Raw genomic sequence first — 71786 nt, forward strand, 5'->3', positions numbered from 1 at the left:
CTTTCCAAAATCTAAGCCTTAAATTTGAGTGAATCCTTGAGCCACCAACATTGCCTTATTCCTTGTTACCATGCCATGCTCATCTTGCTTGTTGTGGAAGACCCACTTGGTTTCAATCACATTTTGCTTGGGCCTTTCCACCAAGGACCAAACTTCATTCCAAGTGAAGTTGTTCAACTCCTCTTGTATGGCTATCATCCAATCTGGATCATCGAGTGCCTCATCCACCCTATGAGGTTTCAAAGAAGAAACAAACAAGTAATGTTCACAAAAACTTGCTAAACGAGAACGTGTAGTTACCCCTCATCGAATGCTCCCCAATATGTTATCAATGGGATGATCCTGTTGAATGGATTGATGCACTCTAGGATGTGGCACTTGAGTTGATCCTTGGATGAGGCCATCATCGTCATCATCATGGTCATGATCGATTGGAGGATCACAACCATGAGCTTGTGGAGGGTTGACTTCACTTCTTTCTTCATTGTTGAGCTGAGGTTGAGCTTGCTCATTGTTGACACCATCTTCATGAGAATGACCTTGTGCTTCATTTGACCTCCCATCTTGATTATTTCTTATTGTGGAAGCTTCACCATGTTCATTGGATGAAACATCATGAATGGTTGGATCAAGATCAACATGCACAACATGGTCTCATCTTCGTGTTTGATGGGCTTTACTTCACCAATGGCAAGATTTTTTATTGCTTTGTGTGGAGTTTCTTCATTACCTACAATTTCAACATTGACTTGCTCCTTTTGAGAGCTATCGGTTTCATCAAAAGTCACGTCTATCGCGATTTCAATCAAACCGGTGGTTTTATTGAAAACATGATATTCATGTTCGTTAGTACCATAACCAAGCATGAAACCTTCATCAACCTTTTATGCAAATTTAGAGCTTTTGGATTTCTTGTTAAGTATGAAACACTTGGATCTAAAAACTCTAAAGTAGTGCACCTTAGGCTTCTTACCGGTTAGAAGTTTGTAGACGGTCTTTTCTCTTTTCTTGTGAAGATATAAGCGGTTGATGGTATGGCATGCCGTGTTGACCGCTTCCACCCAATAGTTAGTTGGAGTCTTGTACTCATCCAACATTACTCTTGTGGCTTCTATGAGCGTTCGGTTCTTCCTCTCCACAACACCATTTTGTTGTGGAGTGTATGGAACCAAAAACTCATGCTTGATTCCTTCTTCATCAAGAAACTCTTCAATGTTGGTGTTTTTGAACTCTGTCCCATTGTCACTTCTAACTCTCTTGATTTTGACATCAAACTCATTTTGGGCTCTTCTTGCAAACTTCTTGAAGATACCTTGGACTTCACTCTTTTCATGCAAAAAGAATACCCAAATGAAACGAGAATAATCATCAACAATTACGAAACCATATTTGTTACCACCAATGCTTATATAAGCGACGGGTCCAAATATGTCCATGTGAAGCAACTTAAAAGGCCTTTCAGTTGTCACAATATTCTTGATGAGATGTTTAGCTCTAACTTGTTTTCTCGCTTGGCATGCGCTACAAATCATATCTTTCTCAAAAGAAATATTTGTTAGTCCAAGGATATGTTCGCCTTTTTGAAGTTTGGCCAAGTTCCTCATCTCAACATGGGCAAGTCGGCGATGCCATAACCAACCCATGCTAGATTTTACCATTAAACAAGTCTTGGGATTTACTCTATTTGATATGAAATCAACTAGATAGAGTTTTCCTTTTAAATGACCCATAAATGCAATAGATGAATCCTCCCTTCTATAGACTTCCACACCCTTATCCATAAAGAGACAATTGTAACCTGTGGCAGAACCACCTAATCTAATGCCTCCCAGGAGTGCTCGTCTTCTATTAGACACTAAGCACTCAAGGGAGGGCACCAAATTACGTAGTTCCGTCGGGCACACCCCCAAGGGAGAACCCAAAAATCTACATTTTTCATCAGGATCACAAATAAGAGAATAAAGCTTACATCATTATTGTCATTTCTTACATCATTTTTAATACAACATCAGGGTATAATATTTATTATTATAAGAGCGGAATGTAATCATATTATCAGAGTTATGAATAATTTAATTTAACAGCAGAATATAATCATGTGATCAGAGTTATAGCGGAAATAAATATCTATTCCTGACATGATGAAGCATTGATATATAAACTATGACAACAGATTATAAAACTTTCATTTATAAAAACATTTAGTGAGAGTTATAAATAAAACTATGATCGCAGCATAAAGGAAATCCTCTCTGAGCCCACCAGGAGGAACCCACACACAAGAGTCAGCTCTAGCATCCACCCGTCACCTGCAACAAAGGGAAATAAAACCCTGAGTACTCAATTATACCCAGCAAGACTTACCCGATAGGAGGAAAGAAAAGACTCCAAGGATATGTAAGGCTATCTGGATTGTGGGTTTATTGCATCTGCAGGAAGCATTACTAAGCGTGCGTCCTTATATTCGATTTTTATTAGCAATCGCATTAGTTCATTAACTAACCATTCTAGTAGTCACAATCGATTTTTTTTAATTTTAACACTTTTTGAAAACTAATTTTAAATCTAACACTGTCTGTTTTTTTAAAACAAACACTTTTGGCCGCACCTATTGCCATGGCGCGGCCAAAAGCCTATGCCACGCCATGCATGGTGGCGCGGCAGGGGGCTAACATGGCGACGACCGGAAAGGCTGACCGTCGACGTGGCAGGGCCGGCCACGCCATCCATCTTGGCGCGGCAGTGCCGCACCACAGCGCATGGCGCAGCTGCACCTGGACCGTTTAATCGGAACTTTCCACGCCGATAGTGGGAGTTACTCTAGGTATTGCTTGACGTAAAACCAATAGTGGATTTGTTTCTATCTTTTGTTGAATCTTTTTCATGGCCGAATATTTTTTAAGGGAACTTATTTTTTGGCTTTTTGGCCCTATATTGTAGGATCGGCAGCGACGCGACCATGGACCCTGGTGTCGAGATACCCCGGGACTACCACTTCCCAAACTAGTTGCTACTTAATCTCGCCGGCAGTGCTACCGCGATGCATTGAAATGAATATGAAGCAAATAAATGAAGTCCGTGCGCAAGTTGACAAGCTGCCATATAACATTTTCATTGGTTTGACATAAGTTCGACATAACATAACCAACTAAGCCTGTAAGTTTCGGACGCCAATATTGATTTGACCTAACAAACTAAGACCCATGAGTGTAAGGATCCCTCGGATGCCTCTGTCTCTTTGGATTTGTTGGCAACACATTGGGAGTGTAGCCAATGTCGGTGTGGTCATGTCGCTGGTGCGTATGGCTTGTACCCTGCAAGTATATGATATGCACGATTACTTATAATTCTTTATGATCATTAGTTCATGGAGCCTACATATTTAAAGAAATTACCTTTGTTAGTACCTGTGAGGCTCCTTGGGTACCAAGCGGGGCACCACCTAGCTGAGACATGCCGATCTCCTCCTGCGGCTAATCGTCCCACTAGTCGTGCTGTCTGCAGAAGCCCGAGGGGTCGTCGTCATCGTCATTGTCATCCTCGTCGTCCTCGGTTGTAGGGTCCTTGCTAATGCTATGATGTGGTGGTGTACGCACCACGGAAGTGGCACCTGTCATCGGCTGAGAAGAGCCAGCTAATGTCCTCAAAGAGGCTAAAGACGTGCCACCCGACCACGCCGGTAGTGGTGGTTCCTCATAAGGAGTGTCCATGCAGCTCAGCTTCTGAGCTAGCTTCCTGCAGCTCTTCTTCACCTTCTGCATAAATAGGTGTTAAAGTTAGTGCATTTCCCAAACACATATACACTAAAGAAACATTTTCGGAATGGACAAGTTTATGTTTAACTCCACAAAAGCCTTGAGAATGCCTGGCCCCTTCCCTCTAGACTTGTGAAGCCAGAACGCTGCTTTGTTGGACATCCTCGACAATTGTGTCGCCTAGGTATAGAAATGTGGTTGGACAATTTTAGTATACATACTTAATATCAAATGGATAGCACATTATACCATTCAACGAACTTACCACGTATCTTTGAAGCAGGGCTCTCTGTAGCTACATATCCTCTCTAGTGGCAATGTCGTACACATCTTTGATCACATCTTCCTCCGAGTCCTCGTCAATCGCCTCCTCAGTGTATGGGGGCTTGATATGTGTCCTCATAGACCTATAAAGCTACCATAGGTACTCGTCGAAGGTGTGCTGGTCGTGTGGAGGACCCACATGGACCGGCTGCCATTCCCTGTTCTCCCACAAGTGGATGTGCGTGTTGTGTGTCATGCGCCAATCCTTGGTCTTGTACCTCTTCCTGTGGTCATACCTGCAACAAAACGATGTTAGTTATACCATGCACACCTCTGAATTGTAGCTTTGTTATTAATCGATAACGCACCCATGCAATCCTTGGTTGGTGGAGTAAAGCGGTGGTGGGCAGCCTGTCATTCTTTCAAACTGTCTGCAGACCCTAATGGGCAAGTGAATCTCGACCACGTGGAAGAAAATAAGAGGGACGTTGTAGCGATACTCATCTGACTCGTCCCTAGTGATAGGACTGAGATAGTACTGGAGCTCCAGAGCATCCCAAGGACACCAATGCACCTGAACATTTCATAATTGAGTTAGGTTGTGATATAGTGTACATCGAACAAGACACATATATGATAGTAAAGAGAGCGTAACCTGGTGCTGTGTCAGGACATTGAGACCATCCGTGTACTCCCTGTACTTGTGCCTCGCATTACCTCTAACTAACTCTGCTTCTGTCCAGATATACAGAGTTGTAGAGAGTGTATCCTGTTAGTTCTATTGCTGCATTGAACACGATAATGAATTAGCCATTAATAAACTCATCATATCTAACCATATCGAAGAATATAATGAACCAAAGTACTTACCGATAAACCAGTATTAAGGGGCCTCCCAATGGGCCATCATTCCCAACACCAAACTTGGAGTTGGTACGAGCAACCCCCAAGGTTCGCATACCCTAAGGTGTGATGGTAGGCAATGCATAGCTGTCGATACGTCCATGCTAGGACTGCGCTGCCCCAGCTATACACCGCTATGTTCTCCCATGGCTGGCGTAGTATGTCAAGAAAGATCTAGCTGATGGTGTTGCCTAAGGCGTCTGGGAAGAGGAAAGCACCAAGAAAGTGCCAGAGCCACACTTGAGTGAACCTATCGATCTGAGCCTCCTCAGCCTATGGGTCCAAGTAATCAAAGTGCTCTGTGATCTAGGACGATGAAACACCGGAACTTTTCTTGAAATTGACCAAAGAAAATGAGACTCGATGGCTATAGGAAAGAAATGCAAGTATTAAATAGGCTTGAATTTCTCACTTAGTTTTCTTGGAAGCCTCATCGTCCGATGGAAGAAAGCTAGTAAACTGAGCCACCAGCTCCCTCTAGTGATCATTGTCAACTATCCCTATCACTAGCAGTCCCCTCAACCGAAGGCCAAAAATAGCCTTCACGTCCTACATGATCAAGGTCATCTCGCCTCCACCTGTTATAAGAATAGAACAACCGTTAGTTGCCTCAAATTTATTACAAGAATGTTTATGTACAAATAAGGCACTCACACCTGTCTACAGCTACAGTAAGTAGTGCTGAGTCAAGGGGTGAAAGACCGTAGTTAACAACACGGACAAGCTCGAGGAAGCCAGTACGCCGTATGTACAGCGCGTAACGCTCGTCCCACTGGTGCGCCCTGGTGTTCGTGCGGGGCCTCAAAGAAGGCAAGGCCACCTCTACGTCGTTGTCACTCAAGATGTGTGCTCGGTGTTGGTCGTCGTACTCCACCTCAAGAATGGGGTACAACGGGCGCTGCGTGGGAGGGGCCATCATGTTACAAATTGATAAACAAAGGGTTAGAGTATTTAAATTAACAAAATTCAAATTAACATTATGTAGCATTGCAAAATTTGAACTACTTGTTATGCAATACGAACACAATATAAAAGCACATGTATATATTCAAAGTAACATTAATAGACATATTAAACAACTTCACTAGGAATATAAACATTTGATGAAACTTCATCAAGTCATCAAAATCGACGTATCACGCACTAGTAAACCTAAAAATCCTAACTACCCTAATTAAATAACTAACTATAAACTAAATAATAAATACCTAATCAATCCCTAAACCCAAAATCCTAACTATACTACAACACACAACCTCAAACCTAAAAACTACCTACCTAAATTACAAACAAATTCACTAACCTAACTATCCTAAATCACTAACTATCATAAATCAATAACAATCATAAAACCCTAACTATCCTAAATCACTAATTATCCTAAATCAATAATAATCAAAATAGCATGAAATCAAGAGGGAGGTACCTTGGTAGGAGCGGGCGGCCTTGATGCGCCGGCGTTCGTGGTGCGGCCGGCGCGGGCACTGCACGGTGGGAGTGGGCGGCTATGGCGTGTGCGGGCGCTGTGGCAGTGGGGCGCGTGCTGGCGCTACACGGCGACGGGCGGGCAGGCGAGCGCTGCGCGACGGGCGAGCGGGCGAGCGCTGCGCAACAGGCGGGCGGGTGGACTGGTGTGCGTGCGGGCAGGCGAGCTCGCTCATGATATTTATCTGGCCCTGCCACGCCATGCGCCATGGCGCGGCACTGCCATGCTAAGATGGGTGGTGTGGCAGGCCCTACCACGCCAACCGTTAGCCTTTCTAGTTGTCGTCACGTCAGCACCCTGCCGCGCCACCATGCATGGCACGGCATAGACTTTTGGCCATGTCATGGCAATAGGCATGGCCAAAAGTGTTAGGTTTAAAATAACAGACCGTGTTAGATTTAAAATTAGTTTTCAAAAAGTGTTAAAATTGAAAAAAATTCCACCTGCTCTACTTTCAAGCAAGAGTTGAGCAATCAGTTCCATTTCATCACCTTTCATCTTTCAGTTCTTACTACGGTGCTAGACCGTAGACAAGTCGTACCGGATTGCTCGGCGATTCGTGAATCAATGCCCCCAGCTGGGTACCTCGAAAATACATGCCCTACTTATACCCCAAGCACAAGCAAGACCAACCCACTACTCTCCTATCATGGGATCTAGGTCTCCATCCAACTGGGACTCCAAGCCCCCACCCCTGAGTCCCAGACTCAGTGTGGTGCAAGGACCTCCAATACCCAAAAACCACCCTGACAGTCGGTCCAGAAAGAGCCAGAACCCATGACAAGAGAGTAACAAGTCTTTTCTGCTCTCATACCCAAGTATGTGCTCGGGATAATAAATCTGTGACTTGCCCAGAGCCCAATGCAACGGCCGGTCCTTAACTGACACAGATAGGGAAAACAATGTAACCAAGTTATGCCCCGTGGCCGTAGAACACAACCTCTTACACCCACCAATACCCAAACCATATCCCTACTCGGTCACCATTTTCCTTTCCACCATTTTATATATTCCAAGTGATAATAATACCGAAATATATTTTCTATCTCTCGCGAGTGACAGGCAATCACTCGACTTCTACCGGAGTCTTATAGCAAAGCAATCTACATGATCATGTCATACTAGTAAGACTCATAGGATATATATATATATACATATATATACATATATGCAAGTGGGTTTCATTCAACTTCTTAAAACTTAATGCACAAATATAATTTAAAGTGCAAAAAATAGGGGTTATGCACCGGAGCTTGCCTGGGTAAAATATAACCAAAGTTAGCATTCCATCTTGATGACACAATCATCGAGACACCATCTTTTCTGATACTCTATATGACTCCGTGATCCATCGACGCCCCTATTATGATATGCAATGCGATGCAATGCAAAGACGTAATTAATCAACTACAACCGTGACTTGTAAAATATGATTTACGTCTCTCAAGTTAACGAGCTAGTTCTAACGACGACCATACTTAGGCTACATATCCATGTTGTCAGATAAGGCGTTATTTCTCAACAAATGTTTTAGTTATACAAACCCAAGTTGTTTCTTTATCCCATTCTATCGATTTAATCTTTATTCGAAATAGGACATCATTATCTATCTAGCAAACTAATTATTCTGGTGCTACAAAAATTACATTGAGCATCTAATAATATTAATAATTTACTGCAAAATTTTTAGAGTCAACACTATCATCATTTTACCACAAAAATTACTACAAGTTTACATTTTCATAATATTAAGCATTCTAAATCAATTAGAGCAACTCTAGAAACATCTTAAAACTAGGTGAACAAATTATACTAACGAATAGATCCTGATTTTAGGAACCTAAGAAAATTAGTTTCACAATTTTTGGATTCCTATACTATTTTATATGGATTTTACAAGTTAACTAGAAACCTATATTAGAAAAGCATTTAGAAAATGGAAAGACCAGCGATAACCCCCTATCAGCCCAATGGCTCGCTCGACCTGGTCCAGCGGCAAGGCAGCCCAGGCGGACGGACGGACGCGCGGCCTGCTGGCCAGGCGTGGCCCAGCGTTGTAGAAAAAGGGCGCGGTGACCCAGGCAAAGGCGGGGCGTGTGAAGCCACAGAGGAGGCCGGTGACCCATGCGGACGGCGAGCGCGGCCCAACAAGCCGGCCTAGGTGCGACGACAGCAGACCGACCCAGCACGGCTTGCCCAAACTGACCAGGCAAATATGCAAAAAGGACCCTGCATTTTCTCAAAACTAACCCGTAGTCCAGCATGTACTATTCGTATGAGTCACGTATTTTGCAATAAGAACAATGTATAAAATTTCTACTTCATTTCTTACCCTTCTCTCCTTCCTCAAAATAGAGCACGGCACAGAGGAGCATCGACCGGCGATCAATCCCGGCCGAGGAAGGCAGGGCGGCGGCGAAAAACCGCCGGTGAGGGGCACGGGGGCCTGCGTGACCACAGGCTGGACACGGCAAGACCCAAGCCGGCCCCCCGGTAGCCTACCCACGTGAGCCGTGGTGGAGGGCACTCTGGCCATGGCAGCACCGGTCAGACGGGCGGTGGCACGGCGCAACCAGACATGGGTGGCTGCACAACGGTGGTGCGTGTACGTGGGGAGGAGTGCGCAGGGGGGGTGATGGCTGCTGTGGGGCAATGCTCGGAAGAGGCAGCGGCATGGCTGCGCCTCACTGCACCAGAGGTGGCGCATAGCGGCCCGCCCCGCATGACACGGCATCAGCGAAGGAGGAGCAGGGAGGTGCAACACCGTGGAATAGCAGGCCTAGCGTGGGCCGAGGGGCTCGTGCATAGCGCTCCCACGCGAGGGTGACCAGCGACGGCGTCCATGGCGAGAAGGCGAGGCACGACTACGTGCGGTGGTGAAACCATACCAGCGTGGACGACGATGGGGACACGGATGGGGCAGCGCCATGGCTATGGTCCAGCACGGTCGTGGGGGGTCCATGCATGCTGATGCGAGGAGCCGGGCAATGGTACAGCAGGCACGATGGGAGGCGGCGTGGTGCTGCGGCCGTCACGGAGCTCGTCGCGTGGTGAGTACGAGCCTAGGGTGCACGGAGCAGGCCACGGCAAGCAGTAGCCGGAGAGGGAGAGCAGAGTGAGAGCAACAGCTTGATGTCCTCAAGAAGTAGAGCGTAGGTGGCAGCAACATGTGCGGCCATGGCTGGAAGGACGAGAGCGGGGCCGACGAGGACCGAGCAAGACATGGGCTACCAAGCACGACACACATAGGGGTAGTGCCAATGAGGACAGTGGCCTTGTGCTAGCATAGAAACACACTTGGCCAGGCGTAGGACAGCAGAGGCAGGCAAGACAAGCAATAGAGACAAGCAAGGCAGGCAACTGAGGTAAGACAAGAGGCATTGATGGTGCTGCAGGGTGAAGCGACGGAACTAGCAGTCGAATGGTGGCGCTTAGCAGGGATGGATGCAACTGAGGCTTGCCCATACTGTGATGGTGTGCTACCGACAGAGTGCTCCCGCTGAGCGCTGCTAGTTCTATGAGCTACTAATGATGCATCATATTTGCTCTATGCGCTGGTGGCTTCAGTAGCTCGGGTAGATGGAACAAACGGCCGAGAGCGAGCGAGATCGTTTGCTACAGTTACCATTTCATGGACAGAGCTCCAACGACATGTCCCCAACACATTCTATATTATTGTCGCTCTATAAAAATCACTTTTCAAATTGACTATTATTTATCGACACAAACTACGAACATGTTTTCCATTTTCGTTCCTTTTCAAACTAATTTCGAAACTAACAAACATCATAGCAATACTCGAAACAAACATACTAACATACTCATGACGTTCTTACCTTGCTGATGGCATAATTTTTCTACCCACATTATATATCATTTTAGCTCTCAAATATTCATTTTCCAAGCCGACTATATATATTTTCAAACACAGCTAAAGCACAAAAGTTTGCTACTCGATATTTTAAATGCAACAAAAATCATGCTCAGAATTTTACTTAAGTACTAGTCCATACATCATACTAACTCGTAGAAACAAAACATCTAGGAACTAATTAACCCGTTGCTCAATATAATTCACCAAAATGACACTTTTAAACATAAGTTAAATTTTAAAATCCGAGAAAATCATTTTGGTAATTCCTCTTAGGTCTAAATCTAGGTGCTAAGTGAGCTCGTAACACCAGAGGTGTTACATAACCCATCTCACAAAGTTGTGAGACGGACAATAAATTGTATCTCAATGAATTCATAAGTAAAATATTTGAAATGGAATTATCATTTGATATAGCAATTTTACCCAAACCGAGAACTTCTCCTTTTCTATTGTCACCAAACACAATATTCCCACTTTGATCATGACTTGGTTGGAATGATGTGAACATATCCTTCTCTCCGGTCATATGATTGGTGCATCTACTATCCAATACCCAACTTGTTCCACCGGAGGAATATTCCTACAAAGACAAATCAAGCTTTGGTTTTAGGTACCCAAAAGGATTTGGGTCCTAGGGGGTTAGTCACATAAAACTTGGGCACCCAAACACTCCTCATAATTTCCTTCCTCTTTTAGGTACCAACATACTTGACCACAGTCTTGCCATCCTTGCCCCAACAACACATATAGTTACTAGCATAGCACCGTGGAAGTGGTGCTTGTGGCTTGGGGGCCTCGAATTGCTTCGTCTTGATCACTTGTAGGTTGGATCTTGGGAATGTAGATCTTGTTGGCCTTGCATATAAGCTCATCAAGAGCAACGCCCTTGTTGAACTTCACACAAGGCACACCATTGATCATGTCCCTTCTATTGCCCTTTCCATCATACCTATTGTAGCCAATGCCTTCCTTGATTGATGGGTGCCTTGATGACTTGTATATAGTCTTGTTGGATTGCTCTTGACACTTGCACCCATTCTTCAAGATCATCTTCAACCTATGAATCTCCTTGTTTTTCTTCTCTAGCTCAACAATGTTAGCTGTATATGCATTCACATCAATTTTATAGCATCTTTTACAACCATCACTAGTGGAGACATTAGAGTCTTCGGTTGCCTTAAGAGAAGTTGAAGTGCTAGCCCAAAGAGTACTATAGTTTAGCTCAAGATTTTGGTATTTTTCTTCCAAGGTTGTAAGGCTTTCTTGAGCTATACTCTTCTCATTCTTGAGGCTAGCTACTTGATCATTAACTAATGAATGTTCCTTAGTCAATTTCCCAATTGAGTCATTGGCTAAAGACAATTCTACAGTTAACTTCTCAACCTTCATCTTTTCCTTGGTGATAGATTCTTCAAGTGCAAGGTTTCTCTCTCTCTCTCTCTTGAGTGATTATATCTCCTTGCATCTCTAAGCATCTATCCCTCTTCTCTAATTTCTTCATTAGCGTTTTTGTTTTAGTGAAGGCCTTTTTACCAAATTTCTTTATCATTGTTGCTTCAATTTGTTCTATGTTCTCATCACAACCATCATACTCATCACTAGAGGGATTGGGTGTAACATATACCTTCTCCCCTTCAGCCATGAGGCAAGTTAGAGTGTAGTAGTCATTGTCAATGAGGTTGGAGAAGAGCTTCGGTGGTGAAGATAGGTTGGGGAAGAGTTTTGGTGGTAAAGTTGAGTTGGGGAAGATCATGGTCGATGAAGAGTGGTGGATGGCGATGTTTGTGGCTCCCTTCTTCTTCTTCTCATCATCACTTGAGTCACTATCATTTGACTCCCACGCTTCCCCAAGATGAGCTTCACCTCTCGTCTTGCCTTTGTTCTTCTTGTCTTCATCCTTGTCGTGCTTGTGCTTCTTCTTCTCATTAGGACAATCGGCTATGAAGTGACCGGTTTGACCATATCCATAGCAAAACCTCTTTTTGTACCTTCTCTTTTCATCACCATAGGTCTTGTGGTTGCTCTTCTTCTTCATAAACTTTCTAAGATTTCTAATCACAAATGCAACCTCCACATTGGAATCTTCTTCTCCACTTGAGGAATCATCCTTCACTTTCTTCTCCTTCTCTTGACTTAAACCTTGACCTTCATGTTGTTGAGTTGCTTTAAGGGCTGCACTCTTGTTGCATCCCATTGCATTAGGATTTTGATTGTGAGCATTGATTGCATCTTCATCTAGACACTTATGATGCTTGAGTTTTGAAAGAACTTGGGGTGTCATCTCATCATAACCGGGCCTTTCCATGATCACGGATGCTATCATATTGTTCTTGGCTCTATAGCTTCTCAACATCTTTCTAACAACCTTGTTGTCATCCCATTCGGTGCTACCAAGAGCTCTTATGCGGTTGACCAATGCCATAAGCCTATCAAACATGGATTGTGTTGTTTCATTTTGCAAGAACACAAATCTTTCCAATTCACCATGAAGTAACTCAATATTACCTTTTCTCACACTCCTATCTCCTTCAAATGACACTTTCAAAGTTTCCCAAATTTGCTTTGCACTCTCCATTGCATTCACCTTTCTAAACTCATCCGAAGCTAGGCTTGACACAAGCAATGCTACGGCTTGTGCATTTTGATGGAGATTGTGCACTTCTTCCGGAGTTATCTCTCTATCTTCATCAATAGGAATCATCACACCAACATCCACAACTTCCCAAAGTCTTGCAGCAATGAGATGCATCTTCATCTTGTAAGACCAATGGGTGTATCTTGTTCCATCAAAGTGAGGTGGCTTGCCAATGTAGATGGAAGGAGTATGTAGAGGTGAACCTTTAATGAGTTGTCCATAGTAGAAGTTCATGTTTGAATATATTCCCTTTCCATGAGCATGCTCATCGGCTCCAATATCACTAGTGGCATCTTTGTTTGCTTTATTCTTGCCACTTGTTGTATCAAAGTTGCCACTTATTGCATCATCAACCTTCTTGCTCAATTCTTCTTTCAACTTGCTCATCTCATCTTGCATCTTCTTCATTTCATCTTGAAAGAACTTGACTTGAGCAGCCATCAACTCTTCTGCTATTTTCTTGGCCATCTCGACGGCATCAGCTTGCATCTTGTCAAATTCCATCATTGTTTCTTCTCACACGGTGAAGCTCTAAAAGAAGACCTTGCTCTGATACCAATTAAAAGGATCTAACAATGCCTAGAGAGGGGTGAATAGGCATATCTAAAAATAACTGTAAATGCTAAGTTCAAATTTGTCAGACAATGTCGGAAGTCCCGATAGTTTGGGTCAAAACTCCAGACGTCGTCAAAAGTTCTGGCACAAACGTCAGAAGTCCCGACGCTTATGTGAACTACAAAAGCAGTGCCAAATTTAACTTTGCGGATAAATAATCTCACAACCCCACTTCCTAGTGGTTTGGTGAAGATGTTGGGTCACTCCCTTGATGCCAAAATGCCTCCAAACCGTAGATCGAGTCTAAACCCTAAAATGAAGTTCGAGAGAGAGAGAGAGACACAAACAAATACAAGTAATCTTGAGCAAACACAACAACAAGCACACGGGACACATAGATTTATCCTAAGGTTCGGCAACCCTACAAAGGAGCTCCTACGTCCTCGTTGTTGAGGTGACCACAAAGGTCGGAGTCTCTTTCATCTCTTTTTCTCTCTCAAAGCAACCACAAAGGTCACTTGAGCTTTCCACTAAGAAATCAAGGGTAATATAAACTTCCCAAGGCTCTTTGTGGGGGGTACGACCCTGGATACCCATGGTAGACCACATGGGCTGCGCCCTAGGGGTGGCCCAGTCCACAAGATAAAGCCTTGCGGGGCAGACTCTGCTTGGCGCCTCCCGTAAGACATCGAGAAGATATCCTGAAGATACTATGAGATCTATTAGGATATGTATGATCCCATGATTCATATAATATGTTATTACTTTCTGGTTATCTCTTAGATCTAACTGACTTTTAACCCTGCCCCCTCGGACTATATAAGGTGAGCAGGGGCCCCCTCCAAACTCACGCAATATCATACGATAGTCAATACAAACCAACAGACCATAGGAGTAGGATATTACGTCATAGTGATGGCCTAAACATGTCTAACTTGTGTGTCTTTGTTGTCTTTTTGTTCTTGATTACACGCCTCTCTGCCGATCAATCTACCTTCGTGGGGTACCCCTCGGAGGATAGCCGACGATATTCTATCGACACTCTTCCACAAGATGGAAACTCTTAGGCAACGCCTAGCCGGCTAGGAGCAAAGCCCCAGGAGTAATAGACGCAAATCCAACTGGCTTGATGAAGAAATCAAGTGCTCAAGCTTTCCAAAGTGATTCTTTCACTTAATCCACTCTCCTTTCACTCAAAACCCTAGGGGCATTGTAGCACCTGGTTTTAAGAACAAAACTAGATACACATTATATGTGAGCCCAGAAAGTCAAATCTCACATATAGCTACAAATAAGGGTAATATCGAAGGACAATGCTTAATATATAACTTACTTAGTATAAAGGATATAACCTTAGACAACAGACAGCGGAAAGACAACTCTATTCTTCATGCAAAGACTCTATTTCCATAGGGACAATGACTGGTTGATCATAAGCCTAATTCCTCTAGACTCTAGCAATCTGGTACCCATCCAGGATTTTTATCCAAATAATTAAAAAATAAAGCAAGCGTAAGTACATGTCATACTAAAAAAATATAACATGGGGTTCATGAGGCTCAAAAGGCTAACACTAGTTTCACTATGATTAGCTTTTAATTGTCAGAATTTTAGCATAGGAGTAGCAACAAGTTTATCACAAGCCCATAAACACATGATCAAGTAAACATGAATAATGAATAGCATAAATAATTAACCATTAGTGAGCATCTTCATCGTCCATATCATTAGTGTTCATCATCTATTCCATAAGGGTTCCAAGGCCGCTCGTGACCATGAGCACGACTGATATACTAGTTTTACACTCTGCAGAGGTTGTACACTTTCACTATGAGTCGTGATTTACTCTTTCGTCTGAGGTGGCCAACCTCTTGACCCACTACCAAGTAAGGTCGGCAGGGTTCACTATAAAGCCTTTCAAAGGTTCGTCTAACAAGTTAGGGCCATTAGATTTACTCGTCAAATAGATATAAAGCCCCCCTTCCCGATGGCACAATGACATGCAGCCTATACTCAAGGGGACAAAGGCCGCGCTATACCCGATTCGTTAAGCCATTCTTATGCTAATAAAGGTAACCACTAACAAGCTAAAAAAAGTCCTCATATTGAGCTAAAGTCAGAATCATATAGCCCTCACAGTTGTACTATAAGTCCCGGATGATCACTTACACATAAGTCCTTAGGAAGAGGAATCTAGAGCACCATAAAACAACCCAATGCTCTAGCTCTCTTATTCCATGTTGCTAAAAAGCATCTTTTAATGTTTATTGCATATTACATTAGTCAAGTTACAAGATCATGGTTGTAGTTGAGCACTAGCAACATACTACCCAATGCAATAACCAAAGGTATCAAGGCACAAGGTACAAAGTACTAGGAAATCCTTAGTGGTAGTTAAGTTTGACACATGCAGTATGAATTAAATGATTAAAGATGTATAGGATAATAAGGAAGATCCCATGCTATACTTGCCTTAAATTTATATCCTTCTTCAAGTCCAAAACTTCAAAGATCTGCTTCTTGATTCACCACGTATAACTCACCGACTGGACAAGATCATAAAGCACAACACAAGCATCCATGCAATCATACATGAAGCAAATAATAGATCTAAATTAGAACAATACATCAAATATAAAATCAAGATGAAAAGTTTGTAAAGCGAATCTACATCTCGCTACGAACACACAGACGCGAAAAGCACGCTAATCGGAGCTACGGTGAAAAAGATACATCTACCGATAGATTTGCTTTATACGTGGAAAAGAAAACTATAGGTTTCATTTATTTTAACTATATAAATTCATATATATATAAGATATTTTATAAATAATATAAATTTAATTAAGTCAATTTTAGATTTGAATTATAAAACTAAAGTAAAACAAATCATATTTTATTTATAATGTCCAGTTGCATAATTATTAATCAAGATACGATTTAAACCATGAAATTTCAAAAATAGTAATATAGAAAACAATGTTACTAACACGTAGATCTCGTCGCTATGAATCTAACGCAACTTGAACAGGTCAAATCAGAGCTAAAACGTAGAAGATATGAATTAAACAAGGCTTTCTTTATTAAAATAATAGATTAAATCTAACCTTGAATTTTAAAAGTTGAAACATATCTACAGTAGTATGAACATGTAGATTATGAAATTATGAACCTAACGCAAGTTGAATGGATCAAAACGGAGTTAAAACAGAGATTTTATGGTTAAAACAAAATCAATGGCAAATATGTAAATAAGTGAAAACGTATTTTGGATCTAAACCGATGAAACTACGCTTTCCAAAGAAGAAAACGTACTCTAGAAAAAGTGCTATGGACTGCGGGTTCTATAATTGAAAAAGGGAGGGGTTCTTTTGAAAATTTGCCCGCCGAAGGGGTAAGTTCTAATCCTGGCCCTTGATCTAGATTTGAACGGCCAGGATTGAAACAGGAAGGGAAGGTGGCCGACGGCGAGTTGCATGGTGGCGGCGCCATGGCTAGGCAAAGAGAACTTGTCGGAGTTCTCAGTTTTCGATCTACGGTGCATGGTTTTTCGAACGGAGATGTCTAGGAGAGAGAGGAGAGGATGGGGAACTCACCGAAACTAAAACAACAAGCGAGGAAGCGACGAAGGCAGCGCGTCGCTCGGTGAGGCAGACGACAATGGCAGCGGCTAGGGCTAGGCAGCTGCGAGCTCGAGTAGGGACGAAAATCTTACTCCAAGGTGGAATAGGGAGGCGGCGTAGGCTCGGCCAGCTATTTATGAGGTTGGGTTAGCTTGGGCGGCACGACATGGCACGTAGAGGAGACGGACACGAACGACGTCGGAGATGGTGTCTGCGCCAGACACAATGCGAGGAAGAAGGAGACCCCAATAGGTGGGCCAGGGCGGTCAGTGACTTAGAGAGGGAGGGGAACATGCGGGCGCGGGGCAGACCTGGGCTAGCGCTGCTGCTGGACCGACGTAGGGAAGTAGAAGGCCACGCGAGAAATGGGCCGAAGGAGATGGGCCAACGCTGAAACTGGAACGGCCATCTTGCGGAGCTTCGGCCCGAGCGGGGAGGAAAGGAGGAAGGCCAAGCGGCCAGCTGGGCCAGCAGAGAAGCAAGGCCGATTGGGCCAAAAGAGAGGAAGAGTGAGGGAGGAAGACTTTGTCTTTTTATTTTTATTTGTAGAACTTTTTCCAAAGAAATTTTCAAAAGGATTTTGAATTTGAATCAAACCAAGCATCTCTAAAAACCCTAATGCAACAGCATAAATACACAAACATGTTGCTACCTTATGATAAATTTTAATTTAATGAAAATTATTATTTCCCTATGTTTTCATGAGCACAAAATTCAAAATTACCTCAATTTACATCTATTCCAAAAGGAGCAAATTTTAGGGTGTTATAGGAATCGAAGATTGGAGCAAAGGGGAGAAGAGAGGGGTGCCTTTGTTGCTTGGGAACTGTTAGGACGAAGGTTAGTGAGCAGTGAATCAGTGGGTAATGGTTAGAACTGAGGAGAGGGCTATTTATACTCATAGTAGAAATCTAACCATTCATATCTACGTGGAAAGTTCTGACGTAGATCCTAGGACTTTCGACCTTAATAGAAAACACTGTTCACGCAGGGTCAAAAGTCCGCATGAGCGAGTCAATGTCGGAACTCCCGACAAATGTTGGGACTTCTGACTGTCGGGACTCCCGACATACGTCGGGACTTCTGACGGGCATAGTTAGCCGACCAGCAAAACCCCAGGTGTCGGGACTACCGACTTGGGTTGGGACTTCCAACTGTTGGGAGTTTTGACTCACGTCAGGACTTCTGACGGCCACGGTCACCACGCAGGCTAAGTGACTGGACGTCAGGACTTCCGGCATGAGTCGTGACTTCTGACGGTCAGGAGTTCTTGCTTACATCGAGACTTCCAACGACCACGGTCACCGCGTAGGCTAAGTGACTAGACATCAGGACTTCTGGCATGAGTCATGACTTACGACACCAATAGTCACCGAAAAATATTCTACGTGCTCGTAGAGTGCTAGAGTGTCTCTCTTTTGATTTTATTTTTTATGCTTGAGCACTCTATCTTACTCAGACCAACTAAGTTTGCATCCCTCTTTATAGTGCGGCGGATCATAAACTCAAAAACAAAAATAAAACCCTTGAAGAGCGCTTTGAGTTCGTCCGCCTTTACAACTTCAAGAATTGAGGGATACCATTTTATCTTTATCAACTCTTTAAATCTTTCATGGGACTAATAGCTGCGACATATATAGGTCCTTGTGAGGGAGGAAGCCTCGGAGCCACCACCGACTGGCTCGACTGACACCGCGCCTGCCCAAGGCAAGCCCCGGTGCATAACCCTTATTTTTGATAATCACTATATATATAGGTGATGTGCATTTACGTTATAGGAATTTTATAAAAACCACATGTATAGATATATATGTCCTATAAGTCTTACTAGTGCAGGTTCGAGTAGCTGATATGCTTAGGTTTTCGGTAGCGTGAGTAACCTGCCGTTACTCACAATAGATGATTATTATAATTACTCTCATGATAAAAATGGTGAAAGGAAAAATGAAGATCGGGCAGGGATATGGTATATGTATTGGTGGGTGTAACAAGTTGTGTCCCACGACCACGGGGCTTAGCTTGGTTATGCTATTTTCCCTGTTCGTGTCGATTGAGGATCGCCCGTTGCTGTGGATGGTAGTCAGGTCATAGACTTATTATCTTGAGCATATACTTGCTTATGGGAGCGGGAAAGGCTCATTATGCTCTTGTCGTGGGTTCTGGCTCTTTTCTAGACCAACTGATTGGAGACGGGAAAATGTGGAGGTCTAAGCACCATATTGAGACCGGGTCTCAAGTGTGGGGGCTTGGAGTCTAAGTTTGGACGGGGACCTAGACCCCGTGACAGGAGTGGAATGGGTTGGTCTTGTTTGTGCCTGGTGTACAAATAGGGTGTGTATTTCGGGGTACCCAGCTAGGATACATTGGTTCGCGAATCACCGTTTCTATGAGACGGTACGACTTGCCTATGGTCTAGCACCGTAGTAAAAACTAGAATATAAAAAATGGTAAATTGATTCTGATTGCTCAACCCTTGCTTGAAAGTAGAACAGATATTTACCTAGAATGGTTAGCTAATGAAGTAATCATGACTGCTAATTAAACTTGATCTTAAGGACGTACTTCTAGTAATGCTTTTCGCAAATAAAAAGAAAACAGCAAACCCATATTGCCTATCATACACTTTGGAGTCGGGAAACTATTCCCACTAGTCGGGTAAGTCTTGCGAGTATATTGTGTACTCAGGGTTTATTTCACCCTGTTGCAGGTGTAGCTTGAGGAGTAGCTCTTGTGTGGAGGATTCTTCTGGTGGGCACAGACGGATCCTTGTATCGTTTCCGCTAGATGTTTATTTTCATTTCGTTGTTTAATTATCGCACTCTGAACCCTGGTGTTGTAATAAATAATTTTCAAGAACTGTTGTTGTATGAAATAGACTAAGTATTATAAGTTCATACTCATTATTGGATTCTGGATGTAAAACGTGGATTGCTTCGAGTTCACCCATGGGGTGTGCTCGACGAAATTGTCCGATGTAGCTAACTTTCGGGGTGCTTAGTGTCTAGTGAAATACGAGCGCATCCGAAAGTGTGTTATTTTGAGCGGTTCTGCCACAACGCCGCTAGGGTTTTCGCCCTCCCATTTATCCCCCTCCCCCCGTCTTCTCTGCCACTTCTCGCTCTCTCCCGCTCTTGCTTGGCCCGGTGTTGGCGGCGCGGTAGCAGACGCTCCTAGCCCTTGTGGAGGAGGTGGCGTTGGTGGTGTGGCGGGCACATCTCCGTCTCCGCTTCGCCGACCTCTTCGTCTCCTTCGTCGGGTGCTAGTGGTGGCCATTGTTCCGTGGGCCTCTTCTTCTTCCTCTGCTCTAGATTTGCTTCGTCTTCCCCCGGTCCGATGTGGTGGTGCTTGTTTGCCTCGACATTTCTGCCTCGTCTGCTCCTCCTGGTGTTCCTCTTCGCTCGTAGCAAGGTGATATCCCCTTTCGGTTCCTTATGTCCTTTTGGTAGTTGATGTTAGTTGGGGAAAACTAACACCTTGTCTAGGCAAACAAACAAGGAGCCAGCACCAGCCAATCCACACCGGTTCAAAGCAAACAAACAACCCCAGTTGCGTCGGCTAGGGCGGCCTGGTGCAGGCCAATGCCTAGCTCATTCGACCCAGCCACCCTAGCCCACGCAAACAAACATGGCCTTACGAGCTAGTTTCTATACGCTTCCTCATAAGAAACAACGTATCGACCATTGTGTGGAGCTCTGAATGGCAGTGTGGGCACTCAAGAGTCAAGAGCCGTGCCACTTCTCTCGCAGAGCCATTTTATGAGCTAGTGTTTGGTAATAGTCATAGAAGCTAAAAGTGAACCTTCTAAAAAATCTCTACCAAAAAGGGTATGATAATAAAGCTTGAAACGGGACCACGGGAGGGGGCAAATTGTCATTGTTACACGGTGTCGAAGAAGCAAACAAGCATTTATGTGAGTGTTGTCTAATTTACCCCCAAAGCAATAAATTCTGACTTAAATATTGTATTTTCCAAAAGAAAATCACGGTTCACAAAAGTTTTACTCTTGCTAATGTCAAATATAAGTTCATTATTAGGACGTTGGCTGACCTTATGTATATTGCATTCTGTTTAACGAATGAAAATTTATTATTCTAAATAGAAAGAATTGCATGTATGGAAATATTTTTCAAATATATCAAGTGACATCAACCTTTTGTTGTAAAACTGTACTTCGTATGATCTCTTCGGTTGACGGTTTAATAACTAAATATTTGTTTGAATGGACTAAAATAAGTTACTAGCTGTAAAAAGAGGCTCTGACTGATCCAAACAACTCAACTCATATTTATAACCTATTTTAAACTATTAAATTCAATTACATAATTTATAGAAGGTTATTAGCTACCTCTCTCTCTCTAGCTATTGTAGGTACATACAATTTAGCTGATCCAGTAGGAATAACACGCAATACTTTTTAAGACCCATTTTTGCGCTTGTAAGTGTATCCTTCAATGTGATACACGGATACACTAACTAAAACAAAATCAGGTGAGCCCTTTATTTTCTTGATCACACATTATTCTTTAACTATTTGCCACTGTTATGAATGACATATTTTCACGTACTAGGTTTAGAACAAGGGCCTGTTTGAAAGCCTGATATTTGCCCCTCAAAACTCTGTAAATTACATACCCCATTTTTTTTCCCGCCACAGGGCGGAATTCACTGTTTGGATGATCGGTAAGCCCACTTATTTTGCACTCGGTTTGGGCCAAAACCGTTGGAAAAAAATGTCATGTCCAAAAAAAATACGATAACTATCGGGTGAAACTCGACTCCGCTCCGCTCGGTGCCGAGGGGTGAGAGTTTATTGCGGCGGCACCAAACCCTAGAACTACGCTGCCGTCCCACCTCACGCCGTCCTACTCGACGACTGCTCGCCTCGCCGCTGGAGCCGACGGAGGCCTCAAGCGAGTGCACAAGCCTGATCAGCGACATGGGGGTGCGTCCCTGCAGGAAAGGTCGAAATCGACGACGACTTGGGTTCGGCTCAAACGACGCGAGATGACTATTGATCTGAGTGGCGGCTCAATGCTATAGAGGAGAGGAATTGGTGGATGGGTGCTCAGGCTGCTTGAATTTGCTCCAGCGAGTTTAGGCAGAAATGGCGGCTAGAGCTTGGATTCTTTGGCCCTGGTGCCCCTAGCTTCGATGGAGTCCGACAAGGACTGCCTGGGAGAGTAGCAGGCGAGGTAGCGAGGCATCACACACTAGTAAACATGGGATGGCAGCCGAATTGTCGACAAATTTGGCTGGCGACAAGCAAAGTGCGCGTAAGAAGTTTGATACAGTGCTTCCAAATTACAATACTTCTTTCCGGAAATAAATGCACCTCTAGGATGTGTGGAGGAAGACCAAAGCTACTATGAAATTACATATACACCACTATAAAAGTAGTACCAATATATAATGATTGCACTTTGGAAGAAGAGAAACTAGCAAAATTTTAGTAGCATTTAGGTAGTCCATGGCTAAAAATGCTCTTCTTATGGGACAAAATTTGAATACTAGATGTGCAATTATTTTGGGATGGGGGAAGTATGTGTTACAAGTGCATGATTATTGACTGGTTTTCTTGTGCACATTAAAATACTATTGTAAACAATTTACATGTGTATATGTTTTTGTAACAACCTCAAAACAAGACCAACACTTTAAAAAATTAATATAAGAGAGAAGATATTGCTACATCTCTACCACTTTTGCTTACATGGCTACTCAGGTCAACATGTCAACGGCCCTGTTCGCTTCGTTGAAAAAACAAGCTGAAATACTATTCCGGCTAAAAAACAAGCTGAAAAAGACGGATTATAAGATAAACGAACAGAGCCGGCGTAATATTTGGCATATTTGCCAAATACCCTTTTTTTAGTGATCAAACCATCTTTTTGTTAAAAAAAAATACCTCTAGCATCTTCTTACCCCAGCAAAAGACTATTTATTTTTTCCTTAGAAAGAAAGTCCAATCTCCATTCTCATTTGCAAAGACCATTTCCTAAAATCGAAGCTGAAAATTTGGGGTTAGCCGCGTACGCCTGCCAAAAATGGTCCCCCACGGCGCGAATTTTTTTTTTACTTTTTAGCCTTTTTTATTAAGTTTCTCACAAATAGACCACTATAGGAAGATTTTAGAATCTGGATCCTTAGCTCGGCGCCATCGATGCTGGCGCTGAGCTAACACATCTCGACGCCAGCGTCCCTAGCGCCGAGGTCTTGGACTCGACGTAGACTTGATGCTGACTTGGCGCCGAGCTCGGCGCCGTAGATGCTGGCGCCGAGCTCGACGTCGTTGACACTTGCGCCGAGCATGCAGTTCTAGGCGTGGAGTGCAGATGCTGATAGCCTGAAAAGGGTCACGTCGCCTAGCTACTGGCAATGCGTGCACGGTCAGGCATGGAGACTTGCCCGCCACGTGGAAATCACATCAGCTTTTTACTGTGTTAGGCCAAGCACCGTCAGTGGCTTTTTACTGGATGGATGACAGAGAAGAAAAAAAAAAGCACTCGCATCAACTCATTGGAAAAACACTACGGCCACGCACTTCTCCCTCACCCTCTCCCATGCTTTTGATATCATTTGATAAAATTTAACCATATTATGTGAGAAGTGCGTGGCCGCAGTGTTTTTCCAATGAGTCGACGTAAGTGTTTTTCTTTTCTCCTCTGCCATCCATTCAGTAAAAAGCCAGTGACGAAGCTTGGCCTAACATAGTAAAAAGCTGATGTGATTTCCAGGTGCCGTACAGCGCGGGCAAGTCTCCATGCCTGACCGTGCACGCATTGCCAGTAGCTAGGTGACATGACCTTTTTTTTCAGGCTACCAGCATCTGCACTCCACGTTGGACGGTGGTGAATGACAGAACGAGTGCACAGCGCTCGAGGCCTAGAACTGCATGCTCGGCGCCGGCGTCAACAGCGTCGAGCTCGACGTCAGCATCTACGGCGTCGAGCTCGGCGCCAGGGTGACTGGCTCCGAGCTACCTGCCAAGTCAACATTAAATCTATGTCGAGCTCAAAACCTTAGCGTAAGGGACGCTGACGTCGAGATATGTTAACTCGGCGCCAGCATCGATGACACCGCGGAGTAACGAGAAACTCTCGAAAAAAAAAAAAGGCGTGTTCCTCCTTTCTGCCCTCCGTTATTACCTCACCACTTCCCCGTTTCTCTCTACTCCCACTTCCCTTTCTCCTACACGCTTCGCCTCTCCACGCCGCGTTCGCCCGCGCTCGGCCTCCGCTGGCTGCGCCCGCCGCAGAACCACGCCTCCGACGCAAGCCGCCACTCGTCGCTTCGTCGGTGAGCGCGTTGGTGAGGCTGCTCGCTTCGTTTTTGCTACCATGCCAAATGTAGTAGTACTACTATGGAGAGGGTTTTGGGCGCGGTTTTCCTTCCATGAATGGGGGGGGGCGGGAGTACCACGTTTCACCGATCGAAGGAGCTTCTCCGTGATCGGGCCTCCTGCTGCGGCGCCCAGCAGTTCGCTTGCCTTGCGTAATCTGTAGCGAGCTCTCGTTTGTGGTCTCTAGTGGGGTTTTCCTATAGGAAAAATCACCCCTCCGTGTGCTTCCGAGTTGCGGAGTTCTGATTCGGTGTGACTTTCAGTTCGTGGGATCTGGTCTAAAGGGCGAGCGTTGGTAGATTTGGGGCTTTGTTTCACTGCCTGCTGCTGTTGTGGGGTCGCGTGGGTAGGTTGCTTTGGTTGTGTCCAACGGTTGTATAGTTTTCTCGTCTTGATCGTGCAGCTGCTTGTAGGTGATTTATATATGGGTCAGGATCTGGCGTGGATTTTTCTTATTTTTCTGGCTTCCGCACGGTCATATTTGGTTACTTTGTCGTGCAGGAACCGCGTATTCGGTGATGGAACGGTGACCTGCTCCGGGGATTCTGCTCATCGTGCTGGTATATCTTTTCTCACGTGATTACGACTCGAATTCAGTTCACCTCCTTTGTAGTTTTTATGAAGCAGATGCTTAATTTTGTTAAAATAAATTTAAGTAGTAATGCTGGTAGCTATGAACTTTGTTGTGAAATCAGTGAAGAGTTACATGTGCATGCTTCTTTTGGTCTGGTCGAGTCGCTAATTGTACCTGGTTTTGCGGTTGCACTTCCCAGGTAGTGTAATTCACAAGAAGTACGCTACTGTTGCTGCCTCCTCAATGTTCGTTAGTGGTTTTATCTGATCTTGTCATGAAATGGTTGATAGCTGTGGATCTGCCGTACTTTATGAATGAACCAATTCTCACAAATTATCTCTTTTCATGGTATCATATTTAGTGAATGAACGGGTGCATATTTCATTGTAGTCTAGTTATGTGGTGTTGATGTGTTTTCTTACTCTACATTTTAACATGATTGAATTGAAAGGCACACTTACCAGTAACTCCCTTTGTTCCAAATTATAAGATATTTTGGCTATTCTAGATACATTGCTTTTATCATATATCTAGACTATGTATATCTAAGTGCATAGTAAAAGCTACGTATAGAAAAGTCAAAACGTCTTTATAATTTGGAATGGAGGGAGTATTTTATAGTCTCATTACATCACAAGGTACTCCCTGTGTTCAAGAATACGTGGCAGTTTTTAGATAATTGTATTATTTTCACAACAAATCTAAATAGTAACAGAGATGTTAATAGTAAAAGTTGAGGAAGTTTGTTGTGTCAAATTTAAAACATTGTATGTTTCCAAATGGAGTAACAGAGATATACTATGCACTTGCTTTTGCTCTTGAATATCTCAAACTAAATCTATATGCTGCAGTTAGTAGTTTAGGTCAAATTCTCAAACGACAAAATATTCACTGAAGTTGCAACATTGCGTTATCATGCTTTGAGTGTAGTGTAGTGTAGTTTTTGTTTCCTATTGTCTTTGTTTCCTCACTTAATTACTAAAATCATTTTAGCTCGCTATTTGATTCTTACATTTGTTTTTGGAAATGTTAGTTCACATATTTACTTGATTCTGAACTTTACAGGGGTGTTATGGCAAAACATCAACGCTCTGCTGTTGCTACAGCTACAGATCTTGTTTCCAAATGCCTTGTAGCTGCAATATAGCAATTTTCCTTTTCAATAAATTCTCTGTAGTGCGCCATATGAGGCTATGAACCGTGGCACAATTGTTTCTACTGATGCATTAAAGGTTGGAAAAACTGATATATGCCAGCTAGGCTACCTCAAAAATCCAATTTTATTTCATGCTTGTACGGTGATACGTATTTGATACTAGAACATGTCTGATATTTTATATGTATTGATATGAATTAGGGGGGTGTCAAATTTAGTTTGTTCTTTAAACAAAGTTGAAAACCCAATATGCCTTTAGACAATTTTTTGTCAAATTTGTCATTACATTTAGGTCATCATGGAACCGCAACCAAACGAATCGAATCGCTAGCTCCCAACTTGGGTTCTTCCTTCCTCTGTCCTTTCTGCCGCCACCGCCACCACCTCCCTTCTCACCATTGTCTCCCTCACTATCATTCACGCTGCCTCCTTCCTCTATCACACTTCGCCATAGCTTGAGCTCATGTCAATGTCGAGGAGGCAAAGTGTGCATTGCTTTAATCAAGGTATTTCTTTTGCATTTACTTGTGAAACTTTTTAAATCGCGTCGTTGTAGGCGTACCAGGTTCCATGGTGACCTAGTAACATAGGGAATATAGTTGAGGACTCTTTCATATTGATGTTTTGCTTTTGGTTTGGTATTGTAATCTTAGCCAACTTTATGTGCATTGCTTTAATCAAGGTATTTCTTTTGCATTTACTTGTGAAACTTTTTAAATTGCGTCGTTGTAGGCGTACCAGGTTCCATGGTGACCTAGTAACGCAGGGAATATAGTTAAGGACTCTTTCATATTGATGTTTTGCTTTTGGTTTGGTATTGTAATCTTAGCCAACTTTATTTTGCCTCAAAGTCGAGGAAAGGCACCATAACATGTATAGTCTTTGTTGTACATGGGCGGGGTTAGAGTGAGCAGTAGTAAGTTAAAACACTACTCAAAGAGAGCCTTTAGAAGTATCAAATTTAACTGTATATTCATTATTTCTTAATTGCATACATTGGGATTATTGTTCATGAGGCGTCACTGGCACCAGCTTGTTTAATGATAATAATGTTTGGAGTTTAGAACCATCCTTGTTTCAGGACATGCACTTATATGGCGTCTTTATATGAATGGTTAAAAGGCTAACTGAAGAACTTGTTCTCTGTAAACATGCAGTGTCCAGTATCTACACTGTAGTTAGTGATTTACCAATCTGCAATCAAACTAGTATAGCATATAAAACGGATCAGATCCTGTCTTTTCTAACTTCATCATCTTGCCTGAAACCTGCAGTTCTAGTTATCTTGGAATGACTGCATATGCACTCATGTTCATTAGCCAGGCTGGGCATGCCTAGTATGATTGCATGTAATGCATGAATTCAACATGGTGCATCTTTTGGTGTGATCCAGAATTGAGCTGTTGCTTTCTGCACATATTTGAATGCTATACCTATTAGTATTAAATACGATTCTGTTGGTCAAACTCCTTATCTGAACCCCTGTGTTTCATCTCATCCCTGCCTTTGCATTCAGTTATCTTAGCATGTTTGTTGCTCTTCTGGATTTCAGGAACAATGAAGCGCAAAGCAAAGCTGCAGAATAGGGAAGATTCCATTGAGAATGAAGAAATGGTGACTGAACATGAGGCTAAAACAGATAGCAATGACACCACTGATGAGCCTGTTGTCCGCAAGAGACCGAAGAGGGCAGCTGCCTGTTCTAACTCCAAAGAGAAAGAATTGGGCTTATCCGAGGAAGATTTAATTATCACAATCAAGGAAAGTAGGGTGGAAGAAGAGGAAATAGAAGCAGTTAGGTTGACAAAAACAGAACCTGAAGACCGTCGGCCTTCCAGAAAACTCATTGATTTCTCCTTGCATGATGCAGATGGTAATCTACAACCATTTGAAATGTCTGAAGTTGATGATATTTTCATAACAGCTCTTATCATGCCTTTGGACGATGGCCTGGAAAAGGACAGGGAAAAGGGTGTACTCTGTTTAGGATTTGGGAGAATCAAGGAGTGGATAATTTCTGGCTACAATGAAGGTACTGCAGTAATTTGGATTTCAACAGAAATAGCTGATTACAAATGTGTGAAGCCGGCAAGCAGTTACAGATCTTATTTTGACCACTTCAGTGAGAAGGCTCGAGTCTGTGTTGAAGTTTACATGAAGATAGCCAAATCAGTTGGCGGAAATCCTCAGTTGGACCTGGAAGAGTTGCTGGCCAGTGTTGTCCGTTCCATTAATTCAAACAGAAAATCTGGTGGAACAATGAGCAAGGACTTTGTGATCTCCAATGGTGAGTTCATATACAACCAACTTGTTGGGTTAGATAAGACGGCAGCCAGCAATGATGAGATCTTGGGCACACTCCCTGTTCTTGTTGCATTAAGAGAAGAAAGTAAGTCTAGAGTAAAATTCAACAAGTTCTCAGCTATGCCTTCAAATGGAGCTCTGAAGATAAAGGACGAACATCATATGGGAGTAGGTGACAATGATGATGAGAAATTAGCAAGACTATTGCAGGAAGAGGAAGAGTGGAAGATGATGAAGCAGAGAGGCAAGCGTGGAACTTCACAGAAAAATGTATACATCAAAATTAGTGAAACAGAGATTGCCAATGACTATCCATTGCCAGCTTACTATAAATCATACAATCAAGAAATGGATGAATACATATTTGATAGTGACATTAGCATCTTTTCTTCTGATGATATGCCAGTGAGAATCCTGAACAACTGGGCTCTATATAATTCAGATTCCAGACTCATTCCATTGGAGCTCATCCCTATGAAATCGGGTGCTGAAAATGATACAGTGATCTTTGGATCAGGTTTTATGAGAGACGATGACGGTAGTTGCTGTTCAACTGCTGAGCCAATGCAGCTATCTTCTTCCTCAAGTAAATCGAACCAAGATCTGGGAATTCCAATTTATCTGAGCCCAATCAAGGAGTGGGTTATTGAATTTGGTGGTTCAATGATCTGCATAACCATTCGCACTGATGTGGCTTGGTAAATATCCTAACAGCTCCAATACACTCTATATTATTCACTGTCTAAAATTAAATGCTATTTTTTTTTGTTATTAAAAGAACAGCTCTGACCTTAAATTTGACACTTTATTTCAAGCACGGCATATTGCAGTTACCTTCTATTTAGCCTTCTTCCAACTAATATATTATTATTGATATCATTTTTCCAGGTACAAATTACGCCAGCCAACAAAACAATATGCACCATGGTGTGAGCCGGTTCTGAAAACAGCAAGGCTGGCTGTTAGCATCATCACTCTTTTAAAAGAACAAAGTCGTGCTTCAAAGCTTTCTTTTGCCGAAGTGATTAAAAGAGTAGCAGAATTTGACAGCGTGCACCCTGCATTTATATCATCAAATACAACTCTTGTTGAAAGATATGTTGTGGTACATGGACAAATAATACTTCAGCAATTTGCAGATTTTCCAGATGTGTCTATCCAACGGAGTGCCTTTGTCACAGGCCTTATACTGAAGATGGAAGAAAGAAGACACACAAAGCTGGTGATGAAGAAGAAATCTCAAGCAATGAAAGGAGAGAATCTGAACCCAAGCGCAAAAATGGGTCCAATATTAAGAAGGAAGCTTATGCGTGCAACAACTACAAGATTCATCAGCAAGATATGGGGTGATTATTATGCCACACACTTTCCAGAGGATACAAAGGAAAGAGACGGAAATGAGCAAAAGGAAATCGATGAAGAGCTAGAAGAAAATGAAGATGATGATGATACTGAAGAGGATGTAAATATTGAAATGGAGCAGGCTGCAAAGACCCCACCATCAACACGATCTAATAAGTCATTGAAGTCTTGCAAGGAAGCTAAGTGGAAAGGGCAGATAGCTGGAAAAACAGTATCTGGTGAATTTCTATACAAATGTGTTACATTTCAAGATCTTAGTATTGGTGTTGGTCAATCAGTCTCATTGGAAGATGATTCAGGAGAAGCCATCATGTGTTTTGTTGAGTACATGTATGAGAAACATGATGGTACAAAAAAAATCCATGGAAGAATTCTGCAAAAAGGTGTTCAGACTGTTCTTGGCAATGCTGCAAATGAAAGGGAGGTTTTCTTGACTAATGATTGTCAAGAATTCGAATTAGGTGACATCAAAGAATTGGTGACTGTCAATCTCCAGTTGATTCCATGGGGTCACAAATACAGAAAAGAGAATTCAGAAGTTAATAGGATTGAGAGGGAGAAGGCAGAGGCGAGGAAGAGGAAGGGTCTACCTGTGGAATATTTTTGCAAAAGCTTATACTTGCCAAAGAAAGGTGGCTTCTTCTCCATCCCTCATGATAAACTTGGCATTGGAACTGGTGCCTGTAGCTCATGTGAGGAGAGAAACCAAGCTGGTGATGAATTCAAGATACTTTCAGGGACCAGTTTTGTCTTCAACAATATTAGATACAATGTTCATGACTTCCTGTATATTAGGCCTGATTTTTTCTCCCAAGGGGAGGGCTATGAGACCTACAAGGCTGGAAGAAACGTGGGCCTAAAGCCTTATGTTGTTTGCCATGTATTGAGTATCGATGCTCCTAATGGATCTAACAAAGCGCATCCAGAATCAACAAAGATCAATGTAAGAAGGTTTTACAGGCCGGATGACATATCATCAACAAAAGCCTATACGTCAGATATAAGAGAGGTTCGCTTGTTCTGTCTAATCAATGCATCATTCTTCTTTAAGTGCTGTAGATGAGCTTGTGACTTACCACTCACACTTCCCTTGTTTCTGTTGTCACTTGGGATTTAATGCTTGCATTCTGTCATTTGATCCAGGTATACTACAGTGAAGATATCATGAGTGTGCCAGTGACAATGATAGAGGGAAAATGTGAAGTTACGATGAAGGACGCCCTTCCAAATTCAAATCTTCCAGTGGTGGTTGAGCATGTATTTTACTGTGAACTTTTGTTTGATCCTGTTACTGGATCCCTGAAACAGGTCAGACATTCTGAGTTTCACCTTTCATTTCTCAGTTGCTTAGATTGTTTTCCTGAGAAATTTCTTTAGATGATTAACTGAGCTTATCTTTGCATGATCTTGAACCAGCTTCCACCCAATGCTAAACTTATGTCATTGATAAGGAAGGCACCTTCTGCTTCCAAGAAGAATAAAGGAAAGCAAATTTGTGATGATGAGCTAGATGGTTCAGACAAAAATGATATGCCGTCAGACAACTCTCTTGCAACCCTGGATATTTTTGCTGGCTGTGGTGGTTTATCTGAAGGATTGCAGATAGCTGGTATGTACTTGTCCTGCAGATTCTATATGGGTTGATGGGAACACCTTGATTGCCACAGCTATTTTACTTTCTGATCATACAATTCTGCAGGTGCGTCAAAAACAAAATGGGCAATTGAATATGAAGAGCCTGCTGGGGAAGCATTTGGTGAAAATCACCCAGAAGCAGCAGTATTTGTGGAGAACTGCAATGTTATTTTGAAGTATGACAATTGTTTATCATGGATATGCTTATTCATGCATTGCACCTTCCACTCATTTCTGAGTATTGTCTTGCAGGGCAGTAATGGATAAGTGTGGTGATGCTGATGATTGCATCTCTACTTCTGAGGCTGCTGAACGATCATCAAAACTTTCTGATGAGAAGACTAGGAATCTGCCCGTGCCTGGCGAAGTAGACTTCATAAATGGTGGACCTCCATGTCAGGTCTGTTGTTTTTCTCTGACTAGGAAACATTTTATGCTTGTTTTCGATATTCTAAACCAATTGCATAACTTTCCCTGTGCATCCTTTTTGCAGGGGTTTTCTGGGATGAACAGATTCAATCGAAGTCCCTGGAGCAAGGTTCAGTGTGAGATGGTTCTAGCATTCCTCTCTTTCGCAGATTATTTCCGCCCAAGATTCCTTCTCTTAGAAAACGTCAGGAACTTCGTTTCATTCAACAAAGGCCAGACCTTCAGATTAACACTGGCATCACTCCTGGAGATGGGGTACCAGGTGCTTGCTGTTCTTCTCTACTAAGTAGTTCTTGCATTCTAGCTTTTCGTTCAACACTAAATTTTGTTACCTTTTCCTTTACATGTTCTCAGGTTCGATTCGGCATTCTAGAGGCAGGTGCTTATGGTGTTGCACAGTCCAGGAAAAGAGCATTCATCTGGGCTGCTGCACCTGGAGAGACCCTTCCGGAGTGGCCTGAACCAATGCACGTCTTTGCTAGCCCTGCGCTGAAGATAAACCTCCCTGACGGCAAACACTACGCAGGGGCACCTTTCCGGTCAATAACAGTTAGAGATACAGTTGGGGATCTCCCACCCGTGGAAAATGGAGCCAGCAAGCCAACAATACAGGCATGTGTCAGTGTCACTCAACTTAATCTCCAGTCGCTTTCTTCTGTTGGTGCCCTTGGCTGGTAGTATCAGCTGGATTTACTCCTTCCTATGGTGCAGTATGGGAGTGAACCAGTGTCATGGTTCCAGAAGAAGATCAGAGGCAGCACCGTGTTGTTAAGTGACCACATATCCAAGGAGATGAACGAGCTGAATCTCATCAGGTGCAGGCACATTCCAAAGCGACCTGGCTGCGATTGGCATGAGCTACCGGATGAGAAGGTAACCACAGCCTGCTCCTTTGTCCACCAGTATTTGTTTTGTACTACCTTTGTTCTAGGTAACCATGCCCCATTTGCCAATGGTTATGCGAGTACACAGGTGAAGCTGTCAACTGGGCAAATGGTGGACCTTATACCCTGGTGCCTGCCCAACACTGCCAAAAGGCACAATCAATGGAAGGGGCTGTATGGGAGGTTGGACTGGGAGGGCAACTTCCCCACATCCGTGACCGATCCCCAGCCTATGGGCAAGGTCGGTATGTGCTTCCACCCTGAGCAGGACAGGATCGTCACTGTTCGTGAGTGTGCCAGGTCTCAGGTAATTTGCCTTCGCATCGCATGTAAGCCCTTGTTTAGTTCGCGAAATTTGGAATTTGGGGCTACTGTAGCACCTTCGTTTTTATTTGGCAAATAGTGTCCAAACATTGACTAATTAGGCTTAAAACGTTCGTCTCGCAATTTTCCACCAAACTGTGTAATTAGTTTTTCTTTTCATCTACATTTAATGCTCCATGCACGGGCCGTAAACATTCGATGTGACAGGTACTGTAGCAACTTTTTGGACTTTGGGGTCCAACTAAACGAGGCTTAACATATAGATCATTGGTTCCTCAATAGCTGCTGCAATTCAGTAACAGTAATCAATCAATTCTTAGTAGCTTTGGCCTGCTCTAGCGTTGCTACTGTTTGAATTACTTAACAAGAAGCAGACTAGACTTCAGAGCATTTCTTTTTGAAGAACTTCAGAGCATTCATGTGCAAATTGTCTCTTGACATCCGAATCTTGTTCACATGGTCTGTGTACGCAGGGCTTCCCTGACAGCTACCGTTTCGCGGGCAGCATCCAGTGCAAGCACAGGCAGATTGGCAACGCCGTGCCACCTCCGCTTGCCTACGCGCTCGGGAGGAAGCTCAAGGAAGCCATCGACGGCAAGCGCTGATCGTCTTGCCTGCTGCGCCCGTCATTTTTGGGTTGGTCCTGGTGCATCTGATCAGCACTGAACTTCCAGCATTTTGTGAGCAGAAAAGACTCTTTAACTCGATTCCGGGATGGCTACACGGAGGGCCTTTTAACATCTAGTAACGGGAGGCTTTAAACTAGCTAACACCAACAGGATTCTGGGGTATACAAGCTTAGAAACAGAATCATAGCATTGGTGGTATAGTATTTTGTGGGCAGTGACTATTATGTCACTGAGGGTGCAATCTTTTGTGGACGGTAACTGAAGACATTGGTGGTATAATCCTCTGGGCAGTCGTTTAGTAAGTAGCTATCGGCATGAATTAAATGTGAAATTTGAATGACTTTCTAGGCATCTTTTCAAGTAGAGATGAGCACAATCAGGATCTATTGCCATCTTTTCTGGTTCTGATCTAATCTTGTTAAGTAAGGTCAGAACCTTTATTCCGAGTTCGGTTGGATGGATGGTTTACAGTTTTACACTAGCCTTAGCCAGCACTGTAGTCCGCGTCTTCAATTTCCCTCTTAAAAAAACAGATTCAAATCATACCAATCACATAAGTTTTACCCTCAAACTACACTCAATATACTTAAAACCAAGTAAAAATTTCTCTTAAACTGAGCACAAAAATCACTATACATAGAATGCAGACTAGAAGAGGAAGTCAATAACACCTCAAAACGATAAGAACATTGAGGCACCCATGAACACCTTGCAAAATCCGAGGATGGATCAGAGCCACCAAGAATCCCCTGCCTCAAGAAGAGCAGAACACAATCAACAACCCCATCAGCTGAATGCCCCCGCCGTATCTCAATCATCATCTAGGGAGCGCGTAGCCGTACGCGCTATCCGTGAACGAGTTGCCGGCGACATCGAACGCGTCCCTCTCGTCGAGGTAGAAGTTGACCCTGAAGGCGGCGTGCAAGCCGATGACGGCTGCCGCGACGACGAGGGAGACGAGGAGGTTGAGCCCCGCGCGGGTGAGCGCGACGGCGAGCACGGTGGCCGCCGAGAGCACGGCCAGCACGACGCGGTCGTCGACGTCGCGGCCGAGGCACACGAGCGGGTCCCCGTCGCCGCGGCCGAAGTAGAGCCCCAGCCAGGCGAGGAAGAGCGCCAGGAACACGAGCATGGAGACCGGGCGGTAGACGAGGCCGAGGAAGACGAGCACGAGCGCGGAGAGCGCGTAGTTGGCGCGGAAGTAGGCGAGGTTCCGGCGCACCCGCGCGCGGGCCTCCCCGCAGCTCTCCGGGCGCGAGAACGCCGTCGGGTCCAGCACCTCACGCCACGCGCGCGGCCGGCCCGCCGCGGCGCCCGCGAACGCCCGCGCGCGGGAGAAGAAGGCGACCCCTGCCTCCGCCGCCGTCGCCGAGGCCGACGACGACGAGGGCGCCGCCTCGCCGCCCGCAACGTCCTCCGGCTTGAGCTGCGGCGGCGGTGGCGCAGGGGGCGAGGTGGGGACGGCGCCGTAGCGCGACCACGACGCGGTGGAGGAGGACATGGCGGGGCGCTGCCGAACCGCAGCCGCCGGCGGGGGGTCGCGCTGGATCGGGCCTCGGGCTGTGGGATTGATGCGGTGGCTTGCGCTGTTGCGCAGCTGTGTTGGGTTGGCCGCTTTTTGGCCTGGCCTGGCTTCTTCGATCGCGGGGATCTGGATGGAGAGGAGAGAGAGAGAGAAAGAGGAGGGAGGGGAAAGGTCTGGGGATTGATTTTAATTGCCCAAAATTGACCACTCCCGGCCTTATTTAATACCATTTTTCGAGATACTAATAAAGCGACTTGCAGCAGCGTCGGCAGAATATAAATAGATTTGCTAAAACGAAAATGGATTTGCATCTACTGACATGAGTGGCGCAACCATCTCCCAAGTGCAAATGATCATGGGTGTGCCATATGGTGGTTACATGATTTTTATTTATTTTTTTTAAAAAAGAAAACACTGTCCTTGCTGGACAGTTTTTGGGCTCTCTCTTTCGCAAAGTTGAGTCAAATTCATGTGTTTGCATAAATTAGTGAAGATTTAATCCCTAAAGAAGAACTTTGGTATAAAACAATGCAACCGTTCCAAGTTCCTCGCTACAACGAATCATTGGCTCCGAAATCGCCGGCCTTCACATCGCCTCTCTCCTCGCGTGTACGGAGTACGTGTACACCTATCGCCGCGGTTCCCTCAACAGTAGCCATCAATGTCGTGTCATGCGAAGCAGTATGTCTGTCGACTCCGAACAAGGGGAAACAGCCACCAGGCGCGCCCGCGTTGAAGCCCTTTACCAGGCCGCGCCTAGCCTGTCGGCACGCTCCGTCCGGCTCGTGTCGTGCCGATCCCGCCGGATCGGATCGTGTGCCGCGGCGCGATCGTGAAGTGGGCAGCGAAGACATGGCACGTGCCTGCTGCCCGCCCAAAGCAGCATGGAAAGGAAAAAAGAATCGGGATCGAAATGCCAAGGAGGAGTATCCGGGGAAAAACAGACGGGAGAGCAGATAAAAAACCCGCCGAAAAACGCACACTACGGCAATCGTTTCGGCCGTGCGAAAAGGACGAATAAAGCCCCACCTCAACTGGGGAATATCCTGGACTTCTCTCAGTCTCTTTTTTTCTCTCTCTCAAACAAGGCCAATTCGGACTTCGAGATCAAAATCAAGTAATCAACAGCCGGCCCTGTTTGGTTTCAAATAAGTCACCTACTTATAAGTTAAAAAGTAAAAAAAAGTAACTTATTTTACCAAACACCACCAACTTATAAGTCACCCCTGCTTATAAGTTTTAAGTTGGCTCACCCCTGCTTAAAACTTATAAGTCACCCTTTTCGCGTGGGGCCCACACCTTTAATGAGCTTATAAGTCATCTACAACCAAACAGGCATGACTTATAAGTTACTAGTTTTCAGTCACCTAACTTAATAAGTCATCTGACTTATGGAAACCAAACAGGGCCTGAGTAGGCAAACAGGGACGTCAATAGATCAACACTTCAGGCAAGTCAGACCAGACTAAGGACGGCAATGGGGCGGTTTTGGGTTCAGGATAATTTTTTACCCACGGTTTTCGGGTTTGGGGCCCCGAAACCTATCAGGTTCGGTTTCGGGTTTGATTTTCCACCCATGGATATCCAATGGATATCCGAAATAAATTATTTGGAATTAAAACTCATGTTTTATAATATGCTAATAATAACTTATTTACTTAGATTATTAAATTTATTCTAAGTTGACTCATGAAAATATTTATTATTTGTTGCCTCTTGTTTATACATGTAAATATGTGTATATATATCATGCATATGTGTATAGAAAGTCCTTTTTGCCCTTACTATGTTGCCATACAAAACGGGTTTTGGGTATCTGCGGGGTTTTTGGGACGGATTATCACCCGAATCGGTGTTCGGTGCGGTTTCGGGTTTCAGGTTCGGGTGCATAGAGACTCAACTCGATCCGAATCCGTCCCGTTGCCATCCCTAGACCAGACAGCTTTGCCTTCGCCTTGCATGCAAGACGGCCCATTGTTCTTTCGTGACGGGCCTGCTTTTAATGCGCGTTGATGGACCAAGGCCCAATGGGCCAGAGCTTCTCCAAAAGACATGCACGGTTTATGACACCGTCGTATGCTTTGGACTAGTCCAGTGAGAGGTAGTCCCAAGGCTAACCAAAGAAATCGAATTACGGTAATGATACGGTGAGGGTACCTGGGCCTGCGGGAGGAGTCCGGTCTACTCCTCACGGCCCATCTAAAATCTAAAAATAAATAACGAACGCATTTCTCTTCCTCCTCGCCTCGTTGCGTAGTTTCTTCTCGTTGCCGTAGCCACGATGCCTGCACCGATCGCCGAGGTGGCGTTCTTGGCGGCCTTCCTTTGCGTCCCGTCCCCGCTCCTCTCCATGCCGTTCCCCAGCGCCGCACTCTCTGCCTCCCCCGCGCCCTCCTCCATCCTCCATCTCCACCGCATCCGAGCGCCGGCGACCGCCTTCCTCCCTCTCCACCGCGCTCACCGAGCACCGCGCAAGAGAGGGGCCGTTGCTGGCCGGGCCCAGGCCAGGCGCAGGAATAGCTGGCCGCTGCCAGGTCGCGCCACCATCCTTGGATGTCGGCTGGCCGGAACCGACCGTCCCCCGCTCTGCTCTGTGTCGTCCAGAAGGAGAAGGGTGAAAAACACAAGTTGCAAATGTATGTTTCAAGTGTTTCAGATATTTCATAGGTACATTGCAAGTGTTTCATATGAATGTTACAAAAGTAGATTGTGATGTTTCATATGTTGCAATGGTTGTATATGTATGTTGCAAGCTTCAGTTTTTAATGTCTCATCTATTTTTTCAAATACATGTCGCAAGTGTAGTTATCTGAACGTTGCTATGTTTACAATGGTTTTCAATTGTTTTTCATGTGTTTTTGCAAGTGTTTCAGATGCATGTTTTAAGTGTTTCATTTGCCTTCAGACGTATGTTTCAAATGTTGTTGGATGTTTTTTAAAAGTAGATCAAATATTGCACATGTTACAACGTAACCCACCTCGCTGGGCGTGAGGTTATGCAAAATTGTTAGTTGGTCAGGGTGGACAGGGTTGCTAGTTGGCTCGTGTTGGACGAGAATAGCCTGGTGTTACGTGCCTAAGTGTGTAGTGAGGTTTAAATCTGTTCGTTGGTTGATCGTTGCACTAAAGTCATAAAAAATAGATGAGCATCCTGTTTTTGAGTCTTAAAAATGGCTTGTTCGGCTTCTTTTTTCAGCCGGAACAGTATTTTTCTCTCACAACAATTCAGCCGGAACAGCGTTTTCAGTCAGTTTCAGCCAAGTTTCAGACCAGCGAACGGGGCCATCGTCTTCTCGAAGAAAAAAAAAAGCTCACCTCATGGTCCATTGTTGGTAGGCAACACTGAACACGCGAAAAATGAAGGGTTCTTGGTGCCACGGCTCCGGCGAACTGACGATCACCCATCGGCCATCGCAATCGCAATGGGTTGGCGTTCTCTCCGGTGGCGGTGGTGCTTGGATGCTCGCATGCAGGGATGACCGAATGAATGCATGCCCCGGGCAAAAGTTGGTAACGCTGGATTAGTGCACAAGCAGTTGACCAAGTGCGAAATGCATGGCAGTAAGAACTAATTGGACGCTGACCTGCTACCGATTCAGACTTCCGAGATGGAAATGGAGTGGACAGTAGACAAGCTCGAGACCGAGAGGCATGGGCTCCACTGGTGCTGACCCCGTTCGCTTCGCTGAAAAAACAAGCCGAAATACTGTTCGACTAATTTGTTGTGAGAGAAAAATACTGTTCCGACTAAGGCCCCGTTTAGATGCAAGCCAAAAACCAAAAATTTTCAAGATTCCCCGTCACATCAAATCTTGCGGCACATGCATGGAGTACTAAATGTAGACGAAAAAAAACTAATTACACAGTTAGCCGAGAAATCGTGAGACGAATCTTTTAAGTCTAAATAGTTCATAATTGGACAATTTTTGTCAAATAAAAACGAAAGTGCTACAGTAGCCAAAAGCCAAAAAAATTTGGAACTAAACGGGGCCTACAAAAATAAGTTGAAAAATACGAATTAAAAGAGAAACGAACAGGACCGCTGCCCACATAAATACCAGTGACTGACCAACTACAGCTCTACAAGTCAACATGCAGATATACTAGGCCCTTTTTTCTTGCTTTCACCGAATAAGACGCTACGCGTACCCTTTACTAAAAGCGATTCTGCTGAGCCCAGGACTAAACAAAGGCACGGACATCATCCTTAAGTTTCCAAAAAGTTTTTTTTAATGTGATTGGTCAACTTATGACCCTAGCCCCTACTATGCTCTTAAAAACAAAATCCCTCGGTTCCGTTTCATAAGATATAATTTGAAATGATACATTCTTCTAAATTACACTTTAATCATTCATTTACTTTATACTATCTTGTTTATGCTTATAAACCATTGGATAGTACAATTGCTTACAAATTTAACTATATAGACTTTGTATTATAGTAGTTTAAAATTGTTATCCAAATTATTGATCAAAGATTTTAAAGTTAATTCGAATCTTGATATGCGTGTGCGCCTTATAAAGGGAAACAGAGCTAGTACTCTACTTTAGAAAGGAAACACACTCCATGTTGTCACTTCCGGTAATGCACTAACGCTAGCAGTCGGATGTTCGAACGGAGTCTTGAATATCAAATGATGTTATGATAGATTTACCTATCTATTACGTGGCACAACCTCTTTCACATGTTCTTGATTGTCATTTCTCTACATCCTTTACCGTTTACCAATTGCTATCCATTGGCTCCCCCCTCTCTCATGTCGATCTCTCTCATGCGTTGCACCTTGTCGCCGTGGGCTGCCCCAAGAGAAGCAAGGTCGTGATGGTGTATCCCCCCCCCCTTCCCTTCTCCATTATTCCTCCGCTCCATGCTCACAAGCTTGGATCTAGTGACTCGTGTAGCATCTCCGTTCTAGATGTTGTCCCTCCATTGCCTTTGCTATGCTCTTCCCCCTTTCCCTCCTGGGCTGCCTTTGCCCCTACATTCCATGCCTGCTAAGCCCCTCTCCCTCGACCCCACAACCTCTACTCCTCCATGTCCAGTAGGCACCGCTGCTGATTGGTGATATGATGTAGGGTGGTAGGGATGGTCATAGATCTAGGCCTTCCTAAGCAACAAGGATGACAACCACCAGTGGGCGGTGCGTGCATTCAACCTTACTTTTGTGGACGTGCTCGAGCTTGACCACTTGGGCGAATGCGTGGCGAAGGTGCCGTCAACAATCTTGAAGTAATTGTTTGTACGATGTTGTGTTTATTTGTTTCTTTGTGTTCCAAGTAAGACATTATGATGTCTCAATCAGTGAGTTTTGTATGTTGCAATGGATGATCTTAACATCTCCCATGTTAGAAGAATTTTTTTTTGAGATGTTGAAACAAAAACATATTATGATGTTGCAAACATGGTCTTTGTTTTTACATTGCAAAATGTGCTTCTACAATGTTATAATAGCAATTCATAGATGTTGTGGTTGATGTCTTGATTTGTTTCATGAATCTTTTTGCCGGAACACATTGCAATGAGGTAAAAGCTAATCATTTTTCTATCGTTCCTAACTTTAGCTTCATTGAGATTATTGTATCATTTTGATATTACAGTAACAAATGTTATTTATCTACCTCTTCCCTCTCTCTCTCTGTTTCTATCGCTCTCGTGCAGCGGTTGTGTGAGGTAGGCATGGCGTGAGGTGGCGCTTTAGCGAGCGTGAATCGTGTTTTTGCTCAAGGGCGGAGCTAGAGCAAATCCGGAGGATGCGCTTGCCATTTTGTGGGTGCAAGTATATGTGACATAGGGGGTGTAAATATGGTGAAAATTTGGTTCTTATCGATATGTATTTTTAAAATTGTGCATGTGCACTGTCATACCCAGTGCACTTAATATAGCGTCATACCCAGTGCACTTAATATAGCTCTGACTTGCTGCCAAGTGTTGTTGTTGCGAGGAGAGAGGTCCCACGTGTGGCATGTCATTACTGACATGTCATTTTTAGCCGAAATTGCCACCCACCCCCTAAAATTTTAGAAATTATTATCATTCCAATACTTTTATCCATTTTAGGGTTCTATTACATGTCACTGTTCTTTTGGTTACACTTTGAAAAGCTAGACATGCACTCTCTCTGTTCGTAGATATTGTAATAAGGTGAATATTCTAAAAATAATGTCGAATTGTTTGGTGTTGCAGATCTTAACAGGTTTTTTTTGACCGGCGTGAGAATGTCTTCTTCTTAAGCACAATGCCCGGGGGCTGTCTTACCCCCGCGGGTCGAGTTTTTTTTTCTTAACATATTTACACAACAAACTTTGATCAAAGTTAAATAAATTTAATTTAGGACAAACTAAAATACTTTGTATTTTAAAAGGTGGATGGAGTAGGTAGAGGAGGTTACAATTGATTAAACTATCAGCCAATTTCTTATCAAAATTGTGTTACGACGTCAAGTTGGAGTGCTTGGACAGCTAGCTTTTTTTTCCCCGATGAATGAATTGAACAGCTAGCTTCTTCTTCTTTTTCCTTTTATTTCCTGATGACTTGAACAGCTAGCTTTGTGGGACATACATTCACATTGAATGAGCAATAAACAAATGCAATTTCCAGTAACCACACAACGTCGAATTGTTGACCCGTTCAGCTGCAGAGCTGGACAAGATATAAATTCAACATGATGATTATTCAAAGTCTTCACCGAGTAAGTTGTTAAATTTAAATCAACTATCATTTATAGTTTAGCATCTTGTCAGCTCTAGTTTACACCCGTGATGATTGACCATTTAAAAAAAAACAAGACAAAACAAAAAGGCAAGAAGATAGAGTTGATAACTCAGAATGGACGTTTTGACACCTAATAAAAAAGTTGTTTAAAATAATCATAAGGCATCTGGGCCGTCCACCGTACCGACGGGCGACGGCCCTGATCATCTTATCATCAGCCTCGTTGACTTTCCAACATTTTATTCCGATCGTGCTCCACCTCTCACTCCCAAATGGAATATCATATACTCACGAGAATTACTTCCTGCTCAAGTGAAGGAGAAGGACCTAATGAGACTGCCTCCTCACATAGTCACATATGCTCTTGCTCTCCCTGTATAAGATCACAGAAAGATCTTGCAAAGACTCTTTCCAACGCCACCACAATTGCTGCAATTCTCGCAACCTTTCTACCTCTCCACTCATCATAGTCATAGCATAGCACCTGGAACAATTTCATGCGCAAATCTAGATTGATTAGTGGTTGCAATCTCATTGGGTAATTCAATCGAGGCTACCAGTGTGCTAGCTACTAGCACTTGGATTTGCCGGCCGGTGCAAGTTTTCTGATGAAAGCCATGGAGGTGGTGGAGGAAGCCAACCGGGCCGCCGTGGAGAGCTGCAAGAAGCTCGTCGCCGTTCTCTCGCTCTCCGGTGCCGACGCGTTCCGGCCTATGCCCGTGGCCGCGGAGACCGACGAGGCGGTCTCCCGGTTCGGCAAGGTGGTCGCCGTCCTGAGCGACAGGCTCGGCCATGCCAGAGCAAGGGTTGGCAAGAGGAGCCCGCCGGCGCCTCCCGTCGATGCGAGCTGCCTCTTGGAGTACCACCCGTCTCTGGCAGTGGCACCGCGCCACACTCCCAACGCCGGCCCCCTGCTGGTCAGTGCTACTTCTCCTCCTCCTCCGCCGCCGCCGCCGCCTCTGACGCCGCCGACGTCGCTGCCAACTAGTATGACGATGCGAAGCGCTGCGGCGCTGATGACGATGAGAAGCCAAGAAGCGGAGGCAGTGGCGCCGGCGGTGCTGCTGCTGCCGCCTTGTGCCAGCAACGTGACATTGACGCCGGCCCCGGCCAAGAAGTTTGACAGGAGCATGTTCCTCGAGACGTCGCTGCTGGAGTTGAACTCTTGCAGCGTGCCTCCCTCGCCGTCGCCGGCCATGGCGGTGCAGAAGAACAGCCCGAGAGTACTCGCGGCTGCTGTCCCCCCGCCCAATCCTTGCACCAGCACCCCTCACATCCAGTTCCAGCCCACCGGCCAGTTCCAGCCGCCGCAGCAGCAGCAGGCGAAGAAGCAGAAGAGCTTCCAGTTCGACCAGACGCCGAGCGGCGAGCAGTTCCACATCGAGGTCCCGGTGCCGCTGCCGCTGCCCCGTGCCGCCCCCGCCGGCGCCAAGGAGGTGATCAGCTTCAGCTTCGACAACAACTCGGTGTGCACGTCGTCTGCGGCGACGTCCTTCTTCACGTCCATCAGCAGCCAGCTGATCAGCATGTCGGACGCCGCGACGAGCTCCGCCGCCAGGCCCGCCACGGCGAAGAAGGTGTGCGGCAAGGGAGGAGACGGCAGCGGCGTGAGGTGCCATTGCCCGAAGAAAAAGTGAGTGCCAGCCATCTCATCTGCATCCCTCTTACAATGCAATGCAAGGTGCTGTAAGTACGTGGTGTTGAATGGCTGGCTAATGGATGATGGAAATCTGTGCAGGAAGCCGAGGGAGAAGAGGGTGGTGAGGGTGCCGGCGATCAGCGACAAGAACGCCGACATCCCGGTGGACAACTACTCTTGGAGGAAGTATGGGCAGAAACCCATCAAAGGCTCTCCTCACCCAAGGTGCGCTGCATCTTGAGCATTTCGTTCTCTTCACGCCATTGCTTTATTAGTTGTGTCCATTAAGCTGCCACGCCATCTTGTTTGTGCTACTGCTGCTACACTGCTATTAATTGATCGTTATTCAGAAAAAATGCAGTCTTGTATGACTGATAAATTCTGAATGATGGTGGTGTATGCAGGGGATACTACAGGTGCAGCAGCAAGAAGGACTGCCCGGCGAGGAAGTACGTGGAGCGGTGCCGCAGCGACGCCGCCATGCTGATCGTCACCTACGAGAACGACCACAACCACGCGCAGCCGCTCGACCCCTCCGTGCTCACCGCCGCCGCCAACGCGGAAGCTTTATGAGAGCCCATCGGACGGAGCCGGAGCCGGAGCCAACGTCGTGCAGGAGCGACAAATTCTTTTCTTTCCAAAACAAGATGTACAGTTGTGACAACTTGAGTGCGTTTCACTGTTTTCCGTTTCTCCGTGTCTGTTACTCTGTTTAGACGAAAATCATTCAGATGAAGGCCTCTAGTTTAATTTGTGCATGCCAAAGAGTGTAATCCTACTAGTTGATGTTTCATCTCGGCAAAGTACTGCACCCGTGTAATCCGCCATTCAGAATTCACGTGTGACCAGCTCGTTTCGGCATACCTGCTGGCTGATCTTTCTGCCAATCTCCTGTGGATGCGAGGCACGAGGGCTCGAGAAAACGAACGGACGTCGCCTGCTGAATAATTACAGATTCTTCAGTTCCAGCAGCTCACACGAGTGATTTTCTTAATTCCCGAAATCCGAGACGCCAGCGTTTCCATCACCGCGCACGCTCGATCCATGATTCAGTTCTGAACGATCATGCTGTTGGTTCGTCGTTGCAGTTGCAGAGCGGACGACGCACGTGATTCGGCTCAGTTAAGCAACTGTCAGCTGCTAATCTGGCTGGCAGGATCGTTAGGGCATTAAATGCGCCCCCACGATGAGCGCCGATGATTAGTGGCGCCAAGCATGTGCGTGCCCCAGGCCCCGTGCCATGGATCTTACTGACGCTCTTATCCTGATTTTGTTCAGGAGAGGCCGAGCTGGCACACCATTATTTTCCACATAGCCTGGTGAGATCATTATTGATGGTCATTTGCAGGATTTATGTATGGATGGATCGTATTGTTTTTTTTTAGCAAATCTTGGCAGAGACTTGAGATCCATGTTTAATGATTAATGAATAAGAATGGTAATTCCGAGCTATAAATCTATAATAAGGCTGTCAGACACCTGTTCAACTTGTTCTTCAGTCACAGCTTAGTTGCTCTGTACAATGCAGCACCGCGAATCTTCTAATAAATTTGAGGTGGGATATCTTTTTTTTTCAGTGCAATAAGAAGATTGCATTTTACTCACAATTTGGTGACTCCAATAGTTCAGTTACTGACATCAAACACTACTATTTCAACTCAAGGAGTCAAGGCTGAGTACCTCTTCATCGGAAAACATAGCCGAGTTTTGTGGAGGCTCTGCAGCATTGTTTGTTTTTTATGGGGACTGACGATGCCAACTGCAATGCTAAAAAGCTAGGTTAGAATGATAAGAGTTGCCTTATTGAACAAATCGAATTCAACTGTAATTTAGTCTTTGTCACTAATTGTAAAAGGCAGGAGTCCACGCGGTTAGCTGCCTAGAGAAATAAATATATTTCACTGGCATGGTAGAGTTTGACAAACGAGGGAAACAAATATTAATTTGATCGGAAACACTTAGACGCGGGCATCCGTCCCGTCGGACCTGGCTTCTCACTCTGCTTCGCCCGTCTCTCTAAAAAAAACTGTCTCACTCGCCTCTCTCATAAAAAAAAATCCCCGACTCTGCCTCACGCCGCGGCCCACTCTGGCGCGCCGCCGCCATCACCCCCCACGGTGCCTCTGTCCCCCGCAGAGAGGAGGAATCCTTCGCAAAGGTACGCTGTCAGCCGCCCCACTGGCTACAGCGGCTGCTGGACCCGGTCTCCAGCGCCTCGCCTTCCGCCTCCAAGCTCCATGCGCGTGGTTGTCGGTGCTTTGGTCCGGCGGGTCCTCAACCGACTAGTGAAAGTGTACTACGTGCCCCTAATCCCGGATGGTGATGCAAAGAGACACAAGGTTTATACTGGTTCAGGCAATAGGTGCCCTACGTCCAGTCTGAGAGAGCTATCTTGTATTCCTTGCACCGAGGTGCTTGTAGTAGGGGCTTACAAGCTAGCGAGAGAGGGAGCTAGTCCCAGGTCTCTGCGTAGAGTGGCGTGGGTGGCTTGAGATGTTGATCTCTTGCAGTGAGGGAGCGTGTGTGTTACAGAGCGTTGTGCGTTGCCTGCACCTGTGTGTCTCATCTCTCCCTAGAAGCGGCCCTGGTCACTCCCTTTTATAGTCGAAGAGAGGCACAGGGGCGGTACATGTATTTGCTACGTGACGTTTTGTGAGCAGAGGCGGTATGTCCGAGCCCTGCAGCTCGTTACTGTGGCGGTATGGTCGGTGGAGCGGTCTTGTCCTCGGTGCACTGGAGCGACGCGCCGGTCACGCCTGATCCTGTGCGACGTGGGAGCTCCTATGGTGGCATGCGCGCCTTCTTCTATTGGAGGCGTGCTGGTCACTGTATGTTTGACCGGCGCGGAGAGCCGAGGCTGGGTAGATGCGACGGCGTGGGTGCGCTGATTCCGAGGCTACAGGAGCTTGGCCTTGTGCACGATGTGGGAGCTCCTGCAGCTTGACGCAGGGCATGGCGCGTACTGCGGACGACGTGCCGGTCCCAGAGTGCTGACAACGTAGAGAGCCGAGGCCCAGTCGGTGCAGAGGCTGAACCATTGTGGGGGGCTCGGCGGGCGCGAGTCCCGAGGCTACAGGAGCCCAGAAGCGGATAGCCGAGGCTCGGAGGGAGCAGTTGGTCTTGTACGTCGATTCTGAGGCTACAGGGATCCGGACTTGACTTTCCACGCCGCACTGTCCTTGGAGCAGGGGTTAGGCAGCACAGTGCAGTACGGGTGTCAGCCGTGGGCACAGTGCCGAGCATAGCGGCCGGTAACCCCTACCCCGTCTTGTCCCGGACAGCATGGCGTCGATGTGACTCCCGTCTCGTCGGCCACTCCGCTGTATCGTGCCGTCGTTTGACTGACGTCGCGGGAGTGGTTGGACGCGTTAGTTGGATGTGACGTCCCGTCAGAGAAGTCGGTCAAGGCGGCGGTGACGGGGTTGATGCCGAGCCGGCCTCGAGCGAGTCGGTAACTGGGTGCTCGTCCGAGGCCTCGTGGCGCGGGGTCTCGGGCGAGTCGGAGAATCGGTACCTCGGGCGAGGCCTTGTGGCGCGGGGCCTCGGGCGAGTCGGAAAACCAGTACCTCGTCCGAGGCCTTGTGGCGCGGGGCCTCGGGCGAGTCGGAGAATCGGTACCTCGTCCGAGGCCTTGTGGCGTGGGGCCTCAGGCGAGTAAGAAAACCGGTACCTCGTCCGAGGCCTTGTGGCGTGGGGCCTCGGGCGAGTCGGAGAATCGGTACCTCGTCCGAGGCCTCGTGGTTTCGTTCTGGGCCGAGCCCGCTTCAGGTGAGTCCGGATATTGTTCGAGGTGGCCCGGGCGGTCCAGCCGGGCCTCGGATAAGGTGGGGGTTTGCCGGTGGTTGTCTCTTGACTTCGATATTTACAAGGTCTAAGTGATTTTTTCGGTTCTTGCTTAGAGAACCCCTTTTTATGGTACCCGGCAGTGGTCGGCGACCTCAGCGGCGCCCGCGTCACCGCCGCGCCATGCCATGCTCAGTCCTCCGTCGCGCCCTGGCCAGACACCAGGAGAGGGGGCCATCGCTGGCCGGCCCCAGGCCAGGCGCAGGCGCACTTAGCCACTGCCAGGCCGCGCCACCATCCTCGGCCGCCGGTAGCCGGAACTGACCATCCCCGCTCTGCTCTGTGCCGCACAGAAGAAGGGTGAAAACGCATGTTGCAAGTGTACATTTAAAGTGTTTCAGATGTTTCATAGGTATGTTGCAAGTGTTTCAGATGGACGCTGCAAAAGTAGATCAGGATTTTGCATATGTTGCAATGGTTGTATACGTATGTTGCAAGTTTCTGTTCTCAATGTTTCATTTTTTTCCGACTTATGTTGCAAGCGTGTTTATCTGGATATTGCATATGTTTTTACACATATGTTGCAAATGTTTTATCTGGATGTTGCATATGCCTTGTAATAGTTTCAAGTATTTCTGCAAGTGTTTCAGACGCATATTTCAAATGTTGCATTTGTCTTCAGACGTATGTTTCAATTGTTGCATCTGTATGTTTTAAATTAGATCGGATGTTGCATCTTCCTCCTCACGTTCTGCTGCCTCGCCTCAGTGTCAGACGTGGTAAGCGAGGGCAGGTGGAGGCGGTCCCTGTGGGTGCGGGCACGCGGCCGTATGTAGCATGTGCAGCAGTAGCCGTCGTGGGCTAGGAGGCGGCGTGGGTGAGACCGGCAGGCGAGGCGTGGGCGGGTAGGCACAGTGACGCGGGTGCGGCAGGCTAAGGCAGGCGTAGCGGCGCGGGCGTCCTGGCGCCAGCCACGGCCTAATTTGATTGCTGATTTGTCCTTTTAGTATAGATAGATTATAAAAACTAGTATGTTCTTACTATGCTATTATGCTGAGGAACAGGCGGTAGCAGCGTAGCTGTAGTACGGTCTACATATAACTAGTGTTGTTCGCCATTTTTTAAGAAAAATGAATGTCCAAAGTCTTTGCTGAGTCAACAAAAGCATATTAAGGCCATGTTGCTGTAGCCGCTCTTCATGGCACCATGGTCTCCCGCAGCTCCCTGGCGCGGCGCCTCAGCGCGTCGGGCTGGCTTGATATAGAGAGCATGGTGGCGCTGAACTGATCACTGGCAGGGCGAGAGGCATCGGGGCGTGCACGGCGTGACTCTTTCTAGAAGCGCACGCGCGTTGTGGTGGCGGACATCTCCGGTTTCTCTTCACCGAACGGTCGCGGACGACGTCCCGGCAGCCGTGGTCTGTGGACCATGCCGTGGCGGTTCGGGGCACTGGAGACCGGCCTGACGACTGGGACTGACTCGTCCTAATAAATCCGATCCGTCAGCCGCGTCGTAGTCCTCCCGGTCCCTCGCTCCGATCAGACCCGGCCGAGCCCACCGGGAACCTGAGGTGCCGCGTCGTCAGGAATCAGGATTGCTTGGGAAACTAATCCGGGCCTCGTACGAAACAGAGCGACGTACTAGATCAAAAGGGGACCACTTCAGGCCCAATACACGATCAAATTCAACCAAAAAAACGGGCGGAGGGACTATATAAAAGTGCTTGACCTCCATCATATATCCATCTAGAACACGATCTATCTACAATGGCAGCTGACGAGGAAAACCAACCCGACTGGTCCAACCTCCCCACCGATCTCCTGGAGCCCATCGGGAAGAGGACCCGCGACGCCGTCACCGGGCTAGCCGCGTTCCGCTCCGTGTGCCGGGCATGGCGCGCTGCGGTAGGGCCAGCGCCGCGCCTGATGCTTCCCCGTGCGGGGCCGTCAGAGGACGCGCTCGTCTTCCCCTTGTCGCGCGGCTGGTCCATAGTCGTCGACGCCCGCGACGCGTCCTGCCGCCTCTCGCACCTGGCCACGGGCGCGACGTCTGCCCTGCCCAGGCTCAACGCCGTCCGCCACGCCGGCAGCGACGTTGTCACGCACCTGACATACCTGCGCCGCCCCGACTTCCACACGGCGGTACGCACCTGGAGTTCGTGCAGAAACTACCTCCAATTCACGGATTTCTTCCGCTTCGCCGTCCATGTCCCGCCCGGCGCTCCTCCGACGACAGCGGCGGCGGCGGCGAGCATGACGATCATGATGTCCCACATGATGCTGGTGCCACCGGGAGCGGGTATGTTATGCTGCCGCCCCGGAGACGCGGCTTGGACCTTGGTGAACACGCCCGTCCCAGTAAACCTCGGCTACTTCGACTTAGCCTACCACGACGGCAAGATGTTCGGCTTCGACGGCCAGATGACGGTGTTCGACGCCGCGACGCTCCACGCCCTCTGCATCGTGCAGCGTCCACCGGCGACGCCCAACCTTGCCAACAAGATGTACGGCATATGCACCCAGAAGGAAGAGTTCAATTTCGTCCACCTCGTTGCGTTGCCGAGCAAGCTGGTTTTGGTCCGGACTAGCGTCAAGTCTTCACGGCCGGTGGCCTTCGACGTCTTCGAGTTAGGCTCGACGCCTGACGGGCTCGCCTGGCTCAAGGTGAGAGACGCTGGCGACTACGAACTGTTCGTGGATGGATATCACACCACCTTTAGGGAAAATAATGGCGTCAACGGCGGCGGTACTCGGATCTACTATGTTCATGACGTTGCTACAGCAGACCTTTTTTGCGACGAGCTCCGGGTTCCTCCTGCGGCCTACTGCTACAGCATGCAGGATAACAAACTGGAGTGCATCTACGTGCCGCCGGAGGATATTCATCGATGCTCAACTAAGCCTAGTTGGTTTGTTCCCTAGCTAGCTTGCTAGTAGTCCTCTCTTAGATTAGATTAAATATATATAGGGTATTTAGTGTTTCCCGATGAGATGATAATATGTTTCTCTTCCTCAACAACAGGTGTTTTCGGTTTTACAAATTTACTGGAAAAATATGCCCATAATTACTACTATGGACAAAGGCCACATGGATATATCTTGTATTTCACTTTTTTTCTAAAAAGCATGCGCCTAGAATGTGTCTTTGGTTCAGGCGACGACGTGATCATTTGATCTCGCTTCGAAATTCGTACATCATTGTGTCAATTTAGATCATAGTTTTTTAGTTGTCTTACTATAGAATTGTTTATTTTTAATTGTCTTTGCGTCTTAGATCATAATTTTGTAATTGTCTTACTATAGAAAGAATTCCTTATTGTTAGTTTCCTTTGTGCGAACTTAGATCCGTCAGATCTTCATCTATGGCTCACAGCCATTGTTCAGATGCCTGAACAGATGCTATTTTTCAGGTGGAAAATAGCAAATCCCTTTGTATTTAGAATAAAGAATGAAAGATTCTCGTTTACATTTAGTATAAAAGTTTTAGTATAATAGATGCAAATAATGAAGGTTCTCTTTTACATTTAGTATAAAAGTTCTAGTACAATAGATTCTTCAGCACCTAGCTACTATTGTAGAATATTGAGTATACTTCTTCACTAGAAAATAACAATAGTATTTGCTTTGATCTTTTCTAAGCAGAGATAGAACAGAATGACATAATCAATAAGGCGCTTATTACTATGGGGAAGTTAACGCGCGACACGTCTCACTGTCGAGCGAGCGCGCGACCCGCCGCAACACGATAGAGTCTTGCTAGAGCTCCGCGGCCTCCTTCTTCCCCTTCGCCCTCCTGCCGCCGCCATGGCCATATTGTCGTCCCCGCTCTGACCTGGCCCAGCCGCCTCCTCCGCCGCCGAAACCCTAACTGCTGCCCTCCTGATGTTGGGGAAGAAGAAAGAGAGAGTCGGATTGAGAGGGTGTTGAACTCGCCACAGCCACCGGAGCCCTAGCCGCCGCCGTCTTCTTCTTCGTCGGCGAGGGCACGGGCGAGTGGGACACGGGCGCGCTGACGCGGGTGGGTAGGAGCGGGTCGCCCCGTCACGCTCCAGCCCGACGATCACGTAGTTGAGTTTCCATATTACTATCTACTCTTGATGATTTAGTACACTCCCACTCTTTCTTGTGTTGGGTGGATCCTGTTACCTCTACTCTAACCATAACAAACTAGTATTATAATATAATTTTGATCATTGAATCGTTTATTTCTCTTAGAGATAAATGCATTGTAGGTCCATTAATTTTTGATGGTGTGTCATATAGGTCCTTCAACTTTTAAACTGTATTTTTGAGCCCTCAAGCTTTTTAATTGGTTCACCGGAGGTCCATACCCCTTCGTTTGATGTTTAGATCTAACGTGGCGTGTACACTCAGCAGCCAAGGTGGCGTGTAAATTATAATTAGCCCCTTTCTTGCTTTTTTCCTCTTTCATGTTCAGCCACTGCACGGGCACGGCGCACACCAACCCAGTCGCCATGCCCACCGCTCAGCAAGGCTGGCTTCTTGCCGTTGACGCGCGCGCCCAACACCGCGAGCCTGCCACCTCCGCGAGACCGCCCTGCTGACGCATGCCCGCCGCTGCGACCCTGCTGATGCGCACGCACCGTCATGTGCTGGGCTTGCACCTGAAAGGTCCTAATATGGCTAGAGGGGGAGTGAATAGCCTATTTAAAAATCTACAAATCAACTAGAGCAATTTGATTAGTATGACAAATAGCGTAATGCAAACTTGCTCTAGCTCTACAAGGGTTGCAAGCCACCTATCCAACAATTCTAGTTGCAATGAATACTTAGGCACATAAACTAGCTATGTAATTACCCACTAAGAACTCTCAACCTTGCTACTCTAAAGAGCTCAACTAGATAAATGTAAATAATAAAGCAAGCTCTCAATTCTAATTACACTAAAGAGCTTGTATCAACTAGTTTGCAAGAATGTAAATGAGTGAGTAGAGTGATTATACCGACGTGTAGGGGATGAACCAATCACAAGATGAATATATAGCCAATCACCGGGAGAATGACAAAGAAGAGAGACAATCGATTTTCTCCCGAGGTTCACGTGCTTGCCAACACGCTACGTCCCCGTTGTGTCGACCAACACTTGGTGGTTCAGCGGCTAAGAGGTGTTTCACAAACCTCGTCCACACGATTGGACACCGCAAGAACCGACCCACAAGTGAGGTAACTCAATGACACGAGTAATTTACTAGAGTTACCTTTCGGCGCTCCGCCGGGGAAGGTACAACTCCCCTCACAATCACCGAAGGTGGCCACGAACAATCACCAACTCGTGCCGATCCTTCACCGCTGCTCCAACCGTCTAGGTGGTGGCAACCACCAAGAGAAACAAGCGGAATCTGCAGTGCAACACGAATACCAAGTGCCACTAGATGCAATCACTCAAGCAATGCACTTGGATTCTCTCCCAATCTCACAATGATGATGGATCAATGATGAAGATGAGTGGGAGGGCTTTGGCTAAGCTCACAAGGTTGCTATGTCAATGAAAATGTGCAAGAGTTATCCCTTGAGCCGGCCATGGGGCTATAAATAGAGCCCACATCAAATAGAGCCGTTGTACCCCTTTACTGGGCAAAACACGCTCTGACCAGACGCTCCGGTCATACCGACCGGACGCTGGCCCTCAGCGTCCGGTCGCCCGATGGACGCCACGCGTCACCAGCTTCAAACGCTGTTCGTCAGATTTCAACGGCTACGAAGCTGACCGGACGCTCTGGTCAAAACTGACCGGACGCTGAAGCCTCAGCGTCCGGTCGTTTCCAGTAAGCTCCCCGAGGCATGTTTTTTCGACCGGACGCGTCCGGTCCACCTTGACCGGACGTAGACCAGCGTCCGGTGCTCAACCCTACCCACTAAGCCGTCTGACAGCTCGACCGGACGCAGCCTTTCAGCGTGCGGTCGCTGAGTGACCCAGCGTCCGGTCAGTAGACCGACGCCAGCATCATTTCGACCAACTCCATTTCAACTCTAACTTCTTCACCCTTGCTCAAATGTGCCAACCACCAAGAATTTTGCATCCGGCGTAATAGAAAATAGACATTTCATTTTTCCAAAAGCGCCGAATCTCAACCCTGCAAACACCTTGTGCACATGTGTTAGCATATTTTCACAAATATTTTCAAGGGTGTTAGCACTCCACTAGATCCTAAATGCATATGCAATGAGTTAGAGCATCTAGTGGCACTTTGATAACCGCGTTCCGATACGAGTTTCACTCCTCTTAATAGTACGGCTATCTATCCTAAATGTGATCACACTCACTAAGTGTCTTGATCACTAAAACAAAATGGCTCCTACATTTTGTACCTTTGCCTTGAGCCTTTTGTTTTTCTCTTTCTTCTTTTCCAAGTTTAAGCATTTGACCATCACCATTGTCATGATCTTCGCCATTGCTTCATCACTTGGAGTAGTGCTACCTATCTCATAATCATCTTGATAAACTAGGTTAGCACTTAGGGTTTCATCAATTAACCAAAACCAAACTAGAGCTTTCAGCACCTCGACGGCCTCATCACCCAGTCTCTCTCTCTCTCTTCGACCTCTAGCGCCACCATCGTCGCCATCTGCCCATCTGCTCGTCCACTTACGCCGTCGCCGTCGTTGTGCGATCCGCTCGCCACGCTGCTCGAGACACCATCACCGCACCCTGCTCGCAGTGCCGCCGCCACGGGTGCCATCGTCGTGGCCGCGCGCCTTTTGCACCTGCTCAGGCACGTTGTTGCAGCAGCTGCACGACTTGCTCGACCGCCCACCATGCACGCTGATGCACCGCTCACACAACTCACAGCGCACCCAGTCGCGTGTCCCGTCGTCTGCGCACACCGTTCAACGTTGCCGCGACAACGGCACACGCGAGCTTGGCCGGGCTGGCTGGGACAGCGCGGAGGCTGAACCAGACGAGCGCAACGAGTTCGTGGCCGCGAACAGGTCGCCATGCTGCTTCACGAGGGCGGTGGAAGGTATACCTCCACCTCCATGGCGCCCCTCGCCACAGCGAACGCGACCCACCCGTCCCAGGCCGCGGCTCGAGTTCGCTCGCAGCGGTCGGGCCCGATGCTTGAGCCTCGCCCGGTCTTGGCGTCCGCGACGGTTGCTCACGAACTTGCTTGGCTTGGGGCTCGTTCGTTGCTGACGGCCACGCCACCCTTGCTCGTCGTCGGTGTTGGTGCTCCTCGCAGCCCTGTCCATGGCAGTGGCTGGGCTCCTCCACACACGCACTGTCCATGTCGCCCAGGGATTCGAGGAGAGGATCCGAACCGTGGGTGAAGTGGGAGAGGGAGAAAAGGAGAGGGTGATATCCGTTAAAAAAGAGCCACTCAGCGATGTGCCACACTGGATGCTTACATGGCTCGCCACATCTCGAATGAATGAAGGGGTATGGACCTTCATTGAACCACTTAAAATGTTTAAGGATTCAAAAATATAGTTTGAGAGTTGATGACTTATATGACACACCATCAAAAATTAATGGATCTATGATGCATTTATCTCTTTCTCTTCTTACAAAATTAGACTGATTCCTATTATCTACATATACAGAAATGCTATATAACACATGCGTTTTATGGAAAAAAACACATAGATTTTCTCTCTCTCTTTTTTGCCGGTGCTCCCAGTGCTCGGCGACCGGCGTCGGGCCCGCCCGCACTCGGATCGCACCCGGTGGGTCTCCTCCGCGGCGTCGTTCGCCTTCGCCGTTCCCAGCACGGTCACGCATGCACCCAGGCCAGGGCAGTCCAGGAGACCGCAGAGGAGCAGCATCGGGCTTGCCACCAAACTCCAAAGGCCATCAATGGCTGGAACGCATGCATGTCGTCCTGCACTGCATGGTCATGGTGGTGCGGTCTAGAGGTCAGATGTCTTGGTTGGCCACCCAGGGATCCGGCTCCAGGTACCTCTTCCTTCTCTGCGATTTGTGATTTATCCTTCCATAGAAAAAATTGTTTTTTATGATCTGTGGATCTATGATCTTGTGATTTGTGATTGTCTGAAGGTAGAAGAAGGCTAGAGGTAGAAGAAGGCTGAAGGTAGAAGGAGGATGGGGGTTGTTGTATCTATGGTGCAAAAAAATTCATGTGTTGAAACTACATAAAACACATAGTTGTTAGGTAGATGGACTCCTACATATATTACTACCCTATTGTATTATATTATTACTCCTAAACAGTGCAGAGCGATTTAAACATAGGAGGGGCCGTTCGAACCGATGACAATTACGCATGACAAAATGTATATACAATCAAAGTATACATAATAACCAAATAAGTATTTTTGTGTTATAATACAAAAGAAAGCTAAAAACTAGAAAAGGAACACAAATATTTTGACAAAATTAATTAGCCCCAAGTCTCTAACGCTCATATGATGATCAATCTAATTCTTGGGTAGAAAAAGAATCACGGTAATAACAGGAGGACTAATCCCAAATAATATTGGTGTTATCGGGAGTAATTCAGAAGGAGAGTAAACAAGAAAGCACTAATCATATTTAATTTGACTAGCTAATTAGGGCATCTTTGGAAGGCAGGAATTTCATAGGAATTTCACATGATTCAATTCATTTTTCACAGAAAAAACGTAGGAACGGGAAAAAATCCCGCGTTTCAAAGGGGGCCTTAGAGGGTTATTGTGGGAACAAAAGAGAGAGAGAAACAATAAAAGACTACTTTTTAATTATATAAGATGCTATAAGAGATTAATATGAAAGAGGACAAGAAATCAAAGTATAAATAACATCATTAAGACACGACCAGGAGTGCTTACAGGATCCAAGTCATGGGAGACTATAACAAACCAAGATTCACCGTGTTTGGAAGGCCAAAGCAGAACAAAATTAAAATGCCGGTTCTTTGCATGGACTTTGACGCCTCTTTCGTACATTTTGCAATTAATTAACATCCTCGGGGATTTTGTTGACGCTCAAAAATCTGAGCATCAACCATTTTGCTATTTTACTTGGAAAACCAGAAGAGTGGAGTTGCAATGGCGCTGAGAGACCTGCTCCCCAACTGCTGCGGCAGTGCTAGCTCTTCAGAAAATAAACAATTGTGGCAGTGCTGTGCCAGACAACAATTGTGGCAGTCAAGGTGTTCCCTTGATAATACATACCAGCTAGCTACAATCCTTCAGATATATACCACCACAGCCAGCAAAAATATCAAGAGTTACAAGAGAGTTGTCTGATGGTATATCCTTCTTTTTTTATCTGAACCAGCTAGCTCATCATCACGAATTTGCTTTCCTTTATTCTTGTTGGAAGCACAAGTACCTTCCTTATCAGTGACATGGGTTTAGCCTTGGGTCATTGGGTGGAAGCTGGTTCAAGATCATTCAAAGATAAGCTCAGTTTATCATCTCAAGAAATGAAAGCTGATCTGGCCCAAACACAACGGCCCAACAAGACAAACAATACTGCACCACTGACAGAAGCCAAGCCCAGACTTCGGCCATTGCCACGTACACGTACTGAACCATTACCTGCATTCTTCTTCCCTGCTCGTCGCTTCATTAACTTCTCCACGGATCTCTTTCTCATGACATAGAACCTCTCTGATATTTGACGTATAGGCTAATAGGCTTTTGTTGATGACATGTCATCAAGCCTGTAAAACCCTCTTACATTGACTTTTGTCAATTGTAGATGCGCTTTGTTAGATCCATCAGGAGATCGGATACTCAATACATGTCATACAGATACACCGTATCAAGTCCGAATCCGTTTAGAGGATCAGTGAGATCTGTTCGTATCCAAGTTCGAATATTCAACATCCGATACTGTATCCATATATGAACACTCAAATCACATATTTATGATGTCGATATCCATTCGTATCCTATCCAACGTAACTAATACTATCATGTTCGAATCTGAACCCAAATAGAAATACGAAAACATATGTAATAGCAGCGATATTCGTCCGTATCATATCCGATCCATTTGCACCCCTAATGAATTCATCACCAACTAGCATCAACTAGCATCACCAACTAGCATCACCTACGTAATAGAGTACTGGACATTGACGGTCATCAATTCTTTGATGTCACCTAATTAGAATGCTAGACATCATTAGTCTAGAAAACATCAGTTTCATTTGCAGCACTGCCGAGAACAATCTGAAAACCTTTTTTTAAGAATTCTTCAGTGAATTTTCTTGTACATGTTTTACATATACTCAACAAAACACATGATGCCTTCTCCATGAATCATCTTCCAATGTCACTGATTGACCAACACCAATACTAAGATCTCGAAGTCTAGCACATTTGTACATATAATAGAACTTCACCTGACACTGTTTTTTGCAGCTGTTTGCCCTTTCCATTTCAATGGTGACTTACTAGACCGTGCTGTGCTGATGGCCGCGTCCTCGCAGCATGTCCCATTTGGCCATTTCGATCCTTTTCTTCTTCTTGCTCTTCACCAATTTTCGATCCTTTGCACATCGGACAGGAGCGCAGCCAGCAGGCAGGCTACTATATAAACAACCGACTCAGCGAGCCATTCGTTAGAACCCGAACAAACGCCAAACCAAACCTCCCCGCCCTCTCCCCTTTCGTCCCCTCCCCGGCTCCCCGCAACGGCCCAACCGCCATCGCCATGGCGTCTTCCTCCTCCAACCCCTCGTCAACTTCGTCCTCCACCACTACAACTCCCTCCGCCGCTCGGCCCAGCCGCCCTCACGCCGGGCGCGGAAGAGGTAGACCCGCTTGGGTCCTCTCCGAGGAGGAGTGGCCTCGGCTCGGCACCGCTCCGCCCACCAACCCCGCCCGCGCGCATCGGAGGGGAGGTCTTAGTCGGAACTCCGCGGGTGTCTCCCAGCCCCGGAACTCGGGCGTGTCCCAGCACGTCTCGCCGTCGCTGCAGTCGGGGTTGGAGAGCGCAGCGCACCCGACGTCCACGTTCGCCTCGGTGACCGAGGGCTCGTCGTCGTCTGCGTCGGCATCGTCCGAGCCCTTTGCCTCGTCGAGCACCGTGGCTTCAACCCCTACGGACACCAGGGCCGCCTCCGCCGCCTCGTCGAGCACCACGCCGTCACCCGACATCACGCTGGTGCCCAACGCGTCAGGCTCCGTGCCCGCCGTGGCGACGAGCGCCGACACCGCGCCGGAGCCGAACGCGTCCACCTCTTCCGCGCCCGACGTGACGAAGATCGCCGACCTCGCGCCGGAGCCGGACGCGTTCACCTCCCCCACCTCTTCCGTGCCCGGCGTGAAGACGAGCGCCGGTCTGGAGCCGGACGCGACCACCTCCACCACCCCTTCTGCGCCCGGCGTGGAAACGATCGTCGACGCTGCGGACGCCGCGCCGGAGCCGGACGCGTCCGCCTCCACCCTCTCTTCCGCGCCCGGCGTGAAGATGATCGCGGACCCCGCCTCCACCCCCTCTTCCGCGCCCGGCGTGACTACGATCGTCGACCCTTCCGCCACGACTTCTGCACCCGGCGCAGCACGGACCGCCTCCGCCACGACTTCTGCACCCGGCGCAGCACCGACTATCCCCGGCCTTCGAGACAACCGGGTTGCTGAACATTGGGGCGTACCGCCACGGTCCGTGGAGCGTTGTCCCGGGCAGCAAGCGTTCGGCGGCAACGGCATGTCTGCCGTCGAAGCCCTCTATCCGAACCCGTTGTGGGCGTGGCGAGAGGAGGAGGAGGTCCTGCCGCGCGTCCCGTTGTGTTGGGAGTGCCGCCTCCGACCCGCACTGCTCGTGGCTAGACCTTGCGGCCATTTGGTCCTCTGCGCCCGGTGCTACGCCCAGAGGTACTTCTGCCCCTGCTGTGGCTCGCGTGTTGCCAGGCTACGTCTACAACTGTAGCGTTCAGATACGTATCGATTCTTGCTGGTAGCATACTGCGAATTGGAAATGCTGTTGCTCCCTGAAACCTATCGATTAGTACAGTTCTAGTTCTGGGTAACATTTGGATAATCTTGGTTCAATGTTCTTGGTAACATTTGGATCATCTTGGTTCAAAGCCACTGGATCTTTTGAAACATCCATGGTAACATTTGGATATTCGTGGTTCAAAGCCACATTGGGTATAACATTTGGTTCAAAGCTTCTTTTCATCGATCGCATCTCTGGTTCAAAGCTTCTTTTCATAAATGCATCTCTTGTTCGAGTGCTGTGCTATGAGTCTGGTACTCTGGTTCAAAGCTTGTTTTCATCAATGCATCTCTTGTTCGAGCGCTGTGCTGAGTCTGTAAACTCAGCCCGGACAGCCCGGCAGGCGGCAGCTTGTTTCACAATTCAGATGCCGTCCATATGTGTTTCACAATTCCGATGTGGTCCATGAGCGAACTTGTGCAGATGAGACAGGGATTTTTGCATTGACAGGTCATTTGAGCGAGCTTGTGCAGGAATTTTGACATTGGCAGCACAAAAGAACTCGCGTTCCAGTAGCATGAACGTGGAACGCGTGAAACAGTTTCAAAAGAGAAGTGATGTTGTGATGTTGATCTTTGAAACATCCATGGTAACATTTGGATATTCTTGGTTGGTTCAAGCCACATTGGGTATAACATTTGGTTCAAAGCTTCTTTTCATCGTTTGCATCTCTGGTTCAAATCTTGTTTTCATCAATGCATCTCTTGTTCGAGCGCTGTGCTGTGAGTGTGTAAACTCAGCCCGGCAGCTTGTTTATAATTCGGAAGTCTTGCGATGTGGCCTGAACACGTCTTCGCTAGCCTTTTTTTTCTCATTTATTTTGAAGAATTCGCTAGACTGAAATGCAAAAGAGCCATGAAGAAATTTCTTCCTCTGCTGTAAATTCCTAAATGGTCTCTGCTGTTCTTGCTGAATTCCTCTTAGCTATCCACTTCCTCCATTAATTCTTACTGACCTCGTGACAATCTCCCTGATGGCAAATACTGCTCGGCTGTGAAGAGCACTGCCGCAGCAGTTGGGGGTCAGGTCTCTCAGCGCCATTGCATTGCAACTCCACTCTCCTGGTTTTCCAAGTAAAACAGCAAGCTGGTTGACGCTTGTCGGGAGAAACACACAGATTTTCGAGCGTCAAGTCAACAAATCTCCGAGGATGTTAATTAAGTGCAAAAATTAAGAAAGAGGCATCAAAGTCCATGCAAAGAACCGGCATTTTAATTTGGTTCTGCTTTGGCCTTCCAGCCAGGGCGAATCTTCAGTTTGTTATCACCATCTGATGTCCATCGCCAAGAATCTTTTGAGCACACATCTCCAAGAAATCTCATCATCGTTTTCAATGATCGCTTCGCTGGGGCTTGTTTGACTTATAAACCGTACGTTTTCAGTCAACGAACAATATCTTTCTCTCACACCAAATCAGCCAACAGTACTTTCAGCCATAACTTATCAGCCAAACAAACCCAAACGAACAGGGTAGATGCCGTTTAATGACAGAGGCAAAACTCATGAACTAAACTACGACACGTAAATCCCCATCCCATTTCCCCAGACCTCGTGACGTCATCGTCCCAGCGGCGCGACAACACCAGCAACCTGCTGCGGCGGCACAACCGGCGGCGCGCACCGACCGAGGTGTGCGCATGACGGCGCTGGCTAGCTAGTACAGCAGCAGGGGAGCGCGAGCACCGACCTCGTCCAAGCCGGCACCGGAGCGCGCGCGCCTTTGCCAGGAGCTGAGCCCACCCTCGCCGCCAGCGCAAACCGCTGGGCCCGGGTCGCCTCCGTGTCCCAGCCGAGCTCCTCCGCCCGCATGCGCAGCCGACTCCAGCCAAGGTTCGATATCTTGCGCTTCAACTGCACCTCCTCGTTGGCGCCGCTGCCAGCAGAGCAGGCTGGCTTGGAGTCCGTACGGGGTTCCCGTTCGCACCTGCATGCTCCTCTCCTGGTGACGACGCGTGGTGTGTCCAGCAACCAACATTTGGATTTTGGAGAGCACGTCCGCGTGGCTCTGATCCCAGCGCTTGCATGGGCTCCTACGTTCTCGGCTCCCAGTCCACGAAAAGTGATTTTTTCTTATAATAAATCAGCATAAGTCAAATTTTAGCGAGACAACGTGACATCGGCGGTCTCCAGTACACTATACCAGGGCGAAAGCCAGCACGGGAGGCAAACCATCAAACTCAACTTCGCCTACTGCTGTGCTGACAACCAAGGCCCAGGAACCAAATCGTCCCGACAGAGGCCCAATCCGCTCTATTGCGGCCCGTTATGGAAGAACCGAATGTAATAGCTTTTTTTTTAGAATTACACGGTACAACGCAGACGCCCACAACATGCAAGCACAGAGTACTTTTTGCCCCCCAAAAAAACTGAGAGTACTTAGAGAGGAGGAACCTGAGAGGAAAAGGGGACAACGAACCTGTATCGGTTGAATTGGTTAGCAGCTGCCGGAGGCGGCGAGCTTGCTTACATGAGCTTTGTATCGGATTTGTCCAAACTATCTCATACTTCCTCCATTTCAAATTATAAGTCGTTTTAACTTTTTTTTGATACACATACATTTTGCTATACATCTAGATATAATAATAATCTTATTATCACTAATTAGAGGCCCCAACGGAGACACCACGTTAGCTCTCACCAGACGCGCTAGAAAAAAAGATAAATTTTAGAAATTCTCACAATAATCAGAAACATCTGGCCTTTAATTTGGTAGACTCTAATCATCATGTCCGATAATAGCCATTGAATCTATTGTAATTTGTAAAAAAAAATTACCAACTTTTACCATTATGAAAAATACTTAAAGTAACCTCTTAATTTTGCATTCGCACCTGCCAGCAGAGCAGGCTGGCTTGGAGTCCGTACGGGATTCCCGTTCGCACTGGCATGCTCCTCTCCTGGTGACGACGCGTGGTGTGTCCAGCAACCAACATTTGGATTTTGGAGAGCACGTCTGCGTGGCTCTGAACCCAGCGCTTGCATTGGCTCCTACGGTCTCGGCTCCCAGTCCTCAGATAGTCGGATAGATATGCGTAGCGCTCGCCGCTCGGCTCCTACATTGCATGAATCTACTGGTACAACGCCGATCCGTGTCACCTGTCACGGTCCCAAACGGCTACGCTCCGTTCTTCGACACTACTTCAATACTACTTTTCAGCGAACGAATAATTTTTTCTTATAATAAATCAGCATAAGCTAAATTTCAGCGAAACAATGCGACATCGGCGGTCTCCAGTATACTATACCAGAGTGAAAGCCAGCACGGGAGGCAAACCATCTGTCGGGTTTATAAACCTGGGGTCCCTCGTGGACCCGCTTCCCAACAAAAGCTTGGCCCAAGCAGACAACGCGCAACTCATGGACCGGCCTAAGTACCTAAACAACAGGCCAGAAGGATGATCCAATCTCTGATCGAAAGGCCTGACCGAGGAAGAACGACACTCGCTTCCGACTTCGGCCCACCTCTATGACCGGAGCACTCGCCTCGGTTTCTAGCCCGCCTCTGGACGGCCTCTCCGACCGGAAGGCCTGGCCAAACACCGCTTCCGACTCCGACCCGTGTCCCCGACCAGGGATGCGCCAAAACCCTGCTCACTGCTCTTCTCTAACTAGCGCAATCAGAGCCGACTGGGACCAACCGACCGGGGACGCCTGCTCGGTGAGGACCATGAAACAGGCGGAGAAAGTAAGGCAGGGCGCACAAGTCAAACCGCAGTACCAGGGACCATACTCTGTGCACCTGTCAGGTAGTACCCTGCGACCCTCCTAGCACGACAGAACTCAAAGAGTGTTGTAGGCATCGATATTTTCCCCTACAGTGTTGTGGGCGCCATTAACTCCTATGCTAGACAAATACGGTAAGGCTCCCCCCACATGCCTCTAGGCATCGACAGTGTTGTGGGCGCCGACATTTACCATACCGAGCGAACATGGTAAAACCCCTTGCATGCCTCCGGGTATCAACAGTATGGTAGGCGCCGACGTCTGCCATACCCGAAGAAGACAATACAACCTCCCACGTGCATTTGACATTCAACATTATTGTGGGCGCCTACCATCATCCTATACCCGCCGGCGTGGGCAACAAGGCTTAGTAGCATACGCACTCTCTCCCTCTCACCTATAAAGCCACCCCTTTCATCTATAAAAGGGGATGCGCTCTCTCCCAATAGATAGGTTGATTCATATTCATTCAGATCGATCAAGTTCACTTAACACATAGTAGAGCTCCCGTCACTCTCGGCCCCTCTGACTAGAGTCCGACCGGACCTCTTGTACCCCCCATCTTTCTCCTTCTCGTTTGTAACCCCACTGCAAACTTTGAGCACCTGGGCTCAAGAATAAAGTCACCAACCGACTCAAACTGGACGTAGGGCACATTGCTTAAACTAGTATAAACCCAGTGTCATTGAGTGCTAGGCGACCTCCGATCACAACGTATGGCAAAACTACAAGTATTTACGTGTTGGTCACTTTCTGCACCGACAGTTGGCGCCGTCCGTAGGGAAGACGTTGTACGTTCAACACTTTTTGGTCATCAGATGGCCCACTTTTCCGCCACCATCGCCATGGCGGGCTCAAGCGATATGACTCGCTTTGGCTCACCGGAGTTTCCCGCACTCCCACCTGTTGGGTGTAGGTTCCACCCGTCTTCGAGCCATCCTAGGCCTTCCTCTTTGGAAGCCTAGACTTCGCCGCCGACTGGCTTGGCGTCCTACACCTCTGCGAGGAGGCACATGTTCTGGCGCTCGTCGGAGGGGCGCTCTCCATCAGCTCTGGGACGCACGATGACTTCAACAATGAGGCACCTGTGCTTCATTCTGAGCAAACTCTCTGCTTAAACCTCGTTGTAAGTAGTGTACATACTGTTATTTACTTTCCATTTACTATCTTCCGCCGATTATCCAAGGGGACCGTATTGTCTGCACCGCAAACACCGTATGACCGGTTCCCCTATGGCCTCGCGTCCCCCGTGGACGTGTGCGCTCGGGGGCTCCGAAGGACGCTGGTGCCGCCCCCTCTCATATCCGAATTTGTAGGAATGGCGAGCTATGCTCCCACCACTTTCCATGAACTCCTGGATGACGAGGTTGAGAGCGACGGCTCTAGCATCAGCGACATGGTGCCTAGCCACCGTCCGTCTGGGGAGTGCGCTATGGTGGACGCTATGGGGCAGCCACCGGTGGTTGCGGAGTCTGTGCAGACTCACACCCCTCTAGACCCGTGTGCGGGGCCCTCGCACTCGCACAAGGGCACGCCGAGGAGCTACGACAACGTGCAACTCCCTCTCTGATGTCATCAACGTGAACGTCATCAGCGCATTCCTCTTTGGGATGACTTGCGAGTCCTTGATCCACAAGCTTGGCTGCGTGAAGCCCCATACCACCCGTGACATGCTTGATATCGCCACTAACCATGGCTCCGGCAAGGAGGCGGTCAGAGCGGTCTTCAATGAAGGATGGGACAAAGGCAAGGCCAAACGCGTGGACCAAGACGAGGACCCCTCCACGCAGAGGGGCAAGAAGAACAAAAAGGATCGGCGCTGACCGGACAACATTGCGTTGGTCACTGCAGCTGATCGCACGGGCAAGCAGCCCCAATAGGGCCTGCCTGACCACTTCAACAAGCTCATGGATAGCCCGTGCACCAACCACACCTATCCCGTCAAACACCTCTACAAGGACTGTGAGCTCCTCAAACGTTTCCTCCGATAGGCCGATGGGCCAAAAGAGGGAGACAACAAAGAGGCGGTAGCCAAGAAAGGAGGTGCGGCGGGCAAGGACAAAGATGGCTTTCCCAACCCTGAGGAGTGCATTATGATCTTTGACGTATCCGACGCCATCTAGACCAAACGCCAGCACAAGGTGCGCTATAGGGAGGCATGTGTCGCCGAGAAGGCCATCCCCTCCTTTCTCAGCTGGTCGAAATCTCCGATCACCTTCGATCAGAGGGACCATCCCTCCCACGTCGCGAGATCGGGATGCTACCCGCTCGTCATCGACCGAATCATTTGCAAGAAGTGCATCACCAAGGTGCTAATGGACGGAGGCAGTGGCCTCAACATCCTCTACGTCGACACCCTTGATGCCATGCGCATCCCTCGGTCATAACTCTGCCTAGCGGGCTCCCCCTTTCATGGGGTGATCTCAGGAGCGTAGGCATACCCACTCAGACAGATCGACATGCCCATCATGTTTGGCAACCGAGCCAACTTCTGCTCGGAGGTTCTCACCTTCAAAGTAGTGGACTTCCCAGGGTCCTACCACGCCATCTTGGGGTGGCCATGCTATGCCAAATTCATGGCAATCCCCAACTACACCTACCTCAAGCTGAAGATGCCGGGACCGAACGATGTCATCACTGTGAGCAGCGCCTTCTTGCACGCCTTCATGTGCGACCACGAGCATTTCGAGCTCACCACCGCGGCCGTCAACTCGTCCAAGCTACCATGGCTCAGGGAGTCTTCGACCCTAGCAGTCCCAGACTGCAACAAACCAACTTCCTCGATGGCCTTCTGCCCGCTCAAGGAAACCAAGGCAGTAGGGATCGACCCCACTGACCCAACCAAGATGGTGTGGATCGGGACCCAGCTCCTGGCCAAATAGGAAAGCGAGCTCGTCGACTTCCTGCACGCCAATCGTGATGTCTTCGCATGGAATCCATTTGACATGCTGGGCATATCGTGGGACGTCACTAAGCACGCACTATGCCTCATCCTAGGCTCAAAGCCCACTAAGCAACGCCTATGTCGTTTCGACGAGAGGCAAAAGGGCCATAGGCGAAGAGATCGCCAAACTCCTGGCAGCCAGATTCATCAGAGAGGTATTCCACTCCGACTGGCTTGCCAATCCCATTCTCATTAAAAAGAAGACCGAGAAATAGAGAATGTGCGTTGATTATACTGGCCTCAACAAAGCGTGTCCAAAAGATCATTTTCCTTTGCCACGCATAGACCAGATAGTTGATTCCACCTCAGGTTACGAGATCCTCTCCTTTCTAGACGCCTACTCGGGCTATAACCAGATCACGATGAAGGAGTCCAATCAGCTCGCAACCTCGTTCATCACCCCGTATGGTTCGTCCTGCTATGTAACCATGCCTTTTGGCCTGAAGAATGCTGGCGCCACCTACCAAAGGTGCATGCAGCAATGCTTCACCGACCAAATCAACTCGCTCGATCAGCCTGATCAAGCCGAGCGGCTGAAACAAACAATCGATGTCTATGTTGATGACATAGTGATCAAAACGGCTAAAGCTTGCGACCTGATCACAAACTTGGCCGCAACATTCGCGAACCTCCGAAGGTTCAACATTAGATTGAATCTCGAGAAATGTATTTTTGGGGTTCCAAAGGAGAAGCTGCTAGGATACATTGTGTCCGAGTGCTGCATTGAGGCCAACCGTGAAAAGATCACGGCCATTTCCAACATGGGCCCCATACGCAACATTAAGGGCATGCAAAGGCTCACCGACTGTCTGGCCGCCCTGAGCCGGTTCATCTCTCGGCTCGACGAACGGGGGATACCACTCTACAAGCTCCTAAAAATGATGGACGTCTTTGTCTAGACTAAGGAAGCTTAGCAGGCTCTAGAGAGCCTTAAAGCGTCCCTAACGTCGGCCCCAATCCTCGTCGCTCCCGAACAGGGAGAACCCCTCCTCCTCTACATCGTGGCCAGCAACCATGTGGTAAGTGCTGCCCTGGTCGTCGAAAGGGAGGAGCCGGGACACCACCTTAAGGTCTAGTGGCCCGTATACTTCATCAGGGAGGTACTCACTCACCCCAAGGTCTGGTACCCTCAGGTGTAGAAACTCCTATACGCCGTGCTGATGGTGACCCGGAAGCTCCTGCACTGCTTCACCAACCACGAAGTCACGGTCGTCACTTCATACCCGCTTGGAGACATCATCCGCAACTACGACGCTGCAGGACGGATCACCAAATGGGCACTCAAACTCATGGGCCACGACATCAGGTATATCCCCCATACTGCCATTAAGTCTCAAGCTCTCGCGGATTTTGTTACCGAATGGATGGAGGTCTAGCTACCGAGCCCAGACATCACCCACGAGTACTGGACAATGTACTTCGATGGGTCTGTCATGGCACCCGGCTCGGGGGCTGGAGTGGTTCTGATATCCCCAGATAGGAGTAGGCTCCGCTACACCATCCGCCTCCACTTTTTAGCCTTAAACAACACCGTGGAGTACGAGGCCCTCATCAATGGACTCCGCATCGCCATCGAACTTGGTGCTACGCGACTCTATGTTCACGGTGACTCAGAGTTAGTCGTCGATCAGGTCATGAAGGAGTCCTCCTGTAAAAGCCCCCTCATGGCAGCATACTGCCAAGAGGTACGCAAGCTCAAGGACAAATTCTAGGGAATCGAGCTGCATCACGTCCCCCAAAAGGACAACGATGCCATCGATTTCCTCGCAAAATTGGACGCCAAGCGAGATCCGTCTCCAAGCGGGATCTTCATCAATGACCTCCACGAGCCGTCCACCCATGTCCTGGAAGGTCTGATCCATACACACCCTGACGCCAAGCCGGTGCCCAAGGGCTCCGACCCCAAAGCCAAGCCGACACCCAGGGGCTCCGACCCCAGTGCCTCTATGACGACATCACCTACTGACATCACCGTATTGGCACTCGATCAAACCGACTAGCGAGTGCCGCTACTCGCCTACCTCCTCAAGGAGGTTCTTCCACCTGAAAGGACTGAAGCCCGATGGATCACTCGATGCGCCAAGACCTTCATCGCCCTCTGTGATGAACTCTACAAACAGAGTCCATCAGGGGTACTCATGAAATGCATCCCCACCAACTAGGGGAAGCAGCTTCTCCTCAAGGTCCATGCTAGGATCTATGGACATCACGTGGCCCCACGGTCATTGGTTGGAAAATCCTTTCACCAAGATTTTTACTGGCCCATCGTACTATGAGATGTAGAGGAGGTCATCCGCAGGTGTGAGGGATGCCAATTCTATGCTCGACAAACTCATTTGCCGACACAAGAGCTTCAAACCATCCCCATCACCTTACCATTTGTGGTCTAGGGCCTCAACATGGTAGGACCCCTCAAAAAGGGCCCGGGCGGCTTCACTCACTTACTCGTAGCAGTCGACAAGTTCACCAAGTGGATAGAGGCTAAGCCCATCACCAACATCCGCTCGGAAGAGGTGGTCAAATTCTTCCTCGATGTCATCTACCAGTTCGGCGTTTCTAACTGTATCATCACTGACCATGGGACTAACTTTACTGAAAAGAAGTTCCTGGACTTTAGTGATGGATACAGCATCAGGATCGACTAGGCCTTGGTCGGACACCCACGTACTAACGGTCAGGTCGAGCGTGCCAATGGCATGGTCCTCCAAGGACTTAAGTCACGCATCTTTGACCGACTCAACAAGTACGCCGGACAATGGGTTGCAGAGGTCCCAGTGATCCTCTAGAGCCTGAGAACAACCCCGAACTGATCCACAGGGTTCACACCCTTCTTCCTGGCCTACGGAGCGGAAGTAGTGTTGCCCTCCAACCTCAACCACGGTGCCCCTAGAGTGAAGGCTTTTGACCGCGGTCGAGCCGCAGAGGCTCAATAAGACGCAGTCGACCTGCTCGAGGAGGCTCGCGAGACGACCGTCATCCACTCTGCCCGCTACCAACAAACTCTTCGTAGGTACCATGAAAGAAACATCATGGGGAGGACCCTCGAAGTCGGTGATCTCGTGCTCCGGAGGACCCAATCAACGAAGGAAAAACACAAACTCTCTCCACCATGGGAAGGACCCTATATGGTAACCGAGTGATCCGATCGAGCGCCTACCAACTGGAGGACGACAATGGCAATGTTGTCACCAACACTTGGAACATTGAACAGCTATGTTGTTTTTTCCCTAAATTTGGTCTTACCGCTTTCTAGTCAACACTTGCTCCTGTAAAGCACCCCAGCCCAAACATTTTCAGCCCGGGTTGCTCAGGGGCTCCATGAGGGTACAATACTAAATATTACCTCTCTTTTTTACTATCATATGGTAAAAACTATTTACCCAAACAAAAGGGCATTCTATTCCTTTGATTACCCTATGTAACTTTGTTCTTGCACCCAACCGAATGCACCCCACCACGACCTACGGTTATGAGCAGCCAAAGCCCTGTGGGCCATGCCTAGGTTCTTAAAAGCTGTAGCCTATGGAATGAACGGGCAGGTGTGAAAAAGAAAGGATAAAAACAAAGCTATGCTAGGATAAAAAAACAAGAAATGGATAGTGATTCTATCACAAAAATAGAACTGTTGTATTCATTGATACAAAAAACTATTCACACGGGGGCTCCCCCAAACTTAAGGATTACATTTGATGACTACTTCTACTCCAAATACTACTATGGCCCCTCGGTGGCATTAGCTGATACCAAAGGAGAAGCCATGACACATACTGCCGGCTCCATCACGAACGACGAGCATGGATCTCGATCGAACATCTCCGATTGGAGCTCTTCAAACCCCGTCACTCGAGTCATCAAGGTAACCTTACCAACCCCCACTATTTCTTTATAATCATTCATACATCCATACACGCATTCATTCCATACACTCGTGCCCCTCGGATGATTCAGGCCCTAAATCGCCTAGGGCTCAGGAACTAAGGCATCGCACATGCGGCGAAACGCATCACAACACTCTATGTTGCGTCATAAAGCGGCAATTGCCTCATTCAACATGCGCAACGACTGACTGGGGGACGAAGGCCGGCCCACAAAGGGCTCGAGGACGCCTCGCGTCAAATAGAGCCATGGGAGAAAACACAGATGAGCCCCATGCAGCCCTCGCCTAGTCTGCCCCGAAGTGGACAGGGTCATCTCAACCTTCTCATTCGATCCTAAATCTCTCGCCAAACCCACAGAATCTCCATCGAGGGGAGGCCAGCAAGCCACCCGGGTCGGTCTCCGGAATGACCCAGGCATCTGTCGGGTTGCAGGTAAAGGAGCAGTGGAATGTCACAAGAGGGCTATACCGACCCCATCACGAACGACAGACCCAGATTTCACTCGATCATACCTGTTAGCGAGCTCATCGAGTGCGTCACTCGAGCCCGAGCGATCGAGGCAAGCGACAAAGCTCAGCCCCTCCGATTGTGAGAAATCGAGGATGGGGTAACGCACACTACTCAAATTGACCCCTACCAAGGCCCAACGGTGCCCCATCCCTCGGCTATGCCTCGACTGCACTCCAAACGCCTGGGTCTATGACCCTGAACTCGCACCATCAAGATCCATGACTCCGACTTGCCTGATCCCACGGCGCGCACCGACGCTAGGATCTGCGAGCACCGACTCATCCGATCCCTAAACTAAACTGCCTTAGCTACATGGTGCGCATCGACACCAGGATCCATGACTCCAACTTGCTCAATCCCATGGCGTGCAACGATGCCAGGATCCATAATCACCGTCTCGTCCGATCCCTAAACTAACTACATCGGCTACATGGCACGCATCAACGTCGGGATCCGTGAGCACCGTCTCATCCAATCCCTAAAACTAACCGCCTCGGCTACGCAACGACGCCTCAATTAACAACTCTGTCTCGACCAAAAAGCACGCACACACACCCGCTGGCAAAACCCCCAGACGATTCTGCCCAAATCACCCAGGGGCTCAGGGGCTACACTCGTGGGTGCGCTCACATGCAGCCGCTGACGAAACAAAACTTCCCTCGCTGGCAACACGAAAAATCCACTAGACGATTCTGCCCGAATCGCCCGGGGGCTCGGGGGCTACACCCGTGGGTGCGCTCGCACGCACCGGCCGTCAAAGACAAAAATCCCCTAGACGATTCTACCCGAATCGTCCGGGGGCTTGGGGGCTCCTGTCAGGTTCATAAACCTAGGGTCCCTCATGGACCCGCTTCCCAACAAAGGCTCAGCCCAAGCAGACAATGCGTAACTCATGGGCCGACCCAAGTACCTAAACAACAGGCTAGAAGGCCGATCCAATCTCCGACCGAAAGGCATAGCCAAGGAAGAACGACACTCGCTTCCGACTTTGGCCCGCCTTTCTGACCGGAGCACTCGCCTCGGTCTCCAGCCCACCTCTGGACAGCCTCTCCGACCAGAAGGCTTGGCCAAACACCGCTTTCGACTCTAACCCGTGTCCCTAACTGGGGATGCACCAAAACCCTGCTCACTGCTCTTCTCCAACTAGCGCAATCAGAGTCGACTAGGACCAACCGATCGGGGACGTCCGCTCGGTGAGGACCAGGAAACAGATGGAGAAAGTAAGGCAGGGCGCACAAATCAAACCGCAGTACCAGGGACCATACCCTGTGCACTTGTTAGGCAGTACCCTATGACCCTCCTCGGGATAGAACTCAAGCAGTGTTGTAGGCACCGACATTTTCCCCTACAGTGTTGTGGGCGCCATTAACTCCTATGCCAGACAAATACGGTAAGGCTCCCCCCACATGCCTCTGGGCATCGACAATGTTG

At 47.4% G+C, this 71786-nt stretch overlaps 3 protein-coding genes across 7 annotated transcripts; 2 read left to right on the plus strand and 1 right to left on the minus strand.

Annotated features, from left to right (window-relative positions):
• The first annotated feature begins 24935 nt into the window (after positions 1 to 24935).
• On the plus strand, positions 24936 to 34170 carry LOC136480019 (DNA (cytosine-5)-methyltransferase 1A-like). Of its 5 annotated transcripts, none has more exons than XM_066477820.1 (13): positions 24936 to 24994; positions 26074 to 26240; positions 27717 to 29166; positions 29357 to 30839; positions 30974 to 31138; positions 31247 to 31439; positions 31530 to 31641; positions 31718 to 31865; positions 31959 to 32156; positions 32249 to 32512; positions 32606 to 32767; positions 32867 to 33085; positions 33576 to 34170. In XM_066477820.1, the coding sequence occupies exons 3-13, from the start codon at positions 27722 to 27724 to the stop codon at positions 33705 to 33707; spliced, it is 4521 nt and encodes a 1506-aa protein (XP_066333917.1). In that variant the 5' UTR covers positions 24936 to 24994; positions 26074 to 26240; positions 27717 to 27721; the 3' UTR covers positions 33708 to 34170. The 5 variants fall into 5 exon arrangements, with proteins under 5 accessions (XP_066333917.1, XP_066333954.1, XP_066333815.1 ...); XM_066477857.1 differs by having other exon boundaries at positions 32249 to 32506; XM_066477718.1 differs by having other exon boundaries at positions 31718 to 32156.
• A 5-nt stretch (positions 34171 to 34175) lies between these two features.
• Positions 34176 to 35450, minus strand: LOC136480322 (PRA1 family protein E-like). The gene has a single exon (XM_066477925.1). It carries the CDS (start codon positions 35230 to 35232, stop codon positions 34549 to 34551), a length of 684 nt encoding a protein of 227 aa, XP_066334022.1. The 5' UTR covers positions 35233 to 35450; the 3' UTR covers positions 34176 to 34548.
• Positions 35451 to 42395: 6945 nt separating this feature from the next.
• Positions 42396 to 44288, plus strand: LOC136478628 (protein WRKY1-like). Its single transcript, XM_066477010.1, has 3 exons — positions 42396 to 43601; positions 43707 to 43832; positions 44012 to 44288. Exons 1-3 carry the CDS (start codon positions 42577 to 42579, stop codon positions 44178 to 44180), a joined length of 1320 nt encoding a protein of 439 aa, XP_066333107.1. The 5' UTR covers positions 42396 to 42576; the 3' UTR covers positions 44181 to 44288.
• Positions 44289 to 71786: the final 27498 nt, after the last annotated feature.

This window comes from Miscanthus floridulus, chromosome 1, assembly GCF_019320115.1.
Source record: "Miscanthus floridulus cultivar M001 chromosome 1, ASM1932011v1, whole genome shotgun sequence".
NCBI classification, from domain to species: domain Eukaryota; kingdom Viridiplantae; phylum Streptophyta; class Magnoliopsida; order Poales; family Poaceae; genus Miscanthus; species Miscanthus floridulus.

Bases quoted from the DNA above. Each gene is read 5' to 3' on its own strand.
- LOC136478628 (XM_066477010.1), top strand. From the start codon at position 42,577: ATGAAAGCCATGGAGGTGGTGGAGGAAGCCAACCGGGCCGCCGTGGAG. The intron at 43,602-43,706 runs GTGAGTGCCAGC...AAATCTGTGCAG, and splicing joins TGCCATTGCCCGAAGAAAAA to GAAGCCGAGGGAGAAGAGGG. The intron at 43,833-44,011 runs GTGCGCTGCATC...TGGTGTATGCAG, and splicing joins AAAGGCTCTCCTCACCCAAG to GGGATACTACAGGTGCAGCA.
- LOC136480322 (XM_066477925.1), bottom strand. From the start codon at position 35,232: ATGTCCTCCTCCACCGCGTCGTGGTCGCGCTACGGCGCCGTCCCCACC.
- LOC136480019 (XM_066477718.1), top strand. From the start codon at position 27,722: ATGAAGCGCAAAGCAAAGCTGCAGAATAGGGAAGATTCCATTGAGAAT. The intron at 32,157-32,248 runs GTGCTTGCTGTT...ACATGTTCTCAG, and splicing joins TCCTGGAGATGGGGTACCAG to GTTCGATTCGGCATTCTAGA. The intron at 32,513-32,605 runs GTCAGTGTCACT...CCTATGGTGCAG, and splicing joins AGCCAACAATACAGGCATGT to TATGGGAGTGAACCAGTGTC.